The sequence below is a fragment of the Hydra vulgaris genome, chromosome 02, assembly GCF_038396675.1.
Source record: "Hydra vulgaris chromosome 02, alternate assembly HydraT2T_AEP".
Classification (NCBI taxonomy): domain Eukaryota; kingdom Metazoa; phylum Cnidaria; class Hydrozoa; order Anthoathecata; family Hydridae; genus Hydra; species Hydra vulgaris.
This window is the reverse complement of record NC_088921.1, coordinates 28,222,850-28,294,938: the sequence shown is the minus strand read 5'-3', so window position 1 is coordinate 28,294,938 and position 72,089 is coordinate 28,222,850. Positions and strand designations below refer to the sequence as shown.

At 27.6% G+C, this 72,089-nt stretch overlaps 3 protein-coding genes and 1 long non-coding RNA gene across 6 annotated transcripts; 2 read left to right on the top strand and 2 right to left on the bottom strand.

Moving 5' to 3' along the window:
• Nucleotides 1-4,110: 4,110 nt before the first annotated feature.
• LOC124811826 (uncharacterized) lies at nt 4,111-5,842 on the bottom strand. Its single transcript, XR_010636633.1, has 2 exons — nt 5,709-5,842; nt 4,111-4,341 (listed from the first exon to the last, which is right to left on the bottom strand). It is a non-coding gene; the product is annotated as an uncharacterized LOC124811826 (long non-coding RNA).
• Nucleotides 5,843-18,650: 12,808 nt separating this feature from the next.
• On the top strand, nt 18,651-22,708 carry LOC100213442 (small ribosomal subunit protein uS7). 2 transcript variants are annotated; one of them, XM_065790476.1, is made up of 5 exons: nt 18,651-18,718; nt 19,307-19,443; nt 19,646-19,855; nt 22,116-22,343; nt 22,611-22,708. In XM_065790476.1, exons 2-5 carry the CDS (start codon nt 19,324-19,326, stop codon nt 22,677-22,679), a joined length of 627 nt encoding a protein of 208 aa, XP_065646548.1. In that variant the 5' UTR covers nt 18,651-18,718; nt 19,307-19,323; the 3' UTR covers nt 22,680-22,708. The 2 variants fall into 2 exon arrangements, with proteins under 2 accessions (XP_065646548.1, XP_065646547.1); XM_065790475.1 differs by having other exon boundaries at nt 18,675-18,755.
• A 15,672-nt stretch (nt 22,709-38,380) lies between these two features.
• Nucleotides 38,381-57,389, top strand: LOC100213193 (uncharacterized). Of its 2 annotated transcripts, none has more exons than XM_065790474.1 (10): nt 38,381-38,454; nt 38,536-38,622; nt 41,370-41,431; nt 41,571-41,673; nt 46,108-46,232; nt 51,798-51,857; nt 53,993-54,076; nt 56,476-56,520; nt 56,708-56,791; nt 57,210-57,389. In XM_065790474.1, the coding sequence occupies exons 2-10, from the start codon at nt 38,612-38,614 to the stop codon at nt 57,356-57,358; spliced, it is 723 nt and encodes a 240-aa protein (XP_065646546.1). In that variant the 5' UTR covers nt 38,381-38,454; nt 38,536-38,611; the 3' UTR covers nt 57,359-57,389. The 2 variants fall into 2 exon arrangements, with proteins under 2 accessions (XP_065646546.1, XP_065646545.1); XM_065790473.1 differs by having other exon boundaries at nt 38,382-38,454; nt 53,975-54,076.
• A 250-nt stretch (nt 57,390-57,639) lies between these two features.
• LOC100209705 (uncharacterized) lies at nt 57,640-66,214 on the bottom strand. The gene is made up of 4 exons (XM_065790472.1): nt 66,015-66,214; nt 64,603-64,672; nt 63,761-64,111; nt 57,640-62,917 (listed from the first exon to the last, which is right to left on the bottom strand). Exons 1-4 carry the CDS (start codon nt 66,030-66,032, stop codon nt 57,960-57,962), a joined length of 5,397 nt encoding a protein of 1,798 aa, XP_065646544.1. The 5' UTR covers nt 66,033-66,214; the 3' UTR covers nt 57,640-57,959.
• Between the last annotated feature and the right edge of the window lie 5,875 nt (nt 66,215-72,089).

Sequence of the window (72,089 nt, the reverse complement as noted above, 5' to 3'; positions counted from 1 at the left end):
TATTCAGTTTTTGTTTAGAAACCTAATAACGATTTTATTTTTATTGCAGTTTATTATTTTTACTATCGGTGTTAATAATTTTCCATTATTATCATTATTATTGCCATTATTATTCTTATCATTATCATTGTTATTTTTATTGTTATTATTGTTAATATTATTATTTGTATCATTAAAATTATTTGATACCATTTTTATCAGGTTTTTACTTTAAATTAGTTTCAAACTATTTGTAAATATCCTCGATTGTTAGGCCTTAATCAGAAATATATGATTGATTGATTAAATTAATTTTTTTTTAAACCGTCTTTATAAAAAAAACCGTCTCATAAACACAAGTTCAATACAACGTTTTAATGACTTCTATACAACGAGTTTTTTCTTTTTATAGAAAAGGTAACGTAGTATCGATGCGTTTGCAAATATTTGCAGCATTTTTTGTTTTTTATTATAGTAAATAATTTTCTTTACTATGTCTATGGCCATGAAATGTCAAGAAATAATTAATTTAGTCTTAAAATTTTGATTAGTTTTGAAAATATCAATTATACTCCAAACTTATTTATTTAAACTTAGCATTCAATACAGTTGACCAAGGGATCTTCCTGTACAACTTAAACATATACAAAAAACAACATCTTAGATGTTACTCAAATAACAGGAAACAAGGAGTATCTTACGAATCAACAAGTACACAATTACAAACAATTAGTTATGGCTCATAATTAGTTTACCCTATAATTAGGTTACTACTTTACTTACACGGTCTGTAAATATTGAAAATTTTTAATCCCAGTGGGCTCGGGACGTAAATAAGACATCTTTTAAACGTCTTTTAAACGTTTTGAACGTTTTGAATAACTACATTTTAAATTGTCTAACAAAAGAAAAAATCACAAGTATTGTGAAAAACTGTGCGTTTTCTATGTTTACAAAAATATAAAAGACAACTTACAACATTTTGTTATTGAAAGAGTACATAAACTTGTTCGAAATATATTGGATTTTTAATAATGAAAAGATCCAATGAAAGGTTTTTGTTAGTTATCAAAAGTTGCTTGAAAATATAATCAAGGTAACAAAAAAGATTTATCACCTGATCTGTTTAATTTTGATTCAATTCATTTTAAGGTATTTACTCAAAATACTCTGAACTTTGAATGTTACATTTTCAAGGCTGGAAAATAAAAGCTTATCCAATATCAAAAAAACTTTGAATGTTTCATTTCCTCATTGATTTGTCTTCAATGCTCATCCTCATTGATTTGTCTTCAATGCTCATTCTCATTGATTTGTCTTCAATGCTCATCCTCATTGATTTGTCTTCAATGCTCATCCTCATTGATTTGTCTTCAATGCTCATCCTTAATTTAAAGAGCTACATTCACCTAGAAAACTGAGAACAACAAATTAGTCGAAGTCAAAGAGAAAACTCTTGATCAAATAAAAGTAAATGTAACGAATTCAACAACGTTATATTATAATAACGTTATACAGCAATATGCAACGAAATAGGAATTGAAAAATCAAAAACAGTTAAAGTTCATAGATTTAGATCAAAAAATAAAAAAACAGCACCAGTGCTATTGGAATCAAAAACTCCTGATGATTGCAGTGATAAGAATAGCAAAAAATTTAAGAATAGACGAACAGTTCAAAAACGTGTTTATTAATCATGATTTAACTACAACGCTATGTGATCTTGTCAAAAACTTTTAGTATAAAGAAATGAATTGAACAATCAATTTCAAATAAGTTTATACTCATAATAAAGGATTTGAGACAACAAATATGTTAGAATCTTAATTAAAAATGCATATGTACAGTAATATCAATTCAAACACCTCAACTACTAGACAAAAATATATTTTGTTAATAGAAAATGATATCTGTTACAAATGGTTACAAAATTTATATATAATTTTGAAAGCCAAAATGGTTACAAAACTTGTATATGATTTTGATAGCCAAAATGGTTACAAAACTTGTATATGATTTTGATAGCCAAAATGGTTACAAAACTTGTATATGATTTTGATAGCCTTAATAGTAAAAATTAGAGCAACTATATAAAATATAAACATAGCACTAACACTAGACTTAAATTGTGGTCAACAAATTCGATGTCATTAAGCAACAAAATCGATGAACTCAAAATAACAGTAGTCTACTCGCAACATACAATCGCAACATACAAATCACTTTTTCATCATTATTGTTATCTGGACCATATGCCAATACAAGAAGGAATTATTGTAAACATAGTTTATGCGTTCAACTGTTTAAATGCCAAATTCGATTTTTTTTTACAAATCAAGTATCGAAAGCATGCATTAGTAAACCAGAATCAACCATAAGATCATCAACAGTGAATAATTTCAAGAGCAAAGTTAAAAATTTATCATTGAATGCTTTTTCTGAAATGCCTTATAAGTAAACTATAGCGAAAATCATATAATTATTATACTTTTATTTATTGTCTAAATTAGTAATTGGTAAATTATTATCGTTTAAAGGCTAACACGAATTTAACATGACATTAAATCTTAACAGCAATACTTATTAGTATTATCATTATTACAGATGCTTCTTTAATCATTGCTGAAGACTCTGAAATTGTTTTGGATCCCACTAACGGAGCTTCATTTTCTTTTGACGGTTGTTAAACCATCTTTTCACGGCGTTTCTACAGCGTAGGCCGGAAGCAGTAGACTGGCCTGTAAAATTAAATCTTCAGATGCACCCATTTCAAAGAGGTCAATTTTCAGGGAATGAGTGCAGCATCCTATTAAAGAATGTTAACATACTTTAAAATTGAACTTCTATTGGAAAAAATTAAAAGATTTTTATATTACGCCAAGTTAATCTACAACATGTACGTAACTATGTATCAATTAAATTTATTTTATTTATTTGCTAATATATTAAAGTATATAATTTCTATACAAAGTTAAAAATTACAGACAAATAAATTTTTTTTTTAACTTGAAAATAGTTTTGAAGGCGTTTATATTTAAAAGAACATTTGGAGGTCCGTTTTTCCTTGCGTTTTGCTAAACAACTTTGTTAGATGATACAAAAAAATGGATTTATGTTCACGAAAGTATTGTTTTTAAAATTTTCAATATTAAACTCAGTTTATTATGATTTATTAAATATTTAAGAGTTTGATTTCAGTTGTAAAGATTAATTTATTAACCAAGAGCCGTATTTACACTTCTCTGTTAATTATTTATCATAACGCGCATTCACATCTCTCCGTTAATTTATTAGTCATTGGCTGTATTCACATCTCTCCGTTAAGTTTAATGTAGCGTAAATCAAATTTTTAGTTTTTTCTTCTTCTTTTAAATTAATTTTTTTTTATCTATTTAGCGTTAATGTGTTTTAAATATATCTTAAACTTTTTTTTAAAAAAAAGGCGTTCGAAAACTTAACAGAGAAAATCAAGTCTGATAAAATAGTAAAACCATATAACAGTGAGCTAAATCTAGTTTTTATTTTCTCTGTAGTTATTAGGAAATAAAGCAACATTTATTTAGGGCGTCATTTCGCAATCAGTTAAATGTGGTATGTGGCGCATCCCATATATTGGACTCACTAAGTGTTGTTGTTTTAGCTGCACAATATTTGCACCACGTTTTCCAACTATTTTTGCCCACAACAACTTAATTTTTTTAGTTCATAGGTGTGTTTTACCAAAATAGATAAATGCGTTTTTGGTAAATATTTTCCTTTTTTACGCTTGTCCAACAAATCAATGAATCCACATTAGTTGCAACTCTTTAAAGCAATACTAGTTTACCATGAGATCTGTGATGCATTTTAGTTTAACAAAGTATTATTTAGCAGTTTTGCTAAGTAATACTTTGTTAAAGCGTTGCGTTAATCAGTGTTAAAAATGTGTACCTTAGTTTCAGTTTCTGATTTTTGTGAGATCAATGAAATCAATGATTAAGCGCAAAAAATTTATTGACATTTTTATAAAGTGTTGATAAAATCTGATTAGTTGATGTCATTGTCTAGAGTTGTTGGATACCTCATGCTTTAGAGGTTTTCTTTGGATGATCACTCCCTTCTGCTCTTAATAAGAAATAGACACAGAAAATATTCTCTATCTAATAAACAAAAAAATTTAAAATAAAATCAACTTTCACAAAGCATTTTTATTACAAAATAAGTACAGCCAACATAAATATCTTGAACATTCCATACAGCATAAGCGCGGGAATAGAAATGAGCGAGACAAACTCAATAAAGTTAAGCATTTTGACAAATCCAATATTTTCACCAAGGCTTTGCTTGCTTCAAGTACAAATACTGGTCATTTTCAAAAGCGTTCTTTAAAATAAAAATTAAGGTTATTATTATGGGATACACAATAATAGAGTTATATTAATAAAAAATATTGCACAATAATAAAAACAACAACAACAATATTAATAATAATAACATTAATAACCATAATAATAACAATAATAACAACAACAACAACAACAATGACACAACAATAATACTAACAATTATAACAGTTAAAAAAATGACAATAGTTTTAATCTTTAACATAAATATCCTTGTCACTGATTCACATAAACACCCTTGCGTAATACGCATACGTAATACGCAATGCGTATTGATGTTCACGAAATTGTGTATTTATGTTCAGTGGTTCCCTGATTCCATAAGGCTGTAGAGATAGCGCTAGCATAAATTTTTTCACACACACTATCTTACAGAATCATTCGGTTAATTATAATAACAAAAATAAATTATTTTCGCGCGCTTTTAATTAGTTTCAATCCAGTTTATTTTAAAACATTTTATTTGTTTAGATATAATTTAAAAAAACTAAAATTTCCCTTCACAAGTTAAGTAAATAATTATTTTCTTTGCTTAAAATCAATTTAATTAGCCCAATCAATATTTCAGATTCTATAAAAACCTAATATAATCATTAAAAAAAGCATCAGATTCGGCTTCAACTACAACGTTCAAACATTTAATTCCTTAAGCAAGTTAATTTGTTTAAAAAGTTTAATAAAAAATAAAAAAATAGGTTCATAACCGATTAGATGTTTTTTTTAGCGTTTATCTGTCTCACCCCACTGCCATTATCGTTATTTGAATCGTAGTTATCGGTAGATTATATACTTGCATGATTTTGAGAGAATATAATTAATCATAAAACTAAATTCACTACCATTTAAACAGTTATTATATTTATTGATCTCAAAATAAATAAAAATTGTATATGTAAATGGTTGCTAAAAACGAGCGCCAAAGGTGCCCCCTGAATTTACGAGGAAATAATATTTATATAAAAAAAAACAATAGTCCTTAGAAAAAAAGAATATTTTGTTTATAAAAGTTATTAAAAAAAGTTATATCAAAAAAATTTGTTAAATAATATGATAAATGAAATTTAAAAAAATTAAAACATTTGAAATTTATATACGCAGATGTGAACCAAGGTTGGGCTTCTGCATATATAAATTTCAAATATGTCACTTTCCTTACTTATTTAAATTGTCTCTTTACTTTAAATTTTTAAAACAAGTTATATTCATCGAAAACGTAGGCTTTACGAGGAAACTAACTGATTTATCCAAAAGATAACGTTTTTAGTTCAAACAATTAAAACACAAATGCAATAAATATAATATTAATTTTAATCCAATAATATAAAAAAAAAAATTTAAGAGACGTACTATTGCATATACTAGTTTGATGGTTTCTTTAGTTCGTCCATTTTGAGTTTAATAGAGGTTCTAAAAAATTTTTTGAAAAGATTTCTAATACCGTTTAAAAAATTATTTAGTAATAGATTGTTTCATCACATGATTTATTCAATTACAGTTGAATAAATTTTAATAATTAAATAACAATAAAAAAAAAAACGCATATTTATGGCAGCATAAGAATGACTAAGTTTCTAATTTAATCAAATAAACATTTTTCTTTCTAATCTTCTAAACTTTTCAACTTTGTACATACAGAGCAGCGTTTTTTTTTTATATAATATGTTATACCTTCATATCCAAAAATTAGGCATTCATTCATACACTGTAATGTTTATTTATACAATACTGCAACAAGAATATAATTCTTATGAGGTTTGGTTTCTATCGAATCCTCACTGTAACACCAATACTTCTTTTCCGCTGAAATAACTGTCTAAACTTTTTTTGAATTTATTTAAATTTGTAGCCTCGGTAACATTTTGAGGAAGATCATTCCATAAAGGAACTATACAGGAGGTAATGAAATTCAAACGTTTCAAATGAAATTCAAATTTTTGCTTTTCTAGCTTTTCGCAACTTTCTCGAATATTCTTGCAAGAAGATCCTGCAGGGCTCTGCAATTCTCGAATATTCTTGCAAGAAGATCCTGCAGGGCTCTGCAATTCTCGAATATTCTTGCAAGAAGATCCTGCAGGGCTCTGCAATTCTCGAATATTCTTGCAAGAAGATCCTGCAGGGCTCTTGATGATGAAGATGAGCAAAATGAGCAATTTTGGAAACACTTATTTAATCTTGTTAATTTTTGTCTCAGATTTAAAATGTTGGATTAGATCACTTCTTAATCTTCTATGCTCTAATGTTTCTAGTTACAGATTTGCCAATTCAAATTTGTAATTTAAACCTTTGAGCTTTTAAACTCGTTTTGTTGCTCTTTTCTGAACTAAATCCTCTAAGTTCTCTAAGTTCCTCTATGTTCTTTTTGTAATTTGGATTTCAAACAGAAGTACTGTATTCAAAATACGGTTTTACAAAAGGAGTATATAGTCTAACAAACATAGAGACGTGCCATTTTTAAATGTTCTTTTGAGCATACCAAGGACTAAGTTTATCATGTCAGCCTTCTTTTTACTTTAAAGTTCATTTAAAGTAAAAAGCCTATTCCAAATTTTTATCGTAAATGACACCTAAATTACATTCAAATACTGATTCATCAACAGATATACCGTCAATCTTGAAGTTATAGGTCAGTGAACTAAATTTAGAACCAAACCACATACTTTATTTACACTTTTTTATGCTGAAATACATATCCCATATATTCGACCACTGTATCAGTAATATGACATTTATATATATATATATATATATATATATATATATATATATATATATATATATATATATATATATATATATATATATATATATATATAAAATTATATATATAAAAATTATTCCTATATTTAAAGAAGGAGAAAAAACTAATGTTAAACACTATCGTCCAATTTCTATCCTCTCTGTTTTTTCTAAAATTTTAAAAAGAATTTTGTACAACAGAATATACAATCACCTTTTATCAAACAAATTATTATATAACATGCAATATGGATTTAAAAAAAATAATTCAACAGAGCATGCAATTATTCAGCTTACAAGAAGTATATCAGACTCATTTAATAATTCTAAATTCACATTGGGAGTATTTATTAATTTAGCGAAAGCGTTTGATACCATTAATCATAAAATTCTTGCTAAAAAATTAAAATGTTGTGGTATAACAGGCAATGTTTTAAAATTGTTAAAAAGTTATTTAACTAATCGCAAACAATTTGTTTACGCCGATGAAACATTATCATCAAATTTGTTAAATATTACATGTGGAGTTCCTCAAGGATCCATATTAGGACCTCTTCTTTTCCTTATTTATATTAATGATTTATACAAAGCCTTGGATTTAATAACAATTATGTTTGCTGATGACACCAATTTATTCATGTCACACAAAAGCATTCCTACTTTATTTAGTTGCTTGAACATCGAGTTAATCAAAATATCTGACTGGTTTAAGACTAACAAATTATCTCTTAACATTGATAAAACTAAATGGGTTCTTTTCCATCCTCTTATCAAAAAACATAAACTGCCAATTAACATGCCTCATCTTGTTATTGACAATATACAAATTAAACAAGTAACAGTAACCAACTTTCTAGGTGTTTGTATAGATGAAAATCTTACATGGAAAAGTCACATTAAAAACTTATCAAGTAAAATTTCAAAAAGTATAGGAATATTGTACAAAGCAAGAAATGTTTTAAATAAACGTACTTTAGTACAATTATATCACTCATTTATTCATTGTCACATAAACTATGCAAACATTGCTTGGGGTAGTGCAAAGAAAATTAAACTTAAACCTCTTTATTGTCAGCAGAAGCATGTAGCACGTCTCATATATTTTAAAGACCGTTATACTCATGCCAAGCCTCTATTATTTGAAATGAAAGTTTTTTAATATATATGAGCTTAACATTTTTAATATTCTTTGTTTTATGTTTAAATGTAAAACCAATTCATCCCCTATTTCTTTCCATAATTTGTATTCATCGAAAGATAAAAATAAATACATTTTGCGGAATGATAATTTTATAAAGCAGCCCATTTTTCAAACAAATCTTTTTAAATTTTGTATTGATTATCGTGGACAATTCTTATGGAATAAAATAGTTTTAAAAAATTTTACTAAGGATTTTATTCATCAAAGTAACTACTTTTCTTTTAAACGAAAGCTTAAAGAACTCATTTTTACAATTGAAGATGTAACAATATACTTTTGATATTTTTTTTTTTTTTAGTGATCTTCCTTTTTACCCCCTATTTAACTATTGATTTATAAAAATTATATATGCATCATTAACAATTGTAATATATAATAATGTATCTTGTATTTGTAACGGAATATTTTAGGTTTCTTACTTCGTTAACTTATTTCTTATCTTGTAAATATTTTATAAATTTTAACACGACCATTTCTTAGCGGTACTCGACGACAAGACCGTATGGTCTTCTACGAGTTCCTGCGTTCTTTTATTATTTAATAACGATTATTATATATATATATATATATATATATATATATATATATATATATATATATATATATATATATATATATATATATATATATATATATATGTTTTTATTATTATATATTTGTATTTTAAATATTGTAACGAAATGCTTATTTATAATGTAATCAAAAAAAAAAATTAAAAAAAAAATATATATATATATAAATTGTTAAAAAATATTAGACCATCGTTCCAAATAATTTTTTTTTTTTTATACCTTTGAAAAAGCTGGTATAGAGTACAGTTTCAATTGTTTCTATTACTATAAATTATTGATCTAAACTTATTATTAATTATATTAAACTAACATTCCAGCATGCACAGAACGTTCGCTAAACGTTGTACAAACGTGTGACGTCTATTAGACGTTGTATAAGTTTGTTACGGAAGCCTGTGCCCACATATAATAAACCCTTACTTTATTGTAAAATATTTGATTTAAATAATGGATTCAATAATTATATTTTAAACAGAATTGAAAATGCTTACTAGCCGTAAAGTAGGACCATTCTGTCAAAAAAAAATTATTTTGGCTTCAGCTACACGAGGCTTCTTTACCGGAAGCTTTTGTTTTGGAAGCAGAAATTTTTGGAGTCCGTTGCAATTCAAAAGAAGAAAGCCACTTGGTGCCACCGTTGAAAAGTATTTTGGAAAAAGAAGATTTGTTACAGAGTTCCGCTTTCCAACTTGCGTTGGCCGTAAAACTCAATGGGTAGTTTTTGCTTTTCAATTGCTATTAAATTTACACAAATTGCACTTACTTAAGGTTTAATCAACAAAAAATGAAAATTTCACATTAAAATTGCACTAAACTAGAAGTTTCATATTCAAAAAAAAAATTAAAAAATTAAAGTTTCACTTCCATGCAAAAAAACTATTTTGACAAAAAATTTTAAGTAGTATAGTTGTCAGTTTTTGATCAAGGCTTTTAATCTTAAACATCTTTTCAGTTTTAAACAATAACATTAATTTAATGTAATAATGATTAAAATTAAGAATTTAATAAAATAAATTTAATTAACTTAATTGCAATCATTAAATACGTTACAAAAAATCTTGAAAAGCGCAACACCTAATAGAGAGCGACATGGTAACAGGAATCGCGGTTACAGTTACCGCAGTTACCGCAACAATTACCGCGGGAATGTTTAATATATTAATTTTTAATATCGCATTAGCGGGAACAGGCGCTAAATATGATAGTTAAGGAACAGGAAATATAACTACCATTATTAAGTTATTTCTGCATCGCTTAAAATATTATGTTATTTCTGCATGGTTGAACAAAAAATAGGTATGCGTAACAATATAATTGAACCATGGACAATTTTAATTTTTATAAATTAATTAAAAATGGTTGAAACACAAGTTATTATTCGTATGTGGTTTACTGGTTTGTGAAATTTGCTCTATTGATGGAAATGAGGACAAACTAGTTGGTGATGGGGTGGGGATAGGGACAAGTTTGAAGTTTGGGATGGGGGTGGTGTCTGTCCCCGTGTACTCTCTAAAAATTTAACATTCATGTTCGTACTGCATTTTTCATGAAAATTGAAAATACATTTTAATCGAAACAAGTTTTGCTTTGAAATAAATTAATGTTTTTACTTTTTAACTCCGGGTATATAATAAATTGTATTTTTTACAGATGTTAAATTTTTTTTTCTAGAAAAAACTATAATTAAATTTTTAGTTACGTAACTAAAAACAATGTTTTTTCTATCGTTGATTAGACGTTGGAATAACAGCAGAAATAAATTGATTTCTGCTATAACTCCAACAACAATAAGTAACGATAAAAAAGACATTTTTTAACTTCTTTTCGCTCATTATATGACGTTTGCCTGACGTCTTTATAACATCTTTTTTCTTATAATTTAACGTTGCACTAACGATTTTCCGACGTCATTTAGCTCAAATGTAACGTTGTTACAACTTCATTATTATATCGTTGCAATAACATAAGCAATAAGATATTTTTTTGCTCTTTTATTTATAACATCATATTAACATCTTTCCAATGATACGGAAGACGTTGAAACAACGTTGTTCCAATATAACTTTTCTTATTAGTACCAGTAAAAATCACCTATCAAATTTTTTTGTTAATATGAGAATTTTACAATTCATTTATTAATCCATGTATTAATGTATCTTGCAATCACAATAAATTTAGTCAATAGTATTGACAAAATATAACACGGTTGCACAATTTACTAACCGCAATTTCTAAAATGTTCAAAAGTATTGATTACTTTTAAATATTTTAAAAGTTGTGGTTTCTTAAAAAAGCAATAAATTGTTTGAGAAATTTAGAAAAAACATTGAATCTTTTTTTTTTCTTTTAATTTTGTTTTTAGGCTTCATTTTATCCGAAAGTCGAAAGCAGAAACCCTCAAATTTATTTATTTCTTATCAAGGATTTTTTGCATAAAAATGTATCATTATTTCACTACAGACATTGTATTTTTATCAATTGACCATTTATTGTAAAGGGCTTTATGATAAGATCCACTAGAGATCCTGCCGTTGGTAATGTAAAAAATTGTATAATATAATTGGTTATTAAAATGTTTTAAACGCTAAAATATATTTTTAAAAATAAAAAAAAAATAATAAAAAATAATAAGTAAAAAAAGAAATAATAAAAAATAGTTTTTTTCTCTAAAAAATTTTAACGGCTTTTAACGGTGGTTATCAGCGCCGTTCGTTTAGGCCTCATTTTTTCAACAACGTGTGGCTCCACCAAAACAATTAATCAGAGTGTGCTCAATTTAAAAATAATTTTCATGCTGTATGGTACTTTAGGAAAAACTAAAACTTACTACACCTTTTCAAGATGTAATTGAGAACTTGAAAGTTGTAATTAAGAAAAGTAAGATGTTATTGAAAAATACAACATGTAATTTAGAAGTTGCAATATGTAATTAAGAAACACAAGATGTAATTAAGAAATTTTAAAATGTAATTGAGAAACCAACATGTAAATAAGAAATCGCAATATGTAATTTGAAAAACAGAGGTTGTAATTAAGAAATTGTAATATGTAAATGAGAATACATTATTTGTAATTGCGAATTCAATGTAAGCATAAATGTCATTATAAAAGATCTTCTTGGACATGCATTTTAATAAGTTAAAAATATCAAATTTAGCATTTGTATGCACCAGCAATACAGTAATACAGTAATGGAATTAAAAGATCGTTGTGTTATTTGTCAATACACTATGAATAGAAAGTCTGTTATTAAATTGAATCCATTTATTTCATCAAATTTGTTTACAACCACTTCTGGAACAGCCAGAACCACCTTGTCCAATTTGTAGACATGAAATTCATACAACTGAACAAGTTGAAAAAAGACATTATGTTTTATCTTCATCGAATGGTAGAAGAAGAGTAATTGAATGTGTTGATCGATTGGGTGACTCTGGCGCAAACTTTAGGTGTCAAATATAAGACAACATACAATTGGGTCCGCAGCGGAAATTTAAATTTTCTTGGAAGAGGTGGTTTTAAATCAAAAAAATTAACCGATAATCAAATTGAAAAAACACTAACATGGATTGAAAGTGACTGTCAGTTGACATTGGTGGCCATTAAAACAAGGATATTAAGACAATTTAATATTAGCGTCAGCAAAACCACAATTGTAAATTGCCTCGAGGGCAGACTATTTTCATTTAAAAAGTATACATGGAGCCTACTACAATGAATAGTAATGAAAACAAACAAAAAAGAGGTGAATATGTTAAAAACATTAACGAACACATCACAAATGGTTATCAGATAGTTTGGTTGGATGAAACAAATTTTAAATTATTTTTGTAGAAAAACGCAAGGACGTGGGAAACAGGGAAAAAGAGCAATAATGAAAATACCTTCTTCAAAAGGTGCAAACATACATTTGATTACAGCTATATCAACAACAAATGTCGTCATGATGGAAACTCGCAGAGGATCATTTAAAGCAGATTATTGTAACTAGTGGATGTTGGCTTTGTTTAACCAGTGGGGTTACATCCGGGAATCGTATAGAGTATTTGGTCGTCGTAACAGACAATGCTCCATTTCACGCTCGTTTGGAAAGAGTGTTTGAAAATTCACCGGCTCAGTTGTTATGATTAGGACCCTACAGCCCAATATTAAACCCAGTGGAAGCTATCTGGTCCAAAATAAAAATAAACGTTAAAAATGTTATTCGCATTCCACCTGAATTCGGTGCAGGGATTATGGAACAACAAATGCAGTATTTAGAAAGAATTGTTACTGCGGCAAAAAAATACAATAATGGGAGGTGATTGTATACGCGCTGTACAACATACGACCACGCATTACGCAACAATTTTAAATATTAGAGACGTCCAAGTTGGTGCTTAACTGAATAATGCAATGATTTTTAATGACGTAGTTTAAATTTAAATTTTTATGTAAATAAATTATTTTTGTTTTATTTATTATTTATCTGAAATCTTAATTAAATTTTTCGCAAACAAAAATAAAAGAAAGTTTTAATTGACACCCAATAGGGTTTTTCCAGTTACCGCCTAAACCTCAAATACCTTTTTTTCATGACTTTTTATATTTTATTGATATTATATTATTATTTCCAGCCTTAATTACAAAGTATAATAGGACTACAAAATTCAAAATACAAAGAACTTTGTATTTTTTATACTTTTCTCAATTACAACTTTTATCTTCTCAATTACATCCTACGATTTCTTATTTACAACTTTCATGTTCTAAATTACATCTTACGTTTCTTAATTACAACTTTCAAGTTCTCAATTACATCTTGAAAAGGTGTAGTGGTAATTACGACTTTATCCGGAAGAACCTTAATATAATCTTCACAGGTTAGTGAAGTTTTAACTTTTCTTTTATTGTCACAGGTCCTTAAGCCCAACAAATACTCTTGAATAAAGTGTTTTTTTTTTTTGTATTAAAAAACAATTTATTCAATTGTTCATCCCCCTCCCCACCTCCAAAAAAAAACTAATGCAGGGGGAAGGGGGAGAAGGGGAAATTAAGATGCCAAAAAATGCCGACGCCTAATATTTAATATTCAAAAAGCAGCTCAAACAATAATTTTTAATTTACTTTAATATAAAACAGGGATGCAGAATCCCAAAAGGATTCCGGCTTTATATCTCTACTTCTTCCAAGTTTGTAGTGTCCAGAAGCTCTAAACATGATTGTTGACTTATGATCTGCTATAATAAAAAAGTTCATGAGATTTAATGACTTGAAACTTGTTTTTAAGCCCGGAGTCCTATCCGCCATTAAACCTAAGGACTCCGGGTTCAAAAAACGATTGTTCTTCTGACCTAAAAGTTTTAATTCTTTTTCTATTAGTAGTCCATAAACTTTTTTATATTTTTAGAGCTCCTGGATACCAAAAACTAGGATAAAGTAATCTTTTTGTGACTTTCAAATCCGGAGTCCTTTTTGGGACTCTGCATCCCTGATATAAAATTGACTGTTAGTGGATATTAGGGTGCATCAAACACTCCATACATTTAAAAATTGACCTGTTCTTATTCTTAAAACTTTCTATTGGTTCTCACAAGAAATTCTGTTAAGTTTCTTCAAAGTTGAATAAGATTTAGGGGGGCCACCTCAAATCTGAAATTTGCAACAGACGGAAAAAAAAAAAATTTCAAATGTATGTCATGTTGGGTCTCAAAAGAAGCGAAATTTTATAAAAACTTTTATAACAATCCTTTTATTGTTAAAAATACCCTAAAAAAATTTCGACAAAAACCATAAAAAAAATGTTGTTTTTTTCAATTTTTTGTCAAAATTTTTTCTGTTTTAAGGTCTCGTTCTAAGTCTCAGACTTAAGGTGGCTCCCCTAGATCCCTTACAATTTTGAAAACATTTAAGAGAGTTGGTTGTAAGGACCAAAAGAAAGTTTTATGAATAGGGACAGATCAATTTTTGAAAGTAAAGGGTATTTAATGCACCCTAGTGAACATTATTATATTTTTATTCAAGATATATTTGGCATCAAAAATTTGAAGTCATTTGTGAAATAATCACAATACTGGTTGTATTCAACGCAAAGACAAATGTTAAATGTCACAAAAAAATGTTCAAATCAATGTACATTTATATCTATGTATACAAAATTTATCTATATGTATATTCATGTATATACTTTTTGCCACTAGAAAAATAACAATAAATAATTCAAAGAATTTAAGTAATAAGTAAATTTTAACTAACTGTATAAACAAATGTTACACAACTTTCGTATATGTAATTTCGACTTTCTTTTTTCTTTTTTTCTTTTTAAATATTTCTAAGTTACCATCAGAAATCAAATTCTTTGATTGCTTTTGTTTGTTTAAAAAAAAAATGGAAAAGAATTTTTTAAAACATAATTTCGTGATTTTCACAAACAAATTTTCTTTTTGGTGTGTATTTTTGTAACAAGATTCCTGATGACTCAATGACACAATTTGATAAAGATAAAATTTCATTCTCAATTAGATCTAAAATGGTAAATAAACCCACTATAAACTCAGCAAACTGTTTGGATGGAATCCAAATAGACTGTCAAGTGATAAGAGAGGTTTTTCCCCAAGAAGCCTTCTAACTCTTGTTTTCTAAGCATTGCCTATGAGTGAAAATATTTGCTTAAAATTAATAATTTTTTACCAAATGTTATAAATAGTTAAAAAAATTGAAAGATTTTTTCGATTTAGAAATTAGCTTTTCAAAGTCAAAATTTTATTTTCATGTAGTTAATGCTAGAGGCACATTTTATTTACTTTGTTTAGGATATAGTACTTCATATGTAAGTTTAGCAACTTTTCTTATTTTATCTTTTAGGTAAAATTTCACCATTATCATTATGGTAAAATTTGCATAAATCATTTCAACTAATGTACAATGATGGACAATGTTGATATTTGCATTACGGTGTTTAAATTTTCTTAAAATTTCGTGTTTAAAATTTCTTACGGTGTTTAAAATTTCTTTTCATGATTATATAGGTGATTTATAAATTACTTGATTCAGAATCAAACATTCTAAGTAATGATAAGAAAATACATAAACATTAGGGAAATAATTTTCACAATCCCATGCACAATGAATCTGAAAATGTTTTTTTAATGTTACTATCTTTTTTTTGTAATAGCCATTTTGCAGAAAATGCGACTTCAGGTATTGCTTGAACAATATAGGAACTGATTCTTTCAGTTCTATTATCAAAAATGTAATTATTTCTTTATTCAAGTTGCCTACTTTTTTAGCACCAAAATACTTTCCTTCCTTATATTGTGCTACTTTTTGTAAATACATTTCTTCTACTTGTAACAGAAAAAATTATAACACAGAATGTTTTGTCATTTTTCATGAAGAAGTTTAAAAACTTTTAATGCATCAAAATCCCCTTTCATCATTGCAGAATATGCCTTGTGGTTTATAAAGTTGTGGTTAATATCTCTATCTTTAATCTCATCTAAAATAGTTTTGTAATGTTTTTAATGTAAGAAGGAAAGTTTTCCAGCATATCAATTTTGCTAAGTTTTGCGTTATACCATTAAACAAACTAAGTAAATACTACATTATAAAATACAACACCTTTTTTTAAGCCATTTAAATTGAAACCCAGGTGGTGCTAATAATATATTCAAGTCATCCAAACTAGCACTTGCATCGTTTTTCCCAAATGTTTTTTTATTGATCTATTAGGAAAATCCCATTTTTAGAGAGATTTCAAAAAGTTTTTGAAACTGGTAAAGATGATGCTTTTTACTAAGTTCACAAGGATATCTGGAAAAGACAGGTTTCATGAGCCAATTTAAGATGCACTCGTCAACTCTTGTTATATACATTTTTTCCAAAATGTGGTTCACATAAAACAGAACTTTTAGTTGAAATCCAATCTTAACGATTAAACAAATCGTGTTCAAATATGATTTAAATTTTGGTCTGTTGAAATGAAGTGTCACAATAGGCTCGTGTTTGTTGCTTAAATATATTCAGATATAGATTCTAGTGAAGAACATTTGCTGACCATTTTTATGAGCATTTCTTAAAAAGTTAGAAAATTTTTCAAATAGAATAAATTTTATAATAACATTCTAGTAATTTTCAATGAAAAACTTTAAATACCGGCCTCTGAATTTACCCATAAAAAACGGAGCATACGGCCTTCTATATATAAATCTATACGGGCATTATTAAATAGAAGCATTTTCAAATGCTTCAAACAATTTAAAAGAGTTCAGCTAAGAGAAACATATCATTCATAAAATTTTTAGCTATAGAAATACAAAGTTATGTTAAAGTTTAAATTTAAACTTAAATTTAACCGTACTTTATTAAGAATTAATAAAGCTCCGATAAATTAAAGATAACTGCTCTTTAAAAGATCCAAGATTATTATTTTTAAAAATGCGTTTTTTAAAAACACTTTTTATTTTTTATTTATTTATAGGATATTAGTTGTTTATCAATATTTATAGATAAGGAAATAAGAAAATGACCAGTAGGCTGGAGCGATTTTGAAAATTTTTGAAATTTGATTTGCCTGAGCAGCAAATCAATATCTTTTTGTGAAAAAAGAACCTTACTCTTTTCTTTTTAGTTTAGATGAGTTCTTGAGGTTCCTCTTTGGATTCTAAATTTTTGATGGGTCCTAATATTGTTTAAATTTTTTTTTCTAAACTATATCAACTTGATACTTAAAAGAAGCAAAATAATATGCTGATTTTGAAAATAATATTTGTTTTTATTAAAAAATTAAAATTAAAAAAGTAGAGTTGTTTTTTTTATTAAAAACCCCCGTCCTCAACAAAACGGGGGTTTTAAGGTATATTTTTGTAAGTATTTTTTTTACTAAAAAATTTTTTTAATAAAATTATTATTTATAAAATAAGCATTTTTTTCTGCTTTTTTAGAGTCCAAGGTTGATATGGTTTAGAAAAAAAAAATTCAAAAATATTATGACCTGTCAAGAATTTAAATTCCAAAGAGATTCTCAAGATCTCATCAAAATCAAAAAATATTTTTTTACTTTTATCTTATAATTAATAGACATTGATTCGTGTCTCAGTAATATTGGTTTTTAAACTCTTTTTTTTTTTGCTATGAAATTCGCTCCACCCTAATGACCAGGTATGTTTTTTTTGATTATCCTTTTTTATATAAATTTGAAAAAATATTTTAAAATCAACACCTTTTTAACTAAATTGAAAACTAAGATCATACAACAGCTTAAAAAAATAATTAAAGTTTGAAGTTGATTCAAATATTTTTTATTTTTTTTCTTCTTCTTATTTTTTACTTACTTGTTTTAATATTTTTTGTTTTCAATTTTTTGCACTAAAAAAAGATGAGTTTTGCCATATTGAATTTTTATTTTACTTTAAAAATTAAAGTGTTGTTTTTTTTAATGAGTGACTAAAGGCGCTTTATGAAAAGGTTGTGATGATAAATGCATCCTCCTTACCTTCTGATTGATTCTAATAGTCCCTGACTGATTGTAACAGTATATATATATATATATATATATATATATATATATATATATATATATATATATATATATATATATATATATATATATATATATATATATATATATATATATATATATATATATATTATAAAAAAAAAAAGTTAAAAACGTTTTTTATCAAGGTTTTTATGTTTAATATGTTATTTATTTTTTACATGATTATATGAAATTTGTAATATTGTAAAATCAGCGAAATAAAAATTAGCAATAATAACTTGTAAAATTTTTAGATTGAAAAATGAAATTATTACCCAGTCTTTATATGTGACGCATCCTATCGGCCCGTATTCTACCGCACATGCTCTCGGTAAGTCCTTTTTCAACAGACTTTCATTGCAGTGAAGGTAATTTAGTTTAACACTCGTGTGCGCTTTATATTATTAAAATTTGTTAAAATGTCCTTCTCCCACTTTATGGTTATCTACTTTTTTTTTCTTTCATACAATTATTTATTTATATTCAAACCTACTTTCTCTGAAGATTGGTCTTGTTACAAATAAATTTACGAAGATGTATTTTACATCTCTTTTTGTGTTTTGACCGTTTCTTTACATTATAGAAGAGGTTGAAATTATTTCGATAAAATTACGAGTAAAATGTAGCTTTGTGCAAATTATTTTTATGAATATAGTATATGGGATATTAATATTGAATTACGTTTAATAATCCAGCTCTATACAGACACTTGACTTGGACCTAAAAATATGTAATAGAAATAAGCTCGATGAAATGCTTTGTTAAATGATAATGAAATTATAATGTTTTATAATGTAAAAATACAAAATGTATTACATATAATTAATGATTAAATATAATAAAGGTGTAAAATGCACTAACATGCTTTTAAATAAGCTCTAATTTACTTTGCGTAAAAGTTTTAAAATATGTTTTCTAGGTCACTACCATACAATAATGGAAGATTGGGGAGAACCAGGTGATGAAGTTGCTGCTACAACTATTGAAGTTCACGATATCAAGCTATTCGGAAAATGGAATCCTGATGAGGTTCAAGTCAGTGACATTAGTTTAACTGTAAGTATTATTGATGTTTTTGCATGTTATGTAGAATTAATAATTTGCAACTCGTAATTATTATGATTATTTATTAGGGGTTTCAGATGTTTTAATTACAAAATTTTATGGAGATGCTAATATGAATATTAAATTAAAGATTATTGCAATATATAAATTGTCCTTTATAATCATGAAATAAAGTATTTTTTCTTATTCTTAGGATTATATTGCTGTTAAAGATAAATTTGCTGTTTTTCTTCCACACACAGCAGCTCGCTATGCTGTCAAAAGATTCAGGAAAGCTCAGTGTCCAATAGTAGAGCGACTAACTAACTCTTTAATGATGCATGGTCGTAATAATGGCAAGAAATTGATGTGTGTTAGGATTGTGAAACATGCTTTTGAAATCATTCACTTGTTAACAGGAGAGGTATTTTATTTTTTAAAGTTAATATTCAGTAGTTTCAATTAACATTGCATTTTGTAAAAGTTTTTTTAAACTGTACTGTTAATAACTTATTTTAAAATTTTGCTGTGTAGTGTTAAGTATAAATTTTTTTTTAGGTATTTAAGATATTTACATTTTGTGTTATGTGTACTGTCAGTTCACAATATTAAAGAAAATTGAGTCCTTAACAATAAGTAATTTTTGTTTATGATAGTGTACAGTGAAGATTGTTGTTATTAATGTTTATTTGTAGCCATTTAAGTTTAAAAAACTTATATCTACATCCCAATAACTCAAGTACAGTATTTGCATTTCATAAATTTTGTGCTTTAAATTTTGTGTTAGAGATGCATTTAAGGCACCTTTGTTCGTGTTTTTATTTTTAAAGATTTTTCTTTTAGGTAGGTTTTCGAGATATATTTTAGGTAGGTTTTCGAGATATATATATTTTTTTCTAATCGCCCAGTAAGGTTAGATGGCTTGCTGCTTGGAACAGTCTTGTTGATTGGTGCCTTGTGGAATAAAATTGATACCCTGTTACTTTTTTTTGGAGCAGTGAATTGATACGAGAATTAGCTAAGTTAAGGTTTTTTATGCTTTTAAATTTAAGGAAGAATTTTTTCTGAGCATTCAGTTATTTACATCTGATGTCAAAAGTTGATTTGTTATAAAAAGAGAGCTTTTAAATTCAGAACTGCTAATAGCTTGCCATTGAAGAAATGCAGTAGCAATTTTTTAACTTTAATTTACCAGCTGCTTTATAAAGTACTTTAATTTACCAGCTGCTTTATGAGGTGTTGATGATCTTAATTTATTGCTTTAAAGCATTAAGTGATCTTTTTTACAAGTTTTATTGTCTTTTAAAATGCACAAATCTGTTTTTACCATTAGTTTAAGCTAATTTAGCTTGCCCAAGTGCCTTGTTTTCTCCATCAAGTGAACTTTATGATATCTTTTTTATGCTTTCAGATATTTTCTTTTTAAATACTCTTTGAACAAAGTGTCCTACTGCATTTACTTAAACTAAATCTTGTTATGACAGATTTCTATGAATTAAGTTGACTTAGTATTTTTTTTGTTTACAGTTTCCTTCTTTTAATGTACTATAACAATTCCAACAATTGATTTTTGAACTTAATATGTTTTAATTTCATTAAATATGAAAACAATGGTTTTTTTTTAATATAATATTTCTGTTTTTTACCCCTTGATTTAATAATCTTTACTCTGCATTGATAAAACCTCTACTTAACAAAGAATTTTAAATCTGTTTGTAGCAAGCTCGGTGCAGTTTTGTACTTTGTTACAAAACTAGTCAAGTCTAATGAATTTCTACTACTAGTAATCTCTAGCATTTCCCTTTGGCTTATGATTTTGATTAAATGATATTTTTCATAAAGAAAATTCAAAAATTTTGAACAGTTTTTTGATCTAATAAACACTTGATATTCTTAGTTTGATAGATGTATGAACAGAAAGGTTTTGCGTTAGCCAATCATTTTCATTCAAATAAATTAGCATTTTGCAAATGATGTAAAATTTTAAATGTGATAATTTTACAATTATATGATAATTGATCGATAGGACTGATGCAAAATGTTCTGATCTCAATGATAGTTTATTCCATTAAGAATTAATACAAATAAAGATATATAAAATATTTGCAAATTTACAAATAATAATGCATATTTATATTAGTGGAAAATGTTGAGGTTTGATTTATTCTGTCTTTTAGATGTATGTTTAATGAGTAAAGTATTTTACCATTCTGTAAATGATGTACATTAATCGTGATGGTTTAAAACTAAATGATAATTGATCGATAGGACTGATGCAGAATGTTTAGGCAAATATGTTTAAGGTCTCAAACTGAAAGCATCTTAATCTTTTGTTCTAGAATGTGTAATTTATGCATTTTTAACAGTTTTTTATTTTTATTTTTTTATTTTCTTGTTGCTTTAGACTTAAGAATTATGTGATATAAAGTAAATATATTTTATAATTATCTACTCTTATTAATTAGTTTATTTAGTAAAATAACATTTTATTGTTGATATCTGTAATTTATTGTTCATATTTAGTAAAAAAAAAAAATAATGTCTGCAAGTGATGTGAGTTAATAAACAGTGATAATTTATAATTATTTGATAATCTGATCGATAGGACTGATGCAGAACCTTTTAAGTTTGTTACTGGTGTTAGCTTATTTTATTTTATTACACTGATTATTTTCTATTTATAGAACCCATTACAAGTTTTATGTGATGCTATTATAAACAGTGGTCCTCGTGAAGACTCTACTCGTATTGGGCGTCAAGGTACAGTTCGTCGACAGGCTGTTGATGTTGCTCCACTAAGACGAGTTAACCAAGCCATTTGGCTAATATGCACAGGTGCTCGTGAAGCTGCATTTAGAAACATTAAATCTATTGCTGAATGTTTGGCTGATGAACTCATTAACGCTTCTAAGGTAAAGTGTTTGTTTTTAAAGATTTTAAGTGCAATTTAAGTAGAATTAAATGTATATTATAAAATTTTTCTATGTGAATAATCAAAATAAGAATGTGTGAGAGATCTGCTCAATACCTTAAGATAGGAAAATTTATTGATAATAATTTTGTATTGTTTGTGTATTAATGTGTAAAAAAAAAAATTTTTTTTGTGTGTGCATTATGTTTTACTATCTGCTTATGTTTTCCCTTTATTTTGAGCTGTTTTTTTTGTTGTTGTTGTTTAGGGATCTTCCAACTCCTATGCTATTAAAAAGAAAGATGAATTAGAACGTGTTGCTAAATCTAACCGTTAATTTAGTGATGAATAGAAAGAATTATTTAAGTTAGTGTGCTAATTCTACAGCTGTTCGTAACTATCGGGTGCGGTAAGCTCTTATCCCTATATTTCCCATTTTGCCTATCCCTTATAATCCCGGTTTTGGACGTCAAGGATGCTCAACGTCGGAATAAGGGTTTGGAAGAGTTGCTGCGGCAATTTTTAAAATTATTATTATCTTTAAATAAGGAGTTCCTTGTTAGATATTTTTAGGAATAATAGATATAATGTTGCTCTCGTGCGAATTTTTAATTTGTGTTATGAAATCCTTGATAAAAAGATAAATTTTAATTTCTAAAATAAAGAAGAGTTAACACTACGATTTAACTTATAGAAGTGTTAAGCTAAGTAGTTCAATAGTCTTAAAGAAAAACAACAAATAATTTAAACTGAATATGAAAACCTTAATGCTGGTTAAAATAAAGTGAAACTTAGAGACTCAGAATGTAATTCCCAGAGCTTGCTCATCATATTTTGGTACAGGCGGTTCAATGTTGGAATGTAAAACAACTGAACAACTTTTAAAAACACTTGAAGAAAGCATTCCCTAATGATACCTGTTTTATCTCTCTTTTTTAGTTCGTATTTCTAGTTATTTTACAGAGGGTGGTAAAATAATATATTAATTTTTTTTATTTCCCTCGCAGAGCTTTATGCTAAAATAAAGAACTCTAAATGCTATGTTAAACAAATTGCTGCGTTTAATAAATATATAAAGAAATAAAATTTATATAATTTTTAAATAGTCGCAAACCTGATGATCAGTATATCATCGGAAAAAAAGTAAAAAATTTGAAAATAATAGAGAAAAAGTTTTCATATGGTGAAAGTGAAATAAGGTAGGCGCGAGGAGGTGGTGATATTTTCTTTCCGCGCGCGTACCTGGTGAAAGCAAGAGAGGCAGGCAGCGGCGTTGGGACAGGTGGCGTACAAGCGATTCAAAGGCTGGGTAGGCGACAGGTGGTGTATTTTTCAATAATAATGGAAATAATATATAAACTTGCGTTATTCTTATGTGTTTTATGCGGCTACTATAAATATATTGAGGAGAGCTGCAGCGGTAGGTGGTTATTGAGGCGTTATAATTATTTGTTAAAGAATACATCCCAAACATGTTATTATTCAAAATATATTATATTTATAAATTCAGGTTTATACATAAACGGAAAAAAATGACTATGAAATCTTCTAAAATCTAAGTTGCAACTTGTGCATGTCATTATTGCCCGGCATTGGCACGTTTGAATGGCAACCATATGCGATATGCAATCTTGGCATCCGCATTTCGTTAACAGTGCATAATCCGTTTTTATCTTCTACCAAATAACATTCACCACTATAGTGCCTAATCATTCTCATTTTAATACAATTATGCCAACTTATAAACCAATTAATTCCCACGATTATACTACTGATAATTCAATTATATCTAATATTATGTCCACTAATGAACATTTCAATAACTTAAATAAATCTAATAATAACTTTAACGATATATACAACTTAAACGAAGACTCAACTTCAGATATATATAATCCTGTTCCTAAATCTCATTCAACTACTAGACAACATCATGCGACTCATTCCATCAATAATATCATAAATAATAATAATAATATAATTAATAATAAAGACTCATTTAACATAGACAAAATACTGCTCACTTCCATATCTTATAATAATGATAATTCATCTTCTTCTATTACATCACCGCTACCCTCATTTACAATGACCAATACTTTAAAAAAAGATCGACAATTATTTTACTCCTTACTTAGAATCAATGAATAATTATACTTTATAAATATGTATATTGTTAATAAATAGTAAATGATATTGAATATTTATTTCTTTTATATTTTCTATTGTTATATACACCATTAATAATATAAGCTATTATGCTTAACATAACGAGGATCATTATTATATGACGTGTTAACAATGGGAACAACAGGCGCAGTCGATTGAATAGGTTTTCTATCTTTTTTTTTTTATTAAACGGTTGTATATGGCTTGGGTTACTTTACTTATAATACCGCTATTATTTATTGCGAATTTACCCAAAACTTTAGCATTATCTACAGTTATAAGAGAATCAATCGATCCGCGCCCTCTTACGTTTCGTTTTCGTTTTTTTGTCGTATTACGTTTTCTTATCGTATTGCGTTTCTAAAATAAAAAAATATGTAAACATATATAAAATAACAATAACATATTATATTATATTAAAATTATAATTATTACCTGTTCTTATTATTTATGTTTTATCAATACCCATCTATGAACAGGCATTCCAACAATTCCTTTTTTTATATTTGCTCGCGTATTCTTATATTTTTGTTTAGTAGCTTTTTTCTCGTACACAACTTCTCTACAAGGCTTATCTACTAAAACATATGGCTGAGGACTTAAAGATTTTCGAGCTATAGCTACCTTATCACCATACTTCTTAAATAACGCATTACGCGTTTTAAGATATTGTGCTAGTGTTATTTTTTTTGTCCTAGTCATAATTTTTTTTAAAATACAATAAACCTTATTAATAATATTAATAATCCTTATAAGTCTTACCTGTTTATCTTTTTTTTGTTAGCACCCATTTTATAATGGCTTTTCCAACTCTTCCTTTTTTTATATTCTCTTTATTTCTTTTATATATCTGTTTAGTTTTTCTTTTACAAAATAATGCCTTTTTTCTTGCGGGCAATAAACGTTCTATATCAAAATCAATATCATCATTATTTCTATTGACATTAACTTTTCCTTTTCTTGTTATTACTTTAGTTCTGGCCATTATTATTTAAAAAAAACACATATCTATTGTATTATTATTTACATATATATATAAATATCATCAGCCTTGTCTTTTTAATAGATTAAATTAATCAACATTATAAGTGTCTCAATATATTAACTATAGCTGCATATAACAAACAAGGATAACGCAATTTTTTTAATTTTTTCATAATTTCAATATTGAATAACAAATATTATCAAATAATATCCCAAACACCAATAAAAAAACACCTTAAACCGTGAATTTACGCCGCCCGTTGTACGCCACCTGTCCCAACGCCGCTTCCTGCCTCTCTTGCTTTTTACACTCGCCTGCTTTCACCAGGTACGCGCGCGGAAAGGAAATATCACCTCCTCCTCGCACTCCCTCATCGCGCCTACCTTATTTCACTTTCACTTTCCTCTTATGAAAACTTTTTCTCTTATATTTTCAAATTTTTTACTTTTTTTTTGATGATATAATGATCATCACATACCAGTCTGAAATCGCCCGTTGTGTTGAAGAGATTTTTTGACGGTAGCAAGCTCGAACCGCGTAAGCAAAGAAGAGCTGATTTTAGTATAATAAAAGAGAGCTTTTATACATTAATTGAGTTTTGTTTTGGACACAGTGTTTTATTTACTATTTATGTAAATAATGGTAACTTAAACAATAACAACGGTATCCCACTATTTATAAAAACAATGGCAACAATAAGAACTTTGCGTTTCTAATTATTAAATGATCACGGCGTTAATTTTTGTTCAAAAATCTGCCAGTTTGCGCGTGTTTTCACACTTACAGTTATAGTAAGTAGAAACCATGTGAAAATAACGGTAAAATTTTAATAGACCAATCAAAATTAAAAAATTTTGCGAGTGGTTTCTATTGGTACAAACACTTGGGGCGACTGAATAAGTGCGAATTTCATAACTGCGAATCTGCATAAGTGCGACTGGCATAAGTGCGAACTGGCACAAGCGCGAACTAGCATAAGTGCGAATCACTTGCAAAAACTGGCATAAGTGCGAACTAGAACAAGCGCGAACTGGTATAAGTGCGCCAAAAGAATTTGCAAACATTGGCATAAGTGTGAACTGGCATAAGTGCGAACTGGCATAAGTGCGAAACAATTGCATAAACTGGCACAAGCGCGAATTAGCATAAGTGCGCCGAAAGAATTTGCAAACGTTGGCATAAGTGCGAATTGGCATAAGTGCGAACTTGCCAATTCGCCACTTATGACGATTTGCACTTATGCCAATGTTTGCAAATTTTTTTGGCGCACTTATGCCAGTTCGCGCTTGTTCTAGTTCGCACTTATGCCAGTTTTTGCAAGTGATTCGCACTTATGCTAGTTCGCGCTTGTGCCAGTTCGCACTTATGCCAGTCGCACTTATGCAGATTCGCAGTTATGAAATTCGCACTTATTCAGTCGCCCCAAGTGCGAATTAACAAGTTCGCACTTATGCCAATTCGCACTTATGCCAATTTGCACTTATGCCAATTCGCACTTATGCTAATGTTTGCAAATTCTTTCGGCGCACTTATGCCAGTTCGCACTTATGCCAGTTTTTGCAATTGATTCGCACATATGCCAGTTCGCACTTATGCCAATGTTTGCAAATTCTTTCGGCGCACTTATGCCAGTTCGCGCTTGTGCCAGTTCGCACTTATGCCAGTCTTTGCAACTGCTTCGCACTTATGCAGATTCGCAGTTATGAAATTCGCACTTATTCAGCCTCCTCAAACATTTTGGGCTAAACCTGAATTTTACTTACAAAATGACAAAGCGTATGTTTATGTACCTCGTCCTACCATTGTTTTAATTATATCTTGAGATTATACTTTCACATCGATAACATAATATCGAATTGATATTTACAGAAAAAATATTACAAAAATTGGACACTACAATTATAATTGTACTTCTGAATAAAAATTAATTATTAAAAAACTAAAAATCAATATGTAAATATTATTTTTTAAACTAAAATTCTGTAAATCTCCGAAAATAACTTAAAGAAATTATGAAATATAAGTTATCTGATTAGTAAACAAAATAAAGGGAAAATTCTTCTTAAAGAATGCTGCTATGAAAATTTTTTAAATTGGTTTTTAGTTGAAGGTTCTTTTGATTTCATTGCAGGAAAGTAAGTTGTCAAGTACAGCCTGCCAATACCTAAAAAACAAAAATAAAAAATTACTACTACCCTACCAATTTATCATACATGCTCTATTTTCATTCAATTTATAAATTCTATTTCATAAATCTACACACACTGTAGTTTGCATAGCTTGTTGAACAACCTAGCTTTAGATTTGTTGTGGTTTAAAATAGCTAACCTTAAGTTAATCTTAAACTTATATAATAACTTAACCTTAAACCAATAAAACTATAAACTATAATAAAATAACCTTAAACCAATAGAACTACTATACACATCTACACTTTAATTTATTAAAAAAAAATTAAAAGTATAACATTAAGAAAGGTGTCATCTTATTGATATTTTTATAACAGGTAATACTTATAAAAACTAATAGAAATAAAATATTTTCATATTTTGAATATCTTATCTTTTTTATAAAGGTTATATGAAAATATCTTGAAATGATATGAATAAAATCCAAGTCTAAAAAAATATATGAATTAATTGAACAAATATAATTTGTTCAAATTATTTAAATTGAGATATAATTAAAATGCAAAAGGATTTTCAGAAATAAAATGAAACCAAAAAATTTGTTGCTTGTAAATCCTTTTTGTTGTTTGCCAGCACAAATTTCTTAATAAAAAACCATAAAACTGAGCAGGCTTGCAAGTCATTACATCTGTGATACCTATTTTGAAATTCACAATACTTGAAATAATCTTTTTGTGACATACTAATCCAGAGTCCTTTTGGGACTCCGCATCCCTGTTTGGATCATGGCTTTACTTAGATAACCTTAACACAAACATCAAGGTTTTTAATAATCTGATAATATGCATCTGATTACTATAACCTCATAATAAGTATATCCGATACCTTGTATCAGATGTTTATCAACTTTGAAAAACAAACTACAAATTGTTTTTGTTTTTGAACATGCAACATATAAATGGATATTAATAAATATAAATGAGAGAAACACAGTTTTTTAAGATATACACCAACTTAACAATAAATTTATTAATTTATTATTAAGTTCTTATTAAGTTGATAAAAAAGTTTATTATTGATTACAACAATTTTATTATTGAAGGAATGTAAAGACTGGTACTACTGTGAATATAATGTATAAACAGCTACAAAAAAAGTCTTTTAGGAATTATAATTAGTATATTCATACGACTATTTGAATATGTTACATTATATAAGTAATGAACTGAAGTGTTCACAAATTTTCTATTTTTACATATATAAATGTTTTATAATAATAATTTTTCATACAAATGTTGGTGTATATCTTAAAAAACTGTGTTTCTCTCATTTATATTTATTAATAATATGTAACCAAGTAAAAAATTTATCTATCATAAAAATATTTAATAAAGTTACAATTTATTTACAAAGCATACAAAAATGTAGATTAAAATCTAGACAATTTTAAAATTTAATGAACATAACTTTGAAAGTCATGATACGAAATAAAACAGAAAACAAAACAAAAATATAAAAGTAAAAATAATAATTAATATAAACAATTATGAAGATGTAATAATAAAAAGATAAAACTTGGAACTTCAAAAACTTTCAAGCATTTTTTTTTTCTCACAAAGCCTACTTATCTCAGTCAAATAAAATAAAAAGTAATATTTAGTGTGTTTAAATATCCTAATAACACAATAATGTAGCATAAATATACACTTACTTCATAAAATGATCTGAATGCATTTCTCGTTTAAACACAGACAACACTGATGTGTAGCCAGTCACGCGTTGCAAGTGAAGATATTTGTAAACATTTTTCATACTGTTTTAATATATATTTATAACTACTAATAAATATTATTTTTATGAAATATGTTTTATTAACTATAAAATTTAAAAGAAAAATAATTTAATGTCAAGTGACAAATAAATAAAAAATTGTATATCATTCACATTTTAACATTCAAGATAAAATCTTACAAATAGTTTGTTTGTTTTTTAATCAAACAATAGAAAAATATTTTTTTTAAATGGCTGCCAGTTTTCTGAAAATTAGTCAAAAAGTCACATAGAAACATCAGAAAACTCATACTTATCTTTTACTTCATTTACAAAAAAATTTCGCAAATGGTCCTTAGTGTGTTAGGTCGATATTTAGTTAGAGATTTTAAAGTTAATTCATTATTTTAGGTTTTAAGACTTTTTGAAAATCAAAAATGTCAATTTTTACAAGAAAAAATAAGATATCTCAAGATATATTCATTAACTTTCAAAATCTTTAGCTAAATAGAAAGATATTAATGCAAGTATCATTTTCAAATATAAAACTGTGTGTATGGAAGAGGTAACATAGTGGTTTATCGAGCATCTTTTTGTAGACTTATTTATTATGATTAAAATAATACGAAGAATGTTTTAATGAGTTATTATGTAGAAATCCTATTTCAACATAATAACACATTAAAACATTAAACTTTTGACCAATTAAGCCATGATCTTTGGTTACTTAACTGCATGTTTTAGTGTAGACTGAACCAAACATAAAAATATTCCAGTCTACGCAACATTTAGTTTTAATAGTCTCGCGAATAATTCGCTCTGAATGATTTTTGGCCAAAAATTAACGTCGTTGATTGCGTGTTATAAACATTTAATTTAAAAGTTTATTTCTTTAGCCTTCTATTAATATATAGCTTGTTATGCTTTTTAAAGGTATTTGTTAATTATTAATAATTAGTTTTCAATGTTGTCATCCAAATTTTATCCAAAAAAACGTGCCTGTCACAGTGAAAAGATTTTTTCACTGTGACAGTGAAATCAAATAATTTTTATGAAAATCTTTACAATCAGGAATGTTTTTTAGTTTTATATTAAGTTTGAAGTTATTTTGCAATATATAATTTTTGAGTCTTTATTATTATTAAAAGTTGCTCACTACAGTGGTTTTATAACTATTATAATATATAGCAACTATATAAATACATATAACTATATAAAACATTATAAATCTTATAATGTCTTTTATATTATTAACAAGGTCTTTGATCAACAAATATTAATATCCCATCTGAGTCAAATCACTTACTGCCAGACAATACGATTTTCGATCTTCTTGTTTTATGGCTGACTTGCTAACTGCTTCATTTCTAGCAACTTCTTGGGTACCCTAAAGTTCTATCCTTGGTCCCATTTTGTTTCTTATCTACATTAATAACCTTACTGAAAATCTTACATATAAATTGGCTTAATTTGCTGACGACTCAACTTTATACCTCTGTCTTGACAAATAAGTCTTTTTTTTTTAAGATCGCTAAGAACAGGGAGCCAGTCTTGAACCTGATTTCACTTCTACCACAGATTGAGGCTTGCAGTGGCTTGTGAATTTAAGCCTCAACAAAACGCGGCTATTTACTGCTAACGAATATCGCAATACTGTTGAAATTTCTACATTGATGAAGGCAACCGTCACACTGAGTCCTCCTCTTTACGTCTTCTTGGATTGTCATTCACTTCTGACCTCTCACGGAAACCGTATATAAAATCGGTTGCTAAATTAGCATTTGCTTAGATTGCTTCTCTTAATCGTGCTTGTCATTTTCTTACTCCTGGGCTGGTTCTTCTAATGATGCTCTTTCTCTTCCAGGCAATTGTAAAAACGCATTGTAAACGTCGTTGGACCCGTTCTATCTGCTAAGTTGAGCCTCTTTCCCATCGTCGTAAAGTTGCATCTATTTCTCTTTTCTATAAATACTATCATTGTTGCTGCTCATAAGAGTTATCATCTCTAGTTTCATCAATTAAAACTCGTTCTCGCTTGACTCGTCATTCAGTAAAGTCTCATTCTTTTACTGTATATGTCCCTACAGGCTCTAAAAACTTCTAGTGTCTAAAATAGTGTCTAAAATTCTAGTGTTAAAATGTCTAGTTTTCCCTGCACTTCATCCCTTTGGAACTTTCTCCCGTCTTTATGTTTTTCTGACTTATACATTCCAAAACTTATAAGACTTCTGTCAACCATTTTCATAATCTTTAACTCTATTCTTTGTTTTCTAATAACTCCCAACTTAGTGTGGTTGTTTGCTTTCTTGCTGGGAGTCTCTGAAAGTCTTTATTTTCAGAGGTGGCTAGTAATCGTATATTATTATAGTAATCGTATATTAGTAGTAGATTAATTTAATTAACCGGTTAATTAATAGAAAGTTGTAAACCTATAAATTTTTTTATTGAACATTAAAGATGTTTATTATTTTGTTTTTATTATATTAAATAACATCTTATATGGTTCTCTATACAGTTCATCCCCGTAAAAATGAATGAAAGTTTCTTACAACAGAGCATGGAAGTATAAAGCAGGTGGATGTTCATCAAGTCACAAACAAAAAAGTAATTTCAAGTCTGAGCAACCGTGACATAGTGGCTAGAGCTCAGAACCCAGATGTTTGAGGTTCAACGCAACTCCAGCCCAAATTTGCGATATTGGCAAAGAAGGCATGAATTTCCCATTTAAATGCTCTTTCGCGGTGTTCTGTGTTAAGACCGTAAGAACTTCTGGGAGCAACTTGATAACTACAAATAAAAAAAAAATAAAAAAAGAAAGAAAGGCGTCTCGGGATTATGCTTGAAACCGACAATAAAAAAAAACGAGCTTTACTAGACAAAAAAACAACAACATTCACTGAATTGATTTTAATTAAAACAATTAAAAAATAATTATTTAAAGGATACACTACATAGTTTTAATTATTAGTTATTGTAATTATTCAACAAAATGTTTACTTAAACTCGGTAATTAAATAAAACCACTTTAATTTTAAAGCATATATTAGTTTATGCTTCCTTTTTATACTTTAAATCATAACACAACATATGATTAAAAAGACAATTAAAACAACTTAAAAATAAAAAAATAAAAAAGTTTTCTAAATTACTCAAATCTAAAGTCTCATTAGTTGTATACGATAATTCTATCCATTCAATTATCCATTCTTGTAATATGATTTATCGTATTTTATAAAATACGATAATTCTATCCATTCAATTATCCATTCGTTTAATATGAAGTTTAAAAAAAGTTGCCGTTGCTTTACTTGCCGTTTAGTTAACGCTATTTTTCAAGTTTATACATGAATATTATTAACGAATCGTCAAAATACATTTTCAAATTATAATTTTTACTTTTTATAATTATTGCTATTTGCGTCAACGTATTAAGCGTTTAAGTGCAGTCTTGATGTCTTTTTCTTCTTGTTTACTAAACAAAAGGTTACAAACATAGTCCCGAAACATTTCAACGCAGTTAAACTTGCATCTGTTTTAGGGGTCGTCCATAAGTTACGTCACGCTATTTTCAACCGTTTTTGATCCCTTCCTCCCTCGTTACAACATTGTAACACTTTAGAAAAGTCCGGTAAGAGTCGTCACAAAAACACCCCCGCCCCTAAAGCATCAGGTAATTTATGGACGATCTCTTATACTTCACTTACAGAAATAGCCAAAGTATTTTTTTACATATAAAAAGTCGATTTGTAGCACAAAATTTGTATCAAACAAAAAAACAGGATATCATGTTGTGACATGTATCAATCCATTAGTCTTTACGACTGAAATAAACAAAACAATAACTATTATGCAAAAAACCTTTTTGAACTTTTTTTCGTTTTTAAGTAGTTTAGTATATCATTAAGTTAGAAATGTGTAAGTAAAATGCAGAAGTTTGATTTTGATCATAAGCAATTAAAAAGATGTGTTTTTTAAACCCTGGAAATCCTCCTCTTATAAAAGCAAAAATTTCAATAATCTTTTTTTAATTAGGAACTACAAACCTAGTTTTGTAAAAAAGTACTTTAAAATTATAATTGGAAAAATCTTTAAATAATCTAAAACCCTATTTCCGCTTATTGACGCTCTTATTTTTGGAACAACTCATAAAATACTAAGTAAAAAATAAAATTTTATTATAAGGGACATATATTTCTTTACCGAAATATTAAAAACTTTAAAGTTTTTTACACAAATTATAAAAGTACATTTCATGATAAAGTAAAACATCGAGGCATGTGGAATTTTTGTATGAAGTGCTCGTTTGAAAAAACAAACTAAGAAAAAGCTTTTGTTGAACGCACTCAACACGAGCGTTTTCTTAGTTGTTTTTTTCTATCGTAACTAAAGATGCTACTAAAAACTGATAGTACTTTTAAATCAGCATACTGGAATTCATTTAACAATGTATATATTGGATTTAAATAAAAAGTTCATTTTATATTATATATTAGAATTTTATTAATCACCTACCGTAAATATGCCTACAATTTAAAAATAACAAAAATAGTTTAAAATATCAAGCAAGAATAAAAAAAGATAAAAAATAAAATAAAAAAAGATCATTTAAGAACGTTTTTTTCAAGAGTATTATTAAAAATTGTTCACTGTTGCTTTGCATTCCAACATTGAACTGCTATTACTAATTTTTGAAGAGTGTCTTCAGGAATTGCATTTTCTGAATCCCTAATTTTAACTCTCTTCTTAACGAACACAAAGTTTTTCATATCCATGAGTGTTGCATAATTCTTTTATATCATCTAAAAAGGTGTGTTATACTGAAAAATAATCAAGCTAGGAATTAATAAATTCAAGTGTTATTTTTTTGTTTGAAAGGCGGAGAAATAGTTTATTATGTTTTGCCGTAAGCAATTTGACATTTCCTGAGCTTTAAATAGAGGTTGTAATTAATTTTTACTATAGTTAGAGACATTAAAAAATTAATTTAACTGCATTCCTTCCAAGTTTGTCGAGCTTTTTCGTTGTTAAGTTCTTATTTTCACAGAGCTCTAGACTTGTGAGATAGCGTCGGAACTGCGAATGATTTATACAACTGGACAATGGAACTTTGATGTGCATAACGGACTACAGATTGAATTATAGTTTGCGCTGTTGTTTGTTGCCAATACCAACAATAAAATAGTTAAACGCTTGGCATTTCGATGAACGTAGTGAAATGAACGTTTGTATCAAAAAATTTGCATCGAGGTAAAAAAAATTTTAACTGTAATATTTTTAATAATATTAACTTTATTTGTTTTAGCAGAAAACTTTACTTTTAAATAACCCATGCCGTATTTCCTATATAAGTTGTTAATAATAAAATTAGTTTTCTTTATGAAGTTAGCTCTTAGGGTCATACACCCTATATTAAATAACCGTTTTTTCTCAGTTTTTTTGAATGTCTCAATGTTAATTTAACATCAGTTTAATAAAATTCTCGTTGCCGACTGCCAATAACAGATCTAATTTTGCCGACAACAGTGTCCAAATTTGCTGACTAATTTTTAAATATATATTTCGGTGGGGGGTTAGACACCCCCTACGCTCCCTACCCCCTCAGGACGGGCATAATAGCAATCGAAACTCCTTTTTCTTCATTTCCATTATTGTAGTTGCTATTGCAATTTAGCACGTAGCATTTCTTGTATTTACAACGCAGCATTTCTTCGTATTCACAACGTAGCATTTCTTTGGCAATTTTCAACTTTGTACTAGCTATAAATATAAGTAATACAACAACTAGTTCTATCATACAAAATCTTTATACTTAATAATATTTCTTATAATTAATAACTTGTTATTTATTTAAATTTGTAATATGTCAACCTACTAACTTAGTATAAAGTTACTAATCTAGTATAAAGTTTAGAAACTTATTTAGTATAAATTAATTAATCATATATTTCCTAGATAAAAACGTATATATATATATATATATATATATATATATATATATATATATATATATATATATATATATATATATATATATATATATATATATATATATATATATATATATATATATATATATATATATATATATATATATATATATATATATATATATATATATATATATATATATATATATATATATATATATATATATATATATATATATATATATATAGAACTATAGTTTGTTGGCTTTGGGAAGAGCGGAAGGAAAAAAGTGATTCTTACGCCAACATATACGTCACTTTTAATTACTTTTGACTTTCGTCCAACATTTCCGTGTTGGACGAAAGTAAAAACCATTAATTTAATTACAAATTAATCGTTTTTTAAAAAAACCACAAAAACGCAAATTTAATTGACCGGAATGTTTTTAAAACGTTTTGAATGTTTTTAACAATATAAACAATGTTTTTTTTTTTATTTTTTTTAATAAAATGTTTTTATTTTTATTTTTTTTAATAAAATGTTTTTATTTTTATTTTTTTTACTGTAAATCATGCGCGGAGTGATGCTACATCGACTATCTTATAGCCTGACTCGCAAGGGAGTGCTGCTACATCGACTGACAAATAGCCTGACTCGCAAGGGAGTGCTGCTACATCGACTGACAAATAGCCTGACTCGCAAGGGAGTGCTGCTACATCGACTGACAAATAGCCTGACCCGCAAGGGAGTGCTGCTACATCGACTGAGGGTTTGGTTGGGGCAGGCAGTCTATCATTATTAAAAAAAAAAAATTCCGGTCTTGCATTTTAATTTTTACTTTTTGTCAACAAAATATCGAAAAAACTTTCGGACAACATCTAAGGGTTGTATATATATATATATATATATATATGAAGACCTCAGTGGAAAAACCGGCGTTGTCACATTTAAAAAGTATTGAGAAAGTATTTTTGAACATTAATAAATGTCTTTATTTAAAGCAAAGAGAAAAAAATTTTTGTATAAAAAATTACAAAATGTTTTGTTTTGAATAAATTTTAAATAAAATAATTATAATATAAATTTTTTTAAATTGCTTAGTTTCATTTGCTTTAAATAAAGACTTTTATTAATGATCAATAAATATTTTCTCAATACTTTTTAAATGTGATAACGCCGGTTTTTCCACTGAGGTCTTCATATACATATATACAATATATATATATATATATATATATATATATATATATATATATATATATATATATATATATATATATATATATATATATATACAGAGTAAGGAATATTTACAAATAGTTACTTAACTGATTCAGCCTTAATACTATTGATTTACTTAAATAAAAGTTATTTAAATAAAAGAAGTTATAATTAAATAAAATCTAAAATAAATAAATAATGTAATGAATAATATTATTAATAATAACAAAACTAGTCGATGATACATATAAATAATGATAATAATATAGTAGTAACAAGAAAAATCAAAACGATCTATTGTAAAGAAATGAAAGATTGTCCTGTACCCATAAGTTTTTATCGTTTTTAAAGGTTTTAATGTTCTCCAGATATATGAGTTACCTAGTAGATTGGAGCAAATACTCAATATCTAAAGTCTTTCGTTCATATTCATCGTTCTAAACTATTGCATATTTTGTCGGTTTACACGGTCTGTGTATTGCATATTTTGTCGGTTTACACGGTCTGTTTGTATAAATATTGTCACGAGTTAAATAAATACCATACCAAAAAGCTGACGTAGATGTCAAAAATAAAAAACAATATAAGTTAAACTTATTTCTTTTTTACTGAGGTAGTATAAACTACTTTTTGGTACAAAATATCTAAATCAATTCTTTATTTTTAAATAATAACCTTAAAGTATGTTTAAAATTAGGAAATCTAAGGTCTTTATATTGTAAATACCCCTTATTTATAACATCATTATGAATTAGTGGTAATTATTATGTCGAAGTATCTAGCCATAATCATTTAAAACAAATTTTAAAATTCTATATCTACCTTCTACTCTTTAAAAAGAACTTTAAATGAAGTCATAAATAGTTTTTTTTTTTTAATTCAACATCAGTTTAACGTTATAAATTTAACAGGAAAATTAACATTACCCACTCTTTTATTTTTTAAATAAAGCTTTTGGACGGTTGAGCGAAGGTACCCTACATAAAAACAACATCTCTTCCTTAAAGTTAAATTATCTTATTACATTTTGTAGTTGAGTGTGTTTTTATTTGGAACTTTTCTTTTAATTAGTTATTTAGGCGCTTCAAGTAGTCCTAACGGTCTTATTACAGAGCAGCGCAGAATTAAATGCTATTAATTAGAAAGTTTATGCCTTTTTCCGCGTGCGTGCGTGCGTGCGTGCGGGTTAGTGTGCGTTTGTGCGTGTCACTCACTCTTAACTTGTAATACAACCAACCGAGAACTGTATTAGGCTAATAGAAATGCGGAGTTAAAATTATAAATGATAATCTGTTGAAAGATATAAGATATTATTAAACAATATTTTTCTGAATAACTGTAAAAGAAAAATTTAACTCTTTCTTGATTACTCTTATGATGTGCAAGCAAAGTGGCCTATACTTTTTTTATGTGTTGTTATAAGGTTAAATTCTCAACCAATTCAGTTTAAAAAGATTTTTTAACAAAATTTTTTAGATTTAGCAATGCGTAAGTTATGAACAAACGTCGCGTTATAATTCAAAGTAATGCGTTGATATGTGTTAATAAAGCTTTAGCTATGGGTTAACAATGTGTTATTAATGCGCAGACTAACGTGAATAGTTTATATAGTATAATATAGAACGTGATAGACTTTTCTCAAAAAAAAAAACAAAAAAACTCAGAATATATATATGTATATATATATATATATATATATATATATATATATATATATATATATATATTTTTTTTTTTTTTTTTTTTTTTTTTTTTTTTTTTTTACCCATGTTGTACATAGATATGCTTTTTGTAAAAAATTGTTTTACATTAAAATTTAATAGACAAAAAATATTAAATACCGAAACCACAGTGTTTGAAATAATTTTTGCGGGAAATTTACAACCGTGATGTTTGTAGTTAATATTGATGTATACAGTGCTTTTTTATTTAAAGTTTTATAAATATTATAAATAAAGCCATAAACTCATTATAATGTTTTATTTTTGCAGATTTCTCGTTACTAAAGTTATGTAGTTAAGAATATAATGAGGTTGCAACAATAATAATGATATTATATTAGCAACAATGGGCAGAAGGTAAGTTGTTTTGTGATAATAAAATTTCTTTTGTGTAATATTACAATGAAATTCATTATAATCTAATAACAAAAATAAATTATGAAAAATAAAAAAGGAATATTCTTATTAAATTAAGCTATAAAAAATTAATGCAACTTAATTTATCATTAAATTAAATGTATTAACATGTATCAAATAATAATTAACTTTAATTATTTACATAATGTAATAAATAATAATCAACTTAAGCCTTAGGTGTCTTGTTAATGTCCAAGCATTAGTGTCTTGTTTATGCTCAAGCATTAGTGTCTTGTTGATGTCTAACCATTGGTATGGTTAAGGTGTACCAATGCTTGGGCATCAACAAAACAAACAAACCTGAACATTTTAAATACCAGGTATAGCAAACAAAGCAAAAAATATTATAACTTTATGATATGAATTTTTACTTTAAAATACTAAAAACCTTTATTTGAAGAAGCTTGTAAAGATTTTTTCAGTGCCAAAGTTAATGATTCATAGAGTAGCTTGTTCACCTCAATAGTATGTTATGGTATTTTTCTTTAAGGTTAGATTTTGGTTTTTAATTGCTTTGGCCTTAGTTTAATTGGAGTAAATAGTGAGTCATTTATTGTTTTATAGATTATGCATAGCTAACAAGCAGAACCTATATTTATATAACAAAACAATTAAATATTATAGTGTTCTTCCAAGATAATTCCAGTTATATTATTTTTTTCTTCTTGAAAACCTGTTTGTAACAGTTGCAGTAGATTATGGTATGTAGATTCAATTAATGATTCTGTAAAAATTCTATAAAATTTTATAGTTTCATTAAAATTTTAATTGAAATATATGGTTCTTAATACATTTCTTTCAATCTAAAATGTTTCTTTTTAAAAAAGGTTCTAAAATCTTCCTGTTGCTAATTAGAATAATCACTCATTTAGCACTTTTTAAAATTAACCTTAGTCAAACAATATTATCCTGGTCAAGAAAGATTTAAGATTTATAATAGTTTTTTGAACCTTCAACAATGATTCTTTTAGCTAATATTCTTAATATACTTGTTAAGTATAAAAAATGTTTAAGGGATATTCAGTTTAGAAATTGAAGTCCTTTTGGGCTTTGTGATAAATTTTTATGATTAGTTCAAATATTTGAAAAATTATAGTAAAGTACAATAATCTAAATTAATGATAAAAATATAAGATAAAAATAAAACTATACATAATGGTAAAATTTATACAAAAATAAAATTATAAATTGTTACAGATTTCTAGGCAGCTTAATTAAAGCAGATTTAAAACAAATTTGGGTAAAAGCTAACTGGTTCTGATCATTAAATATTTGAACTAATTGTTTGTGGTCAACTGCAACAATTAGGTTAGGACATTCCATAAAAATTTCTTTTGCAACTTTCTAAACTATATGCCAATGCTAAAAATTCACCTTTAATGATAATATATTAAGTTTCACCATCTTTAATAAACTCAAAACTCACTATATGGTTACAACACACTATGTAACCATTATGTGGTTACATAGTGGGTTGTCAATGTCAGGGCATTCATAGTACTTTTTATGTAAGTATAAAATTGATACCTGACTGCTCTAATTGGTAGATAAACAAATTTGACTATTAAAATCAAGTGCTTTTTTATTTTAATAAAGTTAATCTTTCTTATTAAACAAAATGCAGAAATGCATTATCAATAGTGCCTGAGAAAAAGAATATAATATTGATGTGAACCCTTGTTCTGCTCTTTATCTAGTTTAATAATACTGAGTTCTGTGTCATCAACAAGTTTCTTTTTAAATTTATTTTGCCAATGGTGTGGTATTGGTTTGTGAATTGCACTTAGAATTAACCCATTTTCGAATGTAATGTTTAAATACAATATACAAATATATTATTATTGTAAATTGCGCTGTTTTAAAAAAGATATGTGTATATTTTTTATGTTTTAAATAGTAAAAGCTGTAATTTTTCACTGAAACAAAGAGTATTTATTTTTTATGTTGTTGATGTTGTTTTGTACGCAAATTGAACTTAAATTGATGTAAATTGTTGTTAGTGCCCTATAAAGTAATAATAACTGTTATAACTATAACTAACTAATAATAATAAATACACTTTTTCATCGCAAGAAGAACTTTAGTATGAATTTTTATTTATTGTAATCAGCTCAGCTAATTGTGTGCCTTATGGTTGAAATGTAATAATAAAGTCATGGACTGTCAAATAAGCTTGATATGGTGTAATTCAGTTGTAAAACATATTGAGTTTGTTCTTAAGTACTAATAAATTTTTACCTAAGTACTTATTTAACAATTATTAAAAAAAAAGAAGAGTTATGTGAATTAAAAAAAAACATTACACTGCACAAAAATTAGCAAATGTAGGTTTATACTGAAAGTCGGTCATTTATATGTTTAGAACATTAATTGCTAGTTGGTTTGTTATTTATCTTGCTATTTTAAAAGATACTGTTTGACTTAAAAACATGTCAAAGGTTTATCGAGTTAATAAAAGGTTTATTGATTTAAAGTCGAAAAAAAGTTTCATCTTTTGATTGTTTTTCTTTTGTCTAATTTTTGATTAAAAATTGAAAAAATTTTGCCATGGATTCTTTTTGGCATCTTTATGTTACATACAATATTTATAATATAATAATATTAATATTTTGAATATATATAACAATTATGATATTTTGAATACATACAGCAATGTTAACACATACAGCAATGTTAATATTTTAAAGGAATGTGGTGAAAGTTGATTATAGTAAATTTGACAGTGCAAATGGGAATTCTGATGAAGATGGTAAGATATTTTTTTGAGTTTTACAACAACAAAAAAAGAAATAAAAAGAAATATTAACTAAAATGTAATAGTTATTTTAAAACAAACAAAAAACTAATATTAATAGTTATTTAGTGATGGTGTTTTATGTTGGTTTTAGATGATTTCCAAGAAGGCACTCCACCTCAAAAAACAAAAGCCAAAAAATTACAAAGAGATTTAAAAAAGTCAGAAGCATTAAAAGAAACAAAGAGAAAAACAAGGTTTTTATAAATTAAAACATAAAATTTTCATTTCATGACAACTTAGCAAATTTTTAAAACTTTTTTAACTTTAAATAATTCATTTTTTTAAATTATGCACAGTTGATATACTCAATGAAAAACTATCCTTGAGAAGTTGGGACACCTAATAATATTACTATTAATGTTATTAATAGTGGTTAAATACCTCTTTTTCAAATACAAGATCAAAAATTCTTTGAAATACTTTTATCTGTATAATTTCTTTAAATTCATCTGACCCATTTGATTTTTGTGAAATTCATCTGACCCATTTGATTTTTGTGAAATTCATCTGACCCATTTGATTTTTGTGAAATTCATCTGACCCATTTGATTTTTGTGAAATTCATCTGACCTATTTGATTTTTGTGAGATCAATTTAATTTCAGCTGTTTCATCTTTTAATCTATTTATTATGCTTTGATTCACAAAAACTTCAACAGTCGCATGGCTATGGCATAAACTTTTTATTTACTTTTTTCAAAATTTTTATTTTTTGTATAAATGAAAGGGGTGAAGCTATTTATCATATTAAGGGCTTATAATATAATCTGGCATGCTATTATTAAGTAAGCTCTATTCACATGTTGTATTTGAGAAATTTTTTTTAATTAATAGATGATTTTTTTTTCTAATTCTTCTTCCTCTTTCATTTTCAATAACCTCTGGGGCACTCCAAGGTTTCATCCTTGATTCTGTGTTTTTATTTATATTAATGATCTTTCTGAAAATTGTATTTATAAAGTGACTCTATTTGCTGATTAAACAACTACATACTCTTGTATACAAAAAGTCTTCACATTTTTATTGATTAGAAATGGCAGCTGATATTGAATGTGATTACTATTCTGCGGCAACCTGGCACTTGCTTTGGTCAGTGAATTTTAGCTTGAACTCAGTTTTTTATTGCTATTAATTGCTGCAATACTGTTCAATATTGATGAATGGTAACACTATTAATGAGTCCTCTACTTTATTATAATTCTTCATGGATTATTTTTCACTATTGAACTCAAACTTTTTTTATTTATGCAACCAGTTTTTTCTTTTAAATTTAAATTATATATAATAACAATATATTATATTTATTAAATTTAGACTGCTTTTAAACATTTTCTTTAACAGCTCATTTTTTTTTTAAAATCAGAACATTTTTTATAAAAAAATAAAAAAAAAATGTTTAATGCAAAAATTTTTGAAAACTATAGAGAAAAAAATGCTGATCTGTGAATTAGTTAAAATCTAGAACTGTGAAAAAATGCTGACCACCATTAGACAAAATTAGTTTCAAAAAATGCTGACCACCAGAACTGTGATTTCTCTTTTATGACTTGTATTTTATAGAATATGTTTTTTATTTATTTTTATTTATTTAAATAATTTATATTTGGTGTTAATAAACTTCTCTTCTGAATTATGTATATTATTACCAGTGTTTTCAAGAGACACAGCACCAATAATTAGTTTATCCATCAGATAAATATCATTGCCATTTTGCTTCACTATGTTTTGCTTCACTATGCTTTTGTATGTTTATGTAAAAATACTTTGCCATTTGTGCCTGCTTCACTACAAACATCGCAAACCCCCTTACAGACCCAATTTTTTTACACAATATTTTTGCTTCAATTGGCACAGCAACTCAATGGTCAGATGAAATATAGACAAAAATATTTTAAAAGTTCCATTTCAGATTGAACAAATGCTTTTTTAATGATGTCCAAAATACAATTTGCATTGCTTGCACTTGAAAATTCTAAATTTTTTTATTTCGAGTTCTATTTCGAGTTATGAGAAAAAAAATACTTTTAAGTTTGTTTTTGACTCAGATGTACTCAGTTTAAAACCATTTATAAGAATTGAATCGCTTTGTTCATATACCCGTATAGTGCATAATTTATAAAACACTTGTCAATAAAAACTAAGAAATAAATCTTGTGTCCACGTATTGCAAGTTTCAATCACATTCTAAAGTTTAAATCATGTCGTTATTTTATACAGAAAAACCAATAGACATGGTTTTTGTGTCATCTGCACTCAGCTCCTATTAGTTACAGACTATAAAAAAATCTTTTATATAAAATAATAAGAATAGTTGTCCTTAGAATAGATAGAACTTTGAGGAACAGTAGAAAACTTCAATTCATGTTGAAACATCTTATAGCAATCCTAAACTTCTGTTAGCAAAAGTGTTTTTAACTATAAGAGTGCCAAACCTCATACACCATACGCTTTAACTTTTGAAATTAGTCTGCAATGAGGAAAAAATAAATAATTAATGTCATGTGAAACAGTATCAACAGGAGTTGCGGTAGTGGTGTAGTGGTAGAGCGCTCGCCTCATAAGCGAGAAGTTCCAAGTTCGATCCCCACCACGTCCCTGGTAGTACCGCGCTCAACTTGTTTCTCCGCGCAGCGGCCTTGTTCGTCAAGGTTAGTGTTTCGGAGTTATAGAGTTGAGAGAGGGTTGTAACCACAAAAAGTAGCCTCCTCGACTGTAGTGGCCTCCTCGGCCTTGGGGAGGTAAATAATTAAAAAAAAAAAAAAAAAATTCCGTGACTTAGGCACTCTCTAGTTCAGAGAGTGCCTAAGTCACAAAATGTTTTGAGAAAATTACAAAGATTCCTGAATTCAGATAAGTCTGGTATAAAATTTCTACATTTTTCAATAATTGTTTTGGTGGTTATATTGTTCAATTGCTCTTAAATAACTCAAAATAAACTTAAAATACTTTAGGTTTAATTACTTTTTTGGTTCTTTAGCTTTATTATCTGCACCAATAGTTTCCTCATTCTATATAAGGTAGTTTCCTGCTTTATCTGCATCCTCCACTTTTCCAAAGATTTGAAAACAATATTAAAGCAGATTTAAAAACTAATGTTAAAGAAACAAAAATGGAAATAATACTTTAAATAGTTAAATAGGTTTTTGTTGTAACTATGTAATTTTGTTTCCGGCAATGTGTCAGCGTTTATTCCAATACAGTCCGAGAGTGACAATCAAAGAAAATGTACTTGTTAATTTGATGGACATATATTTTATGGTTGTTACAACTGATTATAGTTCTTGTTATTTGTGGTTAATTTAATTGAGTTTTTTTCTAAAGCAGTAGTATTCTTTTTTAACGTATTCATAACAGTTTTATATCAAAATAACATAAAATTGTTTTTTGGATTTATTAACACTATGAAATAAATAGCATCTTTTGCATGACTTTTTTTGTTTTTTATCTTAATTTTATTTCATATTTAAAAGTCTGCAGATAGTTGCCATAGTAATAAAATGCATACTTAAAGTAGTTTGTTTCCTTTATAAATATTTTTGCTTTTTATTTGATTACATAATTACTGTTGATTGCAGTTCTTTTAGTTTTTAACATGCATTCATTGGGTTGATAGAGTATGAGTTATTTCATAACTCATATTCTATCAACCCAATTAACTGCTGTGATCATGAACTTAAAAAAAAAAAGTCTAATTTCAACAAAAGCGCATAAAAATTGACAAAACTACTAAAGGTCAAACTTTTTTTATTTATGCAACCAGTTTTTTCTTTTAAATTTAAATTATATATAATAACAATATATTATATTTATTAAATTTAGACTGTTTTTAAACATTTTCTTCAACAGCTCATTTTTTTTTTAAATCAGAACATTTTTTATAAAAAAATTAAAAAATAAAATGGTTAATGCAAAAAATTTTAAAAACTATAGAGAAATGCTGATCTGTAAATTAGTTAAAATCTAGAACTGTAAAAAAATGCTGACCACCATTAGACAAAATTAGTTTCAAAAAATGCTGACCACCAGAACTGTGATTTCTCTTTTATGACTTGTATTTTATAGAAAATGTTTTTGTTTCAACATAAATAATTTATATTTGGTGTTAATAAACTTCTCTTCTGAATTATGTATATTATTACCAGTGTTTTCAAGAGATGAAGTGTTTTTAAGGTTGAGCCCCTTTCCCATTGTGGTAAAGTTGCATATCTTTCTCTTTTCTACAAATACTATCATTGTTGCTGCTCAAAGGAGCTATCATCTAGTTCCATCAACTAAAACTCATTCTCGCTTGAATTGTCATTCAGTAAAGTCTCATTCTTTTACTGTATCTGTCCCTACATGCTCTAAAAACTTTTATTCCTCTAGTTTTTTTCCCCGCACTTCAACCCGTTGAAACTCTCTCCCATCTTCCATATTTTCCTGATTCATACAACCTTCAACTCTTTAAGTTATCTGTCAACCGTATCCTTGCTCTATATGTATTCTTTTTTCTAGTAACTCCCAACTTAATAGTGGTTGGTTGCAACCTTGTTGGGAGTAAATCAAAATGAATGAAAAAAAAAATGTTTTATATGTGTATTCTATAAATAAAGTTAACTAAAGTATATTTTGATTATGTTTTTTATTCAGGACATCTAATGCTGATTTGTTATACCAAAATGATATCATCACTGCAATTAAAGTTTCGGTTGGTGAGAAAACTGACAAAAATAAGAATACAACAAAAAGAAAGAAAACTTATGTCATCTCAGATGGTAATATTTTTAAGTAGCTTAAAATAATAAATTTATTGTTTTTAAAATTGTATTTTTTAGCTTTTTTTTATTTTAGTTTTACTTATATATAGCAGTACAATAAGTATTTATAAATATACAGTTATAAATATACAGTGAAAAGTATATTACATTTTTAATAGTTCACTTGTTTTTTTCTAAATAAAGTCCTTTTTTTTGCATGTAGCAAACCCTTCCTTGTGAAAGAAAGAAGAAGAAAATTTAACCTCATGTATTTGTAAATTGCAATTCCCTTGACTAGAGTTTCCTTAATTTATTTAAACCATTTGATTCCGTTTGCAAACAGACTATGTTTGAAGGTGGATTTTTTAGGAATGTGAAATAATACTTTAGTGTGGTGTGATATCTAAGAGAAGTTGTAGGGGTATCAATTACTCTATGATATCAATCGATATTGAAGAGTAATTTTAGGCAAGTTTATTTCAGATTGGGAGTTAGTCGAAAATTGAGTCCCTCAGAATTCAGCATTAGGCCAATTATTATTCATCATATTTACTAACAAAATGCTTAGTGAGATTACAGGTAGACTATTTGCAGATGATGCAAAACTATTATCAATCATTAAATCAGAACTCATTTTTTAACAGTTGTTAATAATTACTTCTGTAACTGCTGCTATAAACTGAAATTCTAAGTGGTAAAGACTGTTATTTCTAAATGTTATAAACTGATATTCTATAGTGATTTTATTAGTATTGCAAAGATAAAATTTACCGGAAATTTTGAAAATTTACTGCTTGGTAAATTTTGAAATTTTTTTTCACTAATTTTTATTTTTCTTCCAAGGTAAATTTACCCTTACTGATTTAAAATTTACTGGTAAATTTTACAGGTAAATTTTGAAACAAATTTTGCCAGAAAATTTACATCACTAGATTTTATGTCTCAACTCAATAAAGTTAAAGTACTTCTATTGTATTCTACTATAGAATTATTGAATAAAATTGATCTAGGAGTACAATCAGGTGCTCACTAAAGCCAGACACATTTCACAATTTAAATGGTTTATGAATATAAGAAACTGTTCCCAGATTGCAAGAAAGTGAAGTTGCAACTTGAGTGAATTAACATTTGTTTAGGTTGATCAGTTACTTCAATGGCTTTTTCAGTAGCTTCTTTCATTTGGCAAAAACTCTCAACTGGTCGCCTAGAGCAACACATATTTTGCTTTCTCCATTACAACCTTCAACCTCATCGCAAAATCAGGTGAGCAAAAATTTTTGTATTTTAATGGAGAGATATTACTTCACTTGGCATATTCAGCAGATTTGAACTGATAATTGCTCTTTGCGTTTGTTGAGCAATTATCTATGATGTAAAATTTTGAAACAAGACTGAACTAAAAGCTTACCTGAGTGACTTTTTTGCCTCCATATCCGAAGTATTCTATTAAAAGGGCATTCATTATTTGCATACATGTTGGCAAGTAGTTAAAGACAATATTGAAGCATATATAATTGATCAAGTTTTGTTTGTTTACTTTTTTATTAATAAAATATAGAAAAATCAACTCTCTAACTGTTTTTGCGCACACACAATATATATATATATATATATATATATATATATATATATATATATATACATATATATATATATATATATATATATATATATATATATATATATATATATATATATATATATATATATATATATATATATATATACATATATATATAGATATATATATATATATATATATATATATATATATATATATATATATATATATATATATATATATATATATATATATATATATATATATATATATATATGTATGTATGTAGAAATATCAGACAAAACACTTAGCGTTATAAATCGCTCTAGAAAATCTTTGCTTTTTACTGTTCACAACAACATGTGGGTGACCCAAACTTTGACATCGCTATGGGAAGTTTTGACGGGGTAGAGCTGTGCGAGCTTGTCGGTCTTTATATCTTGCATACTATAAGCAACATATATGGATTGTATAGAGATGATGGTTTGTTCTGTTTTATAAGGTCAGAGGATCAATCAGGGTTTTATAAGGTCAAAGGATCAGAATCAGAAAAAATAAAGAAAGTTCTTGTCAACCTTTTTAAGAATAAATTCAATCTAAATTAACAATAAAATTAAACTTAAAGGTTGTCAATTTTTTAAATTTTACATTTAATTTATCGGATTGTTCTTTTCGACCATACAGAAAACCAGGTGACCACCCACTGCACATTAACATTAATTCTAACCACCCTCCTAATACTATCAAATCCATACCAACGATGTTATCCAAACGAATTAGGAATATTTTATCCAACAAAGAAGTTTTTGAAAAAAACTTCTTTGTTGGATAAAATATTTTTTTGCACCTTTTTATGATAACGCGTTGGTGTCTAATGGTTATCAGAAACAATATGTTATAAACCAAATCCGCAACAAAATCAAAATCAAGATCACGTAACATTTTATGGTTTAACCCTCTTTTTGCTCTTAATGTAAGAACAAATGTTGCAAGAATTTTCTTAAATTTAGTTAAAAAATACTTTCCGAAATCTCATAAATTTTATAAACTCTTCGACAAAAACAACTTAAAAGTAAGCTATAGCTGTTTTCCTAACATCAAAAATATTATCACTGCTCACAATAAAAAATTTTTATCTGGTACTAACACCTCAACCAACCGAAATTGCAACTGCTGACAAACTTCCCAAAGCCCTTTGGAAGGAAAATGCCTCCAAAAAAATATAGTGTACTGCTGTAATGTAAAAACTTCACCACAAAATAGCGAGTTCAATTACAGTACTGGACAGCGAATTAGGAATTTTTATGTTTATCATTAAAAACTGTATTTATATTATGTTTACCTTGGAGATATTATTACTTTTTATGTATTATCAGCTGCAATTATGCTGATATAACATTAACAATTATTGTTGCTATGGTAGTATCATACTTTTGCGTAAAATCTTGATTATTTTAACATTTTTAATGATTTGTTTCAAATTTTACAACAATTAATTGTAAACTATGCTTTTATTATCCGATCGTTGTTGTTTGAGTAACTTTTCGAATTCTTGCTATAATTAAATTTTTTTAATATCGCTCATTGAACAGTATAGAATCTATATCAAAAATATAGTATTTATATTAAAATGGGTAAGAAATTAGATATAAGTGCTGCTACAAAGAATGAGATAAAGTTGCTTTTAGAAAATACCACACTTCGGAATAATGAAATTGCTCAAAAACTCAAAATTTCACCTTAAACTGTTGGAAAAATAAAAATGAGGCTAAATAGAGGCCAAAATGTAAATAGTGGAAACCAACAGGAAGAACTGCAGAGGTATTACCAAAACTACTAAGAGAAATGATCGGATGCTTTTACAGTTGTGTCGAAAAGGTCGGAAAAAGTCTTCTGTTGAGTTAACGCAAGATGGAATGCGATGACAGGAATTACAGTCAACCCAAGAACAGTTAGAAGACACCTTTTTAATAATGGATATAAAGCTTACAAACCAATAAAAAAAGTTAACCACAGCAATGAAGGACAAGAGATATGGTTGAGCTCTCGGTCATGCGCATTGGACAATAAAGGAATGATCTAAGGTTAGCATTACAAAGTTACAAATTTACACACATATACAACTGTGAATAACTTAAACAACAACCTAAATAAATTATTTAGGTTAATTAAATTAATTGCATCTTATTTGTTTGTTTGCAATAACTTGAGATTAATTTATTTATGTTTATTATGCTGCAATATATTTTTAATTATCAATAAATTATATCGTCACTAAAAGTTATCTGTTTGTTACAGTAGCCTTTTATTTGTATAGGTTTGTTTTTTTGATGAGTCAATGCTGGAAGTTATGATTGAACAAAGACCATTTGTTCGAAGGAAGAGAGAGGAGACAAATCTTCCGGAATGTTTTCAAGAAACAGTCAAACATCCTCATAAGATAATGTTTTGGAGCGTGATATCGGTAAAAGGGCCTGGACGATTATACTTTGTGGAAGGAATGATGAGACAAGAGCAATACAAAACCGTTCTAAAGACTTGTTTAATACCCCAAATAAATGCATGGTTTCCTAATGGGAATGCAATATTTATGCAAGATGGGGGCTCCATGTCATACTGCCAAATCCATAATGAAATTTTTGAAAGACAATAAAATTTCCATATTGCAATGGCCTGGTAACAGTCCCGACCTAAATCCCATTGAAGGGCTATGGAATGAACTCAAAAGAGAGGTCATTCAAACAGCTTTAACCAATACAAGAGACTTAAAAGAAAAATTGATTCAAACATGGCACCACAATAAACAAATCAATCGCTTTTGCTCCGAATTTATTCAGTCAATGCCGCGTCGTATTTCAGCAGTCATAAAGCATTAAGGCGGACATACCAAGTATTAAGTGGTTATATCAATCAATTTTATTTATGCATTTCTGACAATTCTTTCATGGTTTTCACTTATTTAAGTCAATTTTTGCATTTTCATTTTCAATTTATGTTTTTATTGTTGAATTGCAATAAAGTTGTTATAAAATACTATAAAATGCATTAAATTCCTAATTCGATGTCCAGTACTGTATATTGGACTAACAGAAAATACTTTTAAAGACCATTAGTTCAAACACAAAAACTCATTCCAATACAAAAGCAAAGCAAATCAACAGAGCTTTCGAAGTTTATATGGGAAATTACAAAAAAGGGTTATACAAATCCTATTATTACACAGAAAATCATTGACAAAACGCAACTGTTTAAACTCGAAGGAAAATCATGCAACCTTTGCCTAACTGCAAAGTATCACATAATAACATCAAAAAAGAATTTATTAAACAAAAGAATTAAGCTGGTATCAAAATGTCGCCATGAAAACAAATTTTTTATAAACAACTTTATCGTCATCAAAAAAGACACTGCATAGTATTTTTTGTAATTAAATTTTGTTGTTGTTAAGATTATTTGTAATATCTGATGAACGCCATAGGCGTGAAACCCTGAGTCATGTTTCTTTAACTACGAGGTGTTATTTAATTTTAAAGAATATATATATATATATATATATATATATATATATATATATATATATGTATATATATATATATATATACATACACACTCCTAGTTGGTTACAGAGATATTTTATTTTATTCCCGAAATTTTTTTTACTATTTTGTTTACTCTTTTTCATATCTTAATTTTTGTATATTTTTATTGTATTTTTGTTTTTATTTATACACTTTTAAATTTAATATTTCACAATAAAAAAATGTTTTTTATATCTAGTTTTTTTCTATGGTTTTTAACTTTGTTTTGAGAATTAAAAAAGTTATTTTAGACTTTATTTTATTTGCCTGGAATAAATAAAATTGATTTATCTAAATTAAAATACTTTAAATAATTATAATAATAATTTATATATAAATTAAAAAAATTTTTTTAGAGAATAAAGTTGAGCTTTTTATTTAAAAATTTTCTTTATACATTAAAAGTTTTATAGTTTATATAATATGAAGTGTTATTTTTTATAGAAGAAGATGATATTCCAGACACACTTCCAGTTGAAGAAAAATTAAAGAAGTCAAAAAAAGGTTTTCATTTAATAAAATATAATTATAAACAGGGAGTCAGGGTTTTTAGTGAAGCAAGTTTTTAGGGAATGGTTTGTAGCGCTACTGCTGGCTTAAGCCAAAAAATGTTTAAAATATTTTTTTTATTTATCTGGAAAAAAAAAAAGCTACTGTATTTTACTTTTTATTAACTCAAACTTCTTCATATTCTACTAAATTTTTTGTACACATATTATTTTATATACACGTGAAAAATATATATGGATAATATTACTACTATGTAACATAGCTTTACATAGCAGACTAAAAGACAATTAAAATAAGTTGCTACCATGACTACCAAAAACCATGTACTGTACTTGATAAAATAACTAAATGAGAAAGTATACAATAAGCAAACAGACAAACAAAAAAAAAGTATATACAAAAAATAAATATAAATATTTAACTACAACAAACTTATATACAAAATTATATACAAAAAACAACAACAAACTTTTTTTACTTTTTGTTTGCTCATCTTATCATACATATTTTCCCTCTATAAATAAAAGACCAAAAGTAATTCTTAAATATTTAATTTTTTTTTTATAAATAAAAAACTAGTAGCAAACAACTGGGGTTGACCGAGGCCGGGGCTGGGTGTGTGACCGGGGTTGCATAAACATTTATACATCCTAAAGTACATTTTTTTTTTCAAAATTTATGTTTGTTTTTGTATATATATGCATTTATAAACATTATGATCAACATGATCATCATGATCATGATCATCATCATCACCATCATCATTATCATCATTATCATCGTCATCATCATCGTTATTGTCATCATCATCATCATCATCATCATCATCATCATCATCATCATCATCATCATCATCATCATCATCATCATCATCATCATTATCATCTTCAGCAGCAGCAGCAGTCTTTAGTCTTCCTCTTTTATGCTGTTTCTCTAATCATGTTAGATTATTAAACGAGATTATAGCTTCTCTAATCATGTTAGATTATATGAGATGATAGCTCATTTGAGCTCAATACTCAAACGAGCTATCATCTCTATTACAATAAACCAAAACTCATTCTTACTAGGCTTCTTATTCAACAAGTTGCATCCTTTTACTGTATCTGTCACTATTTATTAAATACTGCCATAAATATATGCTAGAATTTAATAAAAAGTAAATGTAAGTATAAAATTATAATATATAAAGAATTATAAATTTATTTCTAGCCCCAGCTAACAACAAAAAGTCTTATTTTTAGCAGGGGTCCTGGTCGTTTACTAAAAACTAGTAGTAGCTGCTTTTGTTGACAAGTAATTCAAATCCAAGATGAAAATTTAAAAATGTTTTAATGAATATGCTAAAAGTATATATAAATATAAAGTAGCTAGATTCAAAATATAAAAATAATTGGAATTTTTAATTTTTTTTTTTTTTTTTTTTACTGTATTCACCCCTCTACTTTTTAATGTATTTACCTCTCCTGGTAACAGTTTTAATTAACAACCAAAACTGTAACAGTTTCAGTTAGCAATGAAAACTGTATAGTTTTTAGTTAACAACTAAAACTCTAGTTTTAGTTAGAACCTAAATTTTTACCTATTTAAATGAGGAACTTAAAAAAGAACTGTACTAAAAATTTTGTTGTTGATGATTTTTAAGTCTATTTTACATATTAACTTTGGACTTCTAAACAGCTATTTTACATTTTGACTTTGTAGATCTAAACAGACTCTATATTTCAGTGAAAAGAAAAAAACAAACAAACAGCAAATTAATAACTGAACATTGCATTCATCATTCAGTTAATATTTTATATTATTTATATTAACTATTAAATTCTAAAATTAAACTCTACAAAGAACAACAAGCAAATGTTTTTTTACTTTGCTGTGTATGATAAGAAAGATTGTGTCAAGCTGTGTTTGCTTTTAAAAGCAGACCAAATGTAACTGAAGTAAGAACTAATCTTTCATTTAAAAAAAAAAAAAAAATGTCACAGGAATAACTAACATATTTAACATACTTGTTAGGAATTAGAGTATTTTTTATATCATATTTGGTTATATTGCTGTTTTTATCTTTTTCAAGGGTTAAGGTAATAGCTTTAAGGTAATATTTTATACAGAGGAAGAGAAAGATGAAGACGAAGAGAAAGATAACGACGAAAAAGACACCAACGAAGAAGAAGAAAAAGATGATATTCTAACAACATCGGGAAATTTAGTTGGTAATTTTAGGATTTTGAAAAGCATTTTTTTAAACAAAAAGGTTTAAATGGTAGTGACATTTTTGTTAAAAATAGGTTAAAATCTTTTTTAAAAAAATATTTTATCAAAATAGTTTATAGGCAGAAATCATTTTATTAGGTGTTACAGGAGAATAGAGATTACACAAGGCATTACATTTGAATCACTTATTTGAAAAACCCCATATGACCACACAACCTTGTTTTGAGATAATTGATAAAAACTGGTTATAGCGTCCATTTTTATTGCTAAAAAAAAAGTAAGTTTATAAAAATTAAGAGAATGAGCTGGTTCGAGAACCATTCTCGAAAACCATAACGAGAACCATTCTCTCCATTTAGTTAATGAAACAATACTCCATTCATAACTTAAAACTAATAAATAGTGGACAATGGGATTTTTCAAAGTAATTCATTTATTACAACTTTTTTATGCTTGAAATTAAGTCTTAAAGATTTTAAATTATAATTTTTAAATGCACTTTTGATAAATGTCAAAGAGAATTTTGTTATCTTAAAATAAAAATTAAAAATTGCTTGACATTATCACTCCAGCTTCATACTGCTGGAAAGCGGCCTCTGTTATCCTTATTTTCAAATATTCCAGAGAGCGATCTGACTCGTCTAACTACTGTCCCATTAGTCTTCTTACTATCATAAGCAAGGTTTTTGAGTCTTTAATTAACAAATACTTAATCTCTCATCTTGAATAACTTACTTTCTGTTTATCAATATGGATTTCAATTATCTCATTCTGCTGATTTCTTAAGGGTAATAACCAATAGGTTTTATGGCGCATTAGATGTGGAGAGGTTAGGGCTATTGCTCTCAACATTTCAAAAGCTTTTGATAAAGTTTGGTATGCTAATCTTCTACATAAGCTCTCTTCTTACGGTGTATAAGGTAACATTTTTAAGATTATTGAATCCTTCCTTATCAGTTGTAGTGTAAAAATTGTCCTCGATGGAAAGTACTTTTTTTCATTTCATATGACTTTAGGGGCTCCTCAAAGTTCTATCCTTGGTCCTATACTTTTTTTAATTTACATTATCAATCTTCTGGGAATTCTCACATTTAAGGTGGCATTGTTTGCTGATGATACTACTGCTAAAAGTTCTTGTCTTGATAAGAAGCCAACACTCTCTGATTGCTTGGAGGGGAAATTTGAACTTAAAAAGGATCTTGCTTCTGCTACTGCATGAGGCTCTCAGTGGCTAGTAAACTTTAATTCTGATAAAACTCATTTTTTTCAGCTAATCTTTATCACAATTACCTAGATCCTCGATCTAGAATGCACTTGATGAGTCATCTACTCTTCGTCTTCTAGGATTAACACTTTCTTTCAATTTTTCTTGAAAACCATATATCAAATCCATTGCAAAACTAGCATCTGCTAAGGTTACATCTCTTTATCACTCTGGACTCTTTATCTCTGTAAATCTCTGGACTCTTTATCTCTATAAATCTATTCTTTATCTCTATAAATCTCAAATCCATCCTTGTGTGGAATACTGTTGCCATATCTAGAGCAGATCTTTGAATGATATCCATTTAGATAAGATGCAAAAACCTATTGTAAACTTAGTTAGACCTGCTCTTGTAGCCAACCTTCAACCATTGTCACTTTGTTTTAATGTTGGTTCTCTTGCTCTTTTCTATAAATGCGATAATGGGCGCTGCTCTAAAGAGCTAGCGTCTCTTGTGCGATCTACTAAAATTCATTCGTGTGTTACTCGTTATTTAATTAAGTCTCATCTTTTTACTGTGACTTCCTAAATACTCCAAAAATTCTTTTTTTGTCTAGTTTTTTTCTTCAAACATCAGTTCTTTGGAATTTTCTCCCTTTATCTTGTTTTTCTGATTCATATAACTTGCAATCTTTTTAGCTGTCTGTTAATAGTTATCTTGCTTCTTAACTTCATCTTTTCTCTTTCAGTAACTTCTAACTCTAATGGTGGTTGGTTGTTGGCCTTGTTTGAAGTGAAGATGTTAAAAAAAAAAAAAAAGGATTGTTGTAAGAAAAATATCTAAGTAAATATCTAAGTATCTAATATCTAAATAAGTAAATATTGCATAAATTATGTGACATTTTCCATTAAACTTTTAATATTTTTTCTTTATTCCATATTTCATTTTTATATACAATCATAAAGTTTTGTCACCATGAATTTTATGAAACATTATTTTTTATATAAAAATGTCACTGAAGCTTAGTTTAGTGTTACATTGTATACTTTTTTGCTTGTATGATTGTACGATTATGTGATTGTATGATCTAATGATTGTATTTGAATGAGTTTTTTTCAAGTTTTGAATAAATTTTAGCTTTGAGCTTCTTTTTGTTCATAAAACATCTTATTGTAAAAATGAAAAATGTTTAGTTTCACGTTTGCAAGATGTTAAAGTTGAGTTAGAAGAAAATAATGGTATTTAGGATTTTTATTTGTTTTTTAATGTAATTTAAACTTAATTTGTTTTTTTAACATTTTGTTATAATGATTTAATGTCAAAACAAACAATGTTTATTTTTTAAATGTTTATTAAATTAGAAGCTTAAGAGTTAATGAAGACTTTGATGATAATTAGTTATTAAGATTTATTGTTTTTATTAAGATTTGATGTCAACTAAACAAGATTTAAATAGAAAAAGTAAGAAAGTCACAGGAAAAAGTTTAAATGATCTTCAGCCTAAGAAAGGTAAAAATTATATTTAGATATTTTTTTTATTTTCATACAAATTTTAGATTGTCAAACAGCATTCCTGTGTTATATTAAATGTATATAAAATAAAAGCGCATTAGCGCATTATCTAAAATGCCGCATTATTTAAAATGCAGTTTATTAAAAAAATTTCAATATTATTGAAATTCTAAGGCTTTCTGGATCTTTCTTTATTTTTTTTTAATCATATTTTTATTTCTTTTTAAATGTTTCTAATTTTTTCAATCGATTTCTGCTTGAGCTGTGCTTTTTTTCTGTTTAGTTATTGCTAACTGATGTTACAAATTAAACACTACTTTTTTTATTCTAAAGTAAAAACATCTTTTAAACATTAAAACTGAAAATATAATACATACATTATTTAAATTTTATTTTTGTTATGTTTTTATATTAGAAACTTCGGTGAAACCATCAGTACCTGTCACCAATTCATCTTGTTCTTATACAGATAAAGTGCAAATATCCGGACGGCTTCGTATTGGGCTATCAAGAAATTTAAGGGTAACTAAACCTCTTCACCCAGGTGTAAATCCAAATGTTTAAAAATTTAAAAAGAAATTCAAAAAGTATTTTATATTACTGTTGTTTTAGCTTTAAATTTATGGTTTTAAATTTGATTCGCGACCCTATAATAAAGTTCCATCTGATTTTTCAATAAGATTTTAGCCTTTAAAATTTAGATAGGTGATGTTACTGTGAAGATTTGGAGTTCAAGTTTACAGAGTTTATTCTAGGGTCCGAATTATTTTTTAAAGGGTATGGAGAAAACGGATATGATTTTATGGAGATAATTATTTACTTTATAATTCATAACAACTTAAAGATTACTATACGAATCTGAAATATGTTTTTCTGAATTTTATTAAATAAATCGAATCATACTTATTTATATTTTACTTTGTTATTATGTTATGTCCGCTAAAAGTCTTGCCTTTTTTATTTTTTAATAACTGTTAACAGCCTTGAATTTAATTTACTTCAACGGATTATTCGACCGGCATCCAGTATCGAAGAATAAACATTGGTTTTAACTGTCTTATGTCGTCCAATTTGTCTAGAACCTTTTTTCTTTCAAAAGTATTTACCTGGGTGATTAGGCATAATTTGTGTACTTGGACTCAAACTTGCATGCAAGTTTTTATTTTTATTTTGCAACGATTCCACCAACGTCTGTGTAAGGGTCATAAATGTTAATTGTTGAGTTTTTTTCATTTTGTGACGTACCTTGAATAGTGCTTTTTGTCGAAACTGTTCCAAGATCTGCATACGGGTCAAATTCAATTTTTTTTGATATCGTTGAAGCATCCGCGTTATCGTGTGTTTCAGTTGTTTTAATTTCCGTGTTAGGTCTGTCGACTTTGTTTGTTGTTGTTGAGTTGATGAAATTTAATCCCTCGTTTGTCGCGGTCTCACTATCTTTAACCGATAAGCACATGTCATTAGCTTTTAAGGCTTCTTCTACTTTAGATAACCGATTTTCATTTCCTTCCTTTGCGTGGAGTAATTCTTTTGCTTCTAATTCGGTACTTGCAGGTAAGCATCTACGATTTTCATCATGTTTTTTGCTAGTAATTTCATGAACTTTTTCGTCGTGATTGTTTAATTTTTTTTGATCTTCTGCTAAGAATCTTTCCAGAGATGATTCATGGTTTGTCGCTTCTGTGCTTACAGATAAATGTTTAGTTTCTAACTCTACCTTTTTTGACTCTTTTAGGAGATGCGGAAGGTTGAGTTCTTCATAATTCTTTCCATTTATCTTTTCTTTATCGTCTGCTCTTCTTGGATTGTCATCACTTGGAAAAAGTTTTCTTTTTGAATAATTGTCTTCTATTTCGTTATCGGAAATGTCTTCTTGTGCTTTTTTTCGTTCTATAAACGAAGAGTGAGATTGAGTTTTAAATTTATCAGGTTTTTCAAACGAACTACTAGAAGTGTGCATGTCCTGTGCTGTTTTTCTTTGCGGCTGATCGATCGATGTACTTTGAGATTCGTATAATGGTTTTTTGTATGTAAAGCCTAATTTATCGTCATCGCTAATTTTTAGTCTTCTATTTTGTAGATATTTTATTCTACTTACTTCGTCATTACTGGATTTATCTTCGTGTCTTTCGAGGGAACTGCGTGTAAAAGGTCTGAACTTTTTAAAATCTTCGTGCTTATTTGACAAAATAAATCGGTGTGACTTTGCCAACAAACTTTCTTGAATACTTTTTTTTGAAGAACTTGGTGAATCCTGAATTTCTTGACCGACGTTCTGAAGAAGTGTTGATGGATCGGACACGTGTGCGTCTTCTACACGCAGTTTTTCTAAAGCGATATCTTTTTCTAATTTAGAAATTATCGCTAATTCATTCTCCTGGGTGTTATAAGATTTTGTTAAATCATTTTTTGACGTTAAATCTCCTTCCTCCATTTCTTGCGACTTATCTTGCTTTTTTCTTTGGATTTCTTGCGACACCTTTAAGTAAACCGTCTCGTTAATACTTTTTGATGTATCGTTTGTAAAAGAATTACTGCTTTGATGATGTGTGTCTACATTTTTTTCATAAACTTGTTGCTGCTTTTCTGGTGCTTTTTTGATAGTATGCTTCACTTCGGCTGGGTTTGGTCCACTGTTACCCGAGGTTCCCAGATCTGCATAAGGATCAGATTCCTTTTTTCGAAAAGATGAATCAAAGTTTGATATCTTTGATTCTCCGTTATTTTTTTGAGATTCTTTTTGAGAAACTAAATACATTGTGGGTAAATTATACTGAGACTTTACTGATGCTAGATCAATTTCTTTAACTATAGTGTGTGATAAATTTGTTGCGATAGATGGTTTAACAGCATTTTCACTACCTAAACTTAGGGTATCATTTTCTTTAATTTTATTATTTTCGTTGGTATGTAATCTTGCTTCATTCTGTGTTAATCCGATGGAAGTTCCTAAGTCGGCGTAAGGGTCATACGTATCTGAACGTTTACTTGTTGCAATTTTAGTACGCTTGTTGAATTTGTAAGATGTATGTTTGTGAAACCCACGTGTTTCAGAATTTACATTTACAATTGTTCCTATGTCTTTGTAAGGATCTGCGACAACAGAAACATTATTGGGTGGTTTTACTGAATTTGGGTTTGTAAGAGTTGTTTTTTCATTTTCAAAAGCAGTTTTATTTGCAAGCTTTGCTATAAACTGAAACGGCTTAAGTTGTAATAATTTCCTACGAGTTTCTGGACTTATTTTTGCAATAGCCTCACTAAAACGTGGAAAGGCTGCAAGTATAGAAACAGCAGTAGTATCTTTTAGAAGGCTATCAGTTGTATCTTTTACTGCAGCCTCAACTGTCACTTCTTTTGAAATATCATTTTTATCGCGTCTAACTAAGCTAATCCCTGATGCTAATGGTATGTCTTGTTTTATCTCACCATTAAGTGTTTTAACTTTGGACTTTTTTAACTTTGAATTTTTTTTATTGCTTTTGAATGTTTTTGTTTTTATTCCATAAGATGGTAAATTTTGTCGTTTTATAAGAGATGTTACTGGTGAACCTAAAGTAGAGTACGGATCCCGAGTAGCCTCTTTGTATTGTTCAGCTGCACTTTTGTCAAGCATTATTTCTTTTGTTTCGTTTATGTTTGTCCGCTTCTTTGCGGTTGAACCAAGATCTGCATAAGGATCTAAGGCCTGAGGTTTTAATTTATCGATATTTTCGCTTTCTTCAGTTCCTTTAGCGGTAACTTTCTGAAGCTGAGCTAATGCTTTTCTGGTTTCTTCCTGGAGTGCAGCTAATGTTCTTTGATATTCTGCTATTTTTGGCGTAAGTTCGGAAGGAGTCATGCGCGTTGTGGCTTTTTCAGAAAATTGCTCTAATATATGTGATGGATTGTGTTTGTTATTAATTCCATTTAGACGAACAGACTCACGATAAAGCCTAGAAAGTTCTTTTGGTAAGTTTACAATAATTTTCATTTTTTTACTTGCTTTCTGGTACTCTACTGACTCAGGTGTAACATTCATGTGCAAGTAGCCTTTTATGATGCTGCTTTTTTTTTTAATGTCAGCATATGCTGATTGAAGTTTTTCTTCTTTTTTTGGATCAAACGACTCTTCTTTGAAAATTTTATTTACTATGTGCACTGCAACAGTTGGATCATTGGTAGTAGCAATCGTACGTCCATTCGGAACTCCTTTATCTGGTGGTTTTAAATCAATCTCAATAGGTTTTTTTAGCTTAGCTAAAGGCCCTTTCGGATTCAAAGTTATTTTAAGTGGAACTCGAGGGAGCTTTCCAAATAATTCAACTATTGTACTTGGGTTACTAACATCAGTAACAGTTTCAACTTCATCGTCATTTTTATTCGACAAACCAATGTCATTGCGTCTGCTGATTACTTTATTGACTTTATTTCTTTTCAAGTTGATATAATTATAGCTATCGTCTTGAAATGAGTGAAATTTGTCTTCTTTAACCGGCGACACATCATATTTGCTTACAAATGAGTCGTCTTTGTATTTCATAAATTTCTTGTAGGGTTCTAAAGCAAGTTTATCTAAACTTTCAAAATATTGTCCTGCGTGTTGAATGTATAGCTTTTGTTTTTCGCAAGTTATATCAATACAATTTGTTGTACCTCCTGAGTCGTCTATTAGTTTAGAGGGATCAAAATCACCATAAAATGTAAAGCTTTCCTCATTCGAAGAAGTATCTTTATTTTGAGTTGTTTTATTTGACAACCTTTGAACAAAAACAGGCCGATCAGTATCAACTAATTTTACGCGTCGAGTACTGTTAGATACCTGAATGCTCTGAGGTTTTGGTAAGTTTGAATTTTTAATACTACGCTTCACTCTCCCATTAAAATCGTCATTCACCGGAATATCTACTTGCTTAAGAGAGTTAGAAATGCCTGGATATATCTTTTCAAGAGTAGATAGTTCTTTTTCAATGTCTTTTGCTTTAACTTGTAGTAAAGTACGACGCTGCATACTCTTTTGATGATGTAGCTCTCCTAAAATATCTTTCACAGCCATACGATAAAGCGAAATCATCATGTCTTTATCAAACATTTTCATAAACTGATACGCAAACCTATTAAATTCTTTTTTTCTGTTATGATGCTTGTTAGAGTGAAGATTTTCATTAGAATCAGAAAAAGAGTTTTCAAGATTTATTGCATGACTTAAATTATCTTGCTGAATGTCTGAATTTAAACTACTTAAAGGCGTTGTATTGTCATATGCTTCAATATTAACCACGTTTTCAGTGACGGTTTTGTTTGGTTTAACAACGCATTTTAATAGAGCTTTTCCTTTAGGTAAGCTTATAACCACTCCACGCTTAAATGCTTTTGTTGGTAAAAAAGCTTCAGGTATAAATACTGGACGTTCAATTACAACATGCTTTTCATCTAATGTTTTTTCATCGAAATTAGTTACATCTTTTTTCGTTGCAATTACATTATCGTTAGAAACATCGTATTCAATGTTGTCTATTTTGTTCAAAATATCATCAAAAGGAACTACTTCTGTAAATCTTCTTTTAATTGCATTGGCTTCAACGGGAGCTTCGTAATCATCTTTTTCTAGTGATTTTTTAAGAAATGAAATTTTTGTTGGACCTTTGATTGGTAAGATTTTCAATGGTCCAATAGATTCAATATTTTTTGAAAAGTCGCATTTTTGACAGTGTTTTAAAGTTACAGCCAATTTTCCTTTTAAATGTATTGTAACAGGAATGTGAACTGTGCATGGAGGTGGCGGTGGTGGAGGGGGTGGTGGAGGAGGAGGAGGAGGCGGTAAAGCGGGAGGACTAACATTAATTGATGGGGCCTCTTGTGCAGAGCAGCATGATACAACAGGTATAACAGGATGCATATGGTGAACAATTACAGGGTGTATGTGATCAACTATATGAGGTTCTATTTTAACTTCTGGAGGAAATATAATAGGTTCTGAGTCTAACATTAATGGTAAATTAGGGAGAGACAAGGTTTGCTCATCGTGAAAGTTATCTTGGAAATCTTCTGTAGATATATACGGTGGGTGCACCATTGTATCAACACCAAAATCACCAATGAATCCATGTTTTTTTTTTGCATTTTCTTCAACTTTTTTTTTATCTAGAACCAAAAAGAAAAATTTACATAAAATAATAAATACAAGAAAAATTTAATTTTCAATCATCTTTTTAATTTAACGATTTTAAATTTATTTTTCCAGCAGCTGGGCCAACCGCAGTTTTCTGTCAGTTTTGCGCCACTTTTTTAGACTTCCGGTTATACCAACCATCTTTTTCCATTAATTGACGCAACTGGATTCATTATTCGGTCGAGCAAAACCTTTTTTTTTTTTGAGTTAGCGCGACTGCATTTGGTTTGCAATAAATGCCAAAACTCATTCTACAGACAAGTTTTTCAATTTCACAAACCGTCATAATTTGCAGTTCAACGCATTGCATTGAACTTTATAATAGAGCTAAGCCAAAGAGTTGCAGATAGACGCAGACCTCTCTAAATTTAAGTATTAATAAATGCTAAAACGCTGCTAACATACCGAAGGTCTAGCTTTGAGAATTTCCGAAATAATATTGCATTGGTCTCCGAAATAATATTGCTATAGCTTAACATTTTTTTCTGGATGCACGGCTAATTAATGTAAATTATACTTGATGTAAATAACTTTTCAAAGATATTTATTATCATTACTATTATTATTAATATTATTATTACCTTACCCTATGGACAAACCGCAAAAAGGTTTTTTATTTTTAAAGAACAAAATGTAGTTTTAATATTTCAAATTAGTTATTTAAATTTAATTTTGAAAAAATTAATTAATTAAAAATTGATAATAAATAAATGGAATTACAATAAAAACTAAAAAAAAAAAAGGAATAAAAATAACAAATTAAATTATATTTTAATTTTATTAAACAAATGTAAAAATGCACGTAAAAACCGTACCGTTAACATTTTCGTTTGATGCTGTTTCTATCTGCATATTTTTTAGGCCTAGCTTTTCGTTGTTTGCTGAATCTGCCTCTAAAGTAATTTCCAAAGCGTTATCATCTGGTTGTTCATCCTTACTGTTTTCATTTGATGACTTGACGTCATCAACTTTTATATCCTTGCTATTGAGTGAAGTAATTTCTACCACATTATTTCCAGTTTCTTCGTTATTGTATCCAAGCTTTTCGACTTTACTATTAGTTTTTGAAACGGTTGGATTGTCTTCCATTTCAGATGTATCAATTGTTTCGTTATCAATAGTTGTAAAGGAAGACCCCTCATAGTTTTTAGAAGTTGAAGGTAGCCCTACAATTGGTAAAATTAAGTAGTCCTTAGATTTAAAGAGATTACAAAATAGATTAATAAATAGCAAACTGAAAAGCAGTCGTGACGCAGTCAGGGCCGTCCCAAAGTGATATCTCATGAAGGAGAGGGGGGGGGGGGGGTTGTATGTATTTTGTGCCAACTAGAGACACACACAAAAAAAAGGTCCTCAATATTTGCAATTTGTTAACTATAGTTCAAAACTTGCTAAATGTGCCAACTCAAATGCTTATAAGACAGCTTGTGGGGGTGGGTGGGTGACACCCCTTCACTCCCTGTTCAGGACGGCCCTGGACGCAGTGTTTAGAGTGCTGACCTAAAAACCAAACGACTGCTCAGGCAATATTTTCGATATCCGTAAAAAAGGAGGTGTAAACTTCTTTGAAAAATGCTCTTCCACGGTGCTCTTTGATAAGACTGCTAGGCTATCTTGGAGCACCTTAACTACTAGAAAAACTGAATAAAAAACCTACCATGTACTTGAAAATGCAGAAACACAAAGCAATATTGCAGCAACAGTGTGTAAATCGTGGAACATAAACACTAAAAGTAAGATTAAACACTAGAAGTAAGATTAAATATGTACTAAAAGTAAGGTAAAAAAAAACACAAGAAAGCAAGATAAAATGAATATAAGATGATCATTAATTGTAAAAAGTAAAACATATTGGACGTAAATCATAACGTATTTTTAATGTATTTCTTTTTTTATTCTTTTGGTAACTTCTTTGATTTTGATCTAATGATATTTTATTAATTACACTTTGAGAAAGAGGCAAAGAGCATGATTTTTGGCAACGGTATACGAATGCGTATCTATATCTATCTCTATCTATCTATCTATCTATCTATCTATCTATCTATCTATATATATATGTATATATATATATATATATATATATATATATATATATATATATATATATACATATATATATATATATATATATATTTATATATATATATATATATATATATATATATATATATATATATACATATATGTATATATATATATATATATATATATATATATATATATATATATATATATATATATATATATATATATATATATATATATATATTAACGAAGAAAAAACAACTTTTTCTATGGTACTTTAAGTTTCATGTCTATACAAAATCATCAGCCATTGATTTTTTTTTTTCTTCGTTAATATATATGTATATCGCCCTATTTGAAATATCTTTTTAATATTGAGCACTCTTTTACGACTATGAGTTTTGTTTTATTATTATAATACAAAACAGCCTTAAATATCAATATATATATATATATATATATATATATATATATATATATATATATATATATATATATATATATATATATATATATATATATATATATATATTTATATACATATATATACACACACACACATATATATATAATATATATATATATATATATATATATATATATATATATATATATATATATATATATATATATATATATATATATATATATATACATATATATATATATATATATATAGGGCCGCCGGGAGAAACTTCAGGCCTCTGAAGATCTTTTAAATCTTTCGACCTCGTATAAAGTATAAAATTAAAATGTTTTAATTTTAGTTACAAAGTTAAACTAATAAAATGAAGTTCGTGGCGCGGAAAACATTAGTAAAATGACTACAAAATTAATACCATACTAGTATAATGCGACACAAACTTAGCAAGTAAAAATGTTTGTTTCCAACAGATGTTTTGACACAAGATTAAACTAGGACAAAACCGACCCCAAACATCCACATTAATGACAGGCAAAAAATTAAATGAACAGCTTACGAAATTGGCAATGACAAGGGTGCAAAACAACGCTAAACGTAAACCATTTCTTTCTACCTACCGTGTAAGCTAGCTTCATTGCTACGTTAACATGTCAAGTGCAAAGAAACAAAAACAACAATTGGTTTATTTTTTTAATTAATTTATTTCCCACCGATTTTAATTATATATCCATGTTATATATCTTTAAACCATTTGTATTAGTATGGAACGCATACAGAGCATGGGGTTACGCTCAATTCATATTTATTCAACCATGAAATGTTTGACCCTTGTCTACTTAGTTTAACAAAAATGGTTCAATATTAATTTAATGTAAACAGCGCTGTTACAGATTGATTTAAGTGGTTTATATTGATTGGCGCGTAAATGAACTTTTTTTAAATATTAAAACTAAATTCTTCAAAACACACAATTTCATTTTTATTACAACATTTTTAATCATATTTTACTACTTTTTTTTGTGCAAACTGTTAAAAAGTATACTTTTTAACTATATGTAAATAAAAATGAACTAAAGTATAATAAAAAATATTGTATTAAAATGTAATAAAAAAATGAATTGCGTATCTTTTTTTTACTCTCTCTATAGTTTTTTTTATAAAAGTATAGATTTTGATGGTGGTAGTTGGAAAAAAAATTGCAATGAAATGTCGAAAAAAAATAGACTATGTTACATGTGGGATATGAAAACTAATTACTTTCTATTGATATAACCATTATGACTTAAAATATTAAAGTCAGTCATATAGAAGGGTTTAAAAATCAGTGGCCCTTGGTACATTGAGTTTTTTTTTTAATTATATCACAAGCTAATATACCTAGGGCTCTCTCTGAAAACTAGGTCTTACTCCATAATCAATGGATAAAGAAGGCAGACACATTAATTTTATTTTTAAAAAATCCCTTGCAACATAATTTGATTAATCATAGATTATTACTAGAATTTGTCTTGTGATATATAGAATATAAAATTTCCATCATTTAAAAACAACTAACGTAGCAGGATCTAATTTTTTTAAATTTCTTTTAGGTGCCAAAAGAAGTCCTTACGGTCTTATCACAGGGCACCGCGGAAGAGCATTTGAAGAGAAGCTCACGCCTCATTCCTTACCGATGTTATAAAACTTGCCCAGAGGTGGCGTTGAACCACGGATCTCTTATGTCGCAAACGCGCTAACGCTGCTCAATATTTGAATCAGAAACTTTTGGAAAAAGTTTTCCTCTTTTAATTGAATGTTGTAGATCTATATAATTTTGATCAAGAATTAGTTAGAATTCAACATATATCTAGTTTTACAAGGAAACTATATGGCCCTACGTATAACACTAGATAGCCTAATGCGAAATGCCATCTTTCAAAAATCTGCATCGAGAAGAAACTAATTAAAAATTGCATTTAGTATTTAAGTAACTAAAAATATTATATACAATTACCTACAAAACAAGTTTTTTCTCTATGATTAAAAAACAATATATCAGCGTCAAAACGTTACTTTAGACCATCAAAAAATAGTGATAGGAAAACGCTTTTTGATGGTCTAAAGTAATCTTTTGACACTGATATCGTATATTGTATATAACATAACTTGCCGTGGCAACGTTCTCTAAGACTCAAAATTGAATAAAAAAAACAAAAAAACAAAACAACCAATTACATGGCATTTAAAATGAAAAAAACAAAACAACCAATTACATAGCATTTAAAATAAAAAAAGCAAAACAACCAATTACATGGCTAAAAAGCATAACTTAAAACTTAACATTTTTCAAATAAAGTAGGTTGACTCTTGGTACAAAGACGCCCAAGTTACAAAAATTTCACATACATGTAACTTTGATATATTCAAGTTTAACAAAGAAAAGTTTGAGTAAGTTTTTTAATAATCGACAAAAAATAGCTAGATGAAATCACCATTTTTACATAATATTAATTTGCCTACAATAATCGAAGATCTGAAACTTAAAATATTTGTTAACATTGTATGTATTTGAATATTTTCATTTACATCATGTACATAACTCTAATTTTGTTACAGAATATTTCTAATGTTGATTAAAGTTATGACACTGCAAACCTTTTCATTGTCTTCTTTTAATAAAAATAAAACGATGTGTGATTGTAATAAATGGATTTTTCAAACCAGCATGTTAGAGGAATTTTTATAATTCCAGAGATTTTTTTTTTCTAAGTTAAAAATTTCTGACAAAAATTTTAATGTCTTTTCCAAAATCTAGTGATTGCTTCGAAATAGACCTAATGACTAAAAATGATTTGTAAACTATCATCTTAACATCTTTTTGCATACATTTTATTTTTAATAAACTTCTACATGTACAACTTTATGATATAGATATACTTACTGAATCAACAATTGTAAAAATATTTAATCAGATTTTTGTTATTGGGGGATCAAATTAGTCAAGTGCACATAAGCATAACAGCGTTCTTAATATTCAGCGTTCTTACATTTTCTTTTTTTTCTTTTCTTTAATATTTTGCCGTTTAAAAATATTACAATAACCAATTATATTTTACAATTTTTACATTAGTAACGACAGGACTTCTAGAAGATCATGTGGATCTTGTCATGAAGCCCTTTACAATATATGGTTAATTTTTGATAAAAATACAATGTCTTAAGTGAAATAATAATAATAATACAACTTTATGCAAAAACATGTAAAAACCAAGATAAAATTTTAAAAAGCCAAGATCAAAAAATAAATAAAATATACAAAATAGAACAGCAACGAATAAACAAACAAACAAAACAAAAAAACAATTAAAAGTAAATCAAAATATTTTCAATTAAAAATATAATTCTTTTAAGTTTTTGTTTGAATGATATATTGAATATTGAATGATATTTGTTTGAATGATATATTGAATGTTGAATATATATATATATATATATATATATATATATATATATATATATATATATATATATATATATATATATATATATATACATATTTTTTTTCTTTTTTGTTTTTTAATTTTACACTATGTAAAATGAAATTTTCTAATGAGTCTTTATTGATGAAACACAGGGTAAAAATAAAAAAAATTTTGTTAATTGATTTTCTACTAATTTATAATTGCTCTGTTCTTTTAAGAACATCGAGCACTCTATTTAATAGAATACATTTTAAAATTGCTTAAATTTAGGGTGACACAAATTAGGGTCGAAAAATGAAATTTTAGAAAATCAAAAACCGCTGTTGCTTAACCTGTTCTACAACACTCAGTTAGTCTAAATACAAAATTTTATTTATTTTTCTTCGTTGGAAGTGCTACATGTAATTTTTCAAATATTGAGGATTGACTGAACTTTATGTTATTTTTACGGGTTAAAATGTATAACTAAATTCTATATGTATTCTATAACTATTCTATATGTATAACTAAATACTAAATGTAAAATTATAACTAAATTCTTGTTTGATCTTTGATCTAAGAAGAAAAAAAAACACTGTAGTATCTTACAGTTAACTATTATTTTACATTAATTATCCAACTCTCAGAATCGGCAACACAGGGTGTCGTCGGCCCTGAAAGTTGGAAAAATAATGTAAAATGTGATTTAATAATTATAAGGGGGGGGGGGGGGCACACGCCCCCACACCCTACTTTTAAAATGAAGACTTTTTTTTTAAGAAGATGACAATTTTTATAAGAAATTGAGGTTAGAATATGTTTATAAATATAGTTTTGTTTGATCTAAGAAAAAATAAAACACTGTTTATAATATGTTTATAGATACTATTTTACATTAATTTTTCAACTCTAGGTTTCAGGTTTACCAGTTCCTTAAGCGACATATCTTTTGTAATTAGTTTTCTATGTTCCCTTACTACCAAAAGAATGTTCTGTCTCTGATCCTCATTGTGGGAAGTGTGAACAAAATTTTCAATTAAGCTAATACTTCTTTCTGCCAGTCTTTAGTCACGCTGAGATTGCGAACTAACTGAGTGAAATGTTTGTATGAATCTAGCGCTAAGAAATCGCTTGAAGTATGCCACTCTCGAACAGATTCGATGTGAACTGTGAGTATAAAAAAAAAGCCAACTCTCCTTCGTAATTAAGTCCTCTAATCTACTATCGCTGGTAACAATAACAGCCGATGGAGCTTCTACAGAAATCTCTGATATCTTAGGAACTGGAAATTTTAAAAGCTTCTCAATAAATAAACGCTTAGCATCTGCTTTTATATGAGGATCACCTAGCGATAGTAAGACAACTTTAGGAGACAAATACCATGTGTGGTTACTCATGCTTTTATGAAGTGAGTTTCCAACTTCATATTCCCATTCTGTTTTAATTGTTACAGCAATTTTAAATGCATAAAATCATTTAGAACGGCATGCTCTGCTTTGCCTGATTTAAGAAAGGCAGGTCCATAATAAATAGCAACAGTAAATGCAACCCTTGCGACCATATGTTTCTTTTCAGGAGTCAGATATTCAACGACTGTGGATGTCATATCAAGCATTAAAAAGTATACTGCATAGACCATAAACCTTGCATTGTGACAGGCGCCAGGCTGATAGATGTAAAAATTGTTTAATTTCTCAGATTTAACGTTCACGTAATACGCCAAATATTCAACAAGATACTTATAATTATTCCTAAAACATTGTTATTTTTATTTAATATCCTTTAAAAAAAAGTGTGTGCATGGAAAAACTGTTACATTTAATATTATTGTTACATACCTGGGGAAAATTTCATGTTCTAGTGCTTTAGTTACAAACTTTTTAGTCTTCAAATAGAGTTTGCAGAGGTCACTGCCAACAATAAGGTCTTGCTCAGGAAATCGTTTGAATTTTTCTACAGCACCACTGGCTGAAACTTTTGGATAAAACTCTGTTTTCCATTTCTGCTGAAAATCTTTTAGCAACTTATTTGCAGGGGCTTTAGATGTTTCCTTTGAAATTGCATTAAAAGCCCAAGTAATATTTATCTCGGCAATATAGTGTCTACACAATAACCAAAGAAATGGTTTACCTAGAAATCTTGCCATAATAGTTATTGCACCAGATTTTCATCCAGTGTTACTTACTATGGTGTTAGAACAGAATCCTATAATATAGTCACAAATTTCAAAATATTCTAGTAAATTTATAATACTTATAGCCATATCAATTCCCTTACCACTCTCAGTTGGCACAACACCAAGTAAAAGATCATCTTTGGTTTCAAACTCTGGGCTGGTTACAGATACCGGTAGTCTATCTGTAGTAGTGGCCTGTCTAGTGTTCTCCTCAATATGCTTTAACATTTTACCATCAAAATGTAAAACTAACATCTTATTAGCCATTAAATCAATATATTCATTACGTATCTGGCCTCCTTCCTCTTCTGAAAATCTGTAACGACGCCTTCTGACAGATTCTCTGCTGAACTTTAATTGTTTAACATCTCCTCCTAAATAGTTTACTACACTTGCAATAAAAGTATAAAAAAGTATTTCATTTATTTAACCAAAAATTGAAAAATTACAAGTTCTTTTTATAATTTTACAAAATTAAGTTAGGTGTCACTCATATTGTTGAAAACTAGTCATTGGAGTGACACCTAAATAAAATAAACAAAAAATAAATAAATAATAAAACCATGTGTAAATTAAATTAACTTAAAAATAATAATAATAACAATAAAGCTATAATAAATTAAATAATAAGACAAAAAATATGAAAACGCTCAATTAATAACAACAGCAAACAAAAATAAAAACAATTAGCAAAACAGCACAAATAAAAACAAACTTTACGCATACAAAAAGGCAAAACACAAAAACTACAAAATGACAATTCAAACATAAAAACTTCTACAAAATAAAAGAAATAATAATTTTTTTTTATTTTCGGCGAAAAAGAAGGTGTAGAAAAGTTGGTAGAGACTTAAGTCGCGTACAAGTCGACGTTCGAATTTTCTTTTGTTAGTTTTTTCAAGTGTTAATTTTGAATATTTACTTTTTTAAGTGTTTCTTTGTTTATAATATGACTTGTTTTTTTTTACTCTTTATTTTCTTTTGATATTTTCGAAGTCTTTATTTTAATAATTGACAATTAACTCAGTTTTTTATTTTCTTTTTTTATTTCCTTTTTCAACAGTTAAAAAAACACG

Coding starts and splice junctions, on each gene's coding strand:
- LOC100213442 (XM_065790475.1), top strand. CDS start 18,710: ATGCTCTCGGTAAGTCCTTTTTCAACAGACTTTCATTGCAGTGAAG. Junction 18,756..19,306: donor AGACTTTCATTGCAGTGAAG/GTAATTTAGTTT, acceptor TATGTTTTCTAG/GTCACTACCATACAATAATG. Junction 22,344..22,610: donor AACTCATTAACGCTTCTAAG/GTAAAGTGTTTG, acceptor GTTGTTGTTTAG/GGATCTTCCAACTCCTATGC.
- LOC100213193 (XM_065790473.1), top strand. Junction 41,674..46,107: donor GAAACAAAGAGAAAAACAAG/GTTTTTATAAAT, acceptor TTTTTTATTCAG/GACATCTAATGCTGATTTGT. Junction 54,077..56,475: donor AACATCGGGAAATTTAGTTG/GTAATTTTAGGA, acceptor AAAAATGTTTAG/TTTCACGTTTGCAAGATGTT.
- LOC100209705 (XM_065790472.1), bottom strand. Junction 64,112..64,602: donor TCTGCATTTTCAAGTACATG/GTAGGTTTTTTA, acceptor TACCAATTGTAG/GGCTACCTTCAACTTCTAAA. Junction 62,918..63,760: donor ATCAAACGAAAATGTTAACG/GTACGGTTTTTA, acceptor TTTTGGTTCTAG/ATAAAAAAAAAGTTGAAGAA.